The following is a 72,089-nucleotide window of genomic DNA, read 5'->3' as shown; positions in this document are numbered from 1 at the left end:
AATAAAAAGTCTACAAATTGGGAACTAAGAATATCTTTGGTGAAAAAACAATTAGGTTTTGTATTACAGAAAAGCAAATGCCTGAAATTGTATCAAAGATGTGTCTAGAACAAGCATGGAAAGTGGCTGGAGGGGAGGGGAGAGAATGCAAAGGACGGGGCTGGTGGAATCTAGTGTATATCCCGGTGATCCGTCATTGTGATGGGAATAAAGCTTCCTATATTTAGTATGAAGAGTAAGGTAATAAATTAACAACAGGACAAAATGGGAGAATAAAATAAATCATGTGCTTTAGTACAACTAGCCGTACACAAGATTACATTTTTTGGGGGGAGGTGTTCAGCGTTATAGGAAAATATTTAGCTTATATCTTCTTTAATAAGTCATGACATTTCGTAAGGACTGGTTATGATTTATACAAACTAATACCATGCAGCCGCAACAGAAAAATCTAATAGCGGAAAATGATCTAGAGGATAATACATGTAATCCATCATTCACCTGGATATGACACCAGTGCATGGGAATAATGATTGTTTTTAGTTTTACACAAGTAGAAAATACTGGACAATGTGAAATAATAATGAGTTACTTTATATGGAACGATCACAAATATATCCTATACAGTATGTAAACGTTTACAAACTTTATCTAACTTTAGATGTTTGACTTAAAGGGGGTACTCACGAAGCGATATTCTAAGCAATCTGACTAGATTGCTTAGAATTTGAGCATTATCGCTCCGTGTGTACCCCCTACAGTGATAGCGATGCGCAGCCCCACGCATCGCTATCGCTGCTGCTAGATTGGCCTGCAGTGCAGGCCAATCTAGCGGGTCGCTCATTTCACCTGCTGGGTGAAATGAGCGGCCCCCCCCATCTCCCCCTGCACGCTCAGCACAGATCGCGCTGTGCTGAGCGGCGGGAGAGATGTGTGCTGAGCGGTTCGCTCAGCACACATCTCTCCCGCATCGGCCCGTCTATATGGGCCTTTACATTAACATTCACACCAGCTGTGCAGATAATGGCCGACTATTGATCTGTGTTATTTTTTGCCACTTTAAATGAAACGCAGCAACTATTAGAAGTGGAAATGTATATTTTCTTGCTCTTGTTCATATTTTGTTTCTCTATTTCATTGAACAGTTTGATTGAACTATGGTGGCATGGAGGTGGCGTTTTATACATTGAGGCAGTCAACAAGGACAGCAGAAACTAGAGAGAAAAATAACCCCAGAGACAATAAAAGGGGCCTAAAAGGGGCCTTCTAGTGCTCGCCCCACTGCCGGCATCCTGGTGGCCTAGGTCCCGCTGTCAAGATCATGACAGCCGGGATCCCGGCCGCCAGTAAACGTATGTATTCCTCACAAGCTATTCCCTCTAGCACCCTTGCGGCGAGCAAGCGAACGAGCCAGAAGAATGGTGAGTGGACGCATTTCACATATTTGGGTGAAATATGTTTAAAAACAAAAAATAACAGTAAAAAAAAATCTATTTTTTATGTCGACCTTTTGAACATGTAGACGTTTATAATGTCTATCTTCTGTAATGTGCAGGGAGGCTAGATGGACGTGGACACATCGGGTTGGGTTTGTGTGACCGCCGGTCACCATACCGACGCCGGTATCCTGGCTGTGAGATGGCCAGTGGGGGGGGGGGGGCAAGCTCAGTGAAGCCCTTTGCGGGCTCTATACCCCTTCTATGGGCGTTGTGTACAATTTTCACGCATTTTGTTCGAGGTGACATTTAGGATTAAATGATATAGGAAACCATACCTAATTACACATAAAAGGTATAACTACAAACCAAACACCTATGATGTAAACTACGGTCATGTTTTGTGTGACGGGCATAATTTTAAATAAAAAGTCTACAAATTGGGAACTAAGAATATCTTTGGTGAAAAAACAATTAGGTTTTGTATTACAGAAAAGCAAATGCCTGAAATTGTATCAAAGATGTGTCTAGAACAAGCATGGAAAGTGGCTGGAGGGGAGGGGAGAGAATGCAAAGGACGGGGCTGGTGGAATCTAGTGTATATCCCGGTGATCCGTCATTGTGATGGGAATAAAGCTTCCTATATTTAGTATGAAGAGTAAGGTAATAAATTAACAACAGGACAAAATGGGAGAATAAAATAAATCATGTGCTTTAGTACAACTAGCCGTACACAAGATTACATTTTTTGGGGGGAGGTGTTCAGCGTTATAGGAAAATATTTAGCTTATATCTTCTTTAATAAGTCATGACATTTCGTAAGGACTGGTTATGATTTATACAAACTAATACCATGCAGCCGCAACAGAAAAATCTAATAGCGGAAAATGATCTAGAGGATAATACATGTAATCCATCATTCACCTGGATATGACACCAGTGCATCGAAATAATGATTGTTTTTAGTTTTACACAAGTAGAAAATACTGGACAATGTGAAATAATAATGAGTTACTTTATATGGAACGATCACAAATATATCCTATACAGTATGTAAACGTTCACAAACTTTATCTAACTTTAGATGTTTGACTTAAAGGGGGTACTCACGAAGCGATATTCTAAGCAATCTGACTAGATTGCTTAGAATTTGAGCATTATCGCTCCGTGTGTACCCCCTACAGTGATAGCGATGCGCAGCCCCACGCATCGCTATCGCTGCTGCTAGATTGGCCTGCAGTGCAGGCCAATCTAGCGGGTCGCTCATTTCACCTGCTGGGTGAAATGAGCGGCCCCCCCATCTCCCCCTGCACGCTCAGCACAGATCGCGCTGTGCTGAGCGGCGGGAGAGATGTGTGCTGAGCGGTTCGCTCAGCACACATCTCTCCCGCATCGGCCCGTCTATATGGGCCTTTACATTAACATTCACACCAGCTGTGCAGATAATGGCCGACTATTGATCTGTGTTATTTTTTGCCACTTTAAATGAAACGCAGCAACTATTAGAAGTGGAAATGTATATTTTCTTGCTCTTGTTCAGATTTTGTTTCTCTATTTCATTGAACAGTTTGATTGAACTATGGTGGCACGGAGGTGGCGTTTTATACATTGAGGCAGTCAACAAGGACAGCAGAAACTAGAGAGAAAAATAACCCCAGAGACAATAAAGAATGAGTTTAAGGGGTATATCCAATTGGACGCAGGTAAAGCCCAAGTTTAATGCCACAAGTTATTCAGTTAGCATGCCTTTTTTTTCTTGCCCAGGAAACTCAAGAGTAATGTGCACTACCTATAGATTCTGTGTAAAGTGTCAGAATCTATAGGTAGCACACGTGCAGTAAAACCCAGCAGGTGCATTTACCAACAGATATTTCCTCACAGCTCATGAGGCTACGGGGAAATATCCTTGCTATGTCTGGGACTGCTAGACCTAACTGAATAAGTCCGAGCCGACAATTAGCTGCAGGGTAGACCCCACGGCTAATTGGATATGGCCAGAAGCGTACAGCAATGCATCCTGGGTAAAATACATTATATTGGCAGGTAAGTATAAAGTGAAACCAGGATTCCGATGCACCACAGAATGTGCACTGGAGCCTACTCAATTTAAATAAAGCAAAACACGCTAGTAGTATAAATGCCCATAGATAGCAGGTACTCCTAAAGTCATTTCCAGATGTACAGCTATATTATATAGTACTTTTAGGTGACATTTACTAACTTCTTACATGAAAGGCATCCAATGCAATTTTTACAATGGCAAAATCAATCAATTGCCGACTTTGTGGTACACAGCTGAATGAGATATTGGAACTTAGGTTCGAGGGGTAACTGTGCACCTGGCCCACCCAAACCCCTCCCCAAAAAAACACAGTGAATCACAGGATTCTGCAATGGAGGCGTCAGTAGCGGATCTTGCTACCGGCAAGCAGGACTTTTGCCCGGGGCGCCGTTGCCCCAAGGGTGCCTCCGCTTTCCCAAGGGCACCACCGCCGCCATGGCAAGATCCACAACTGGTGCCAGTGCTGTGCGGTGCGCGATGATGTCATTGCGCACCGCACGGCATTGTGGGAGCGGTCATAGACACTAGAGGTCATAATTAACCTCTAGGGTCTATGAGGTGCTATGGGAGAAGCAGGAGCAGGGTTGGGAAGCAAGAGCTGGGATGGTGAATATTTATTTGTTTATTTATTTTTGTAAGCGGCACAGCTACAGGGGGCACAGTACTTGGGGCACAACTACTGAGGGCACAGCTACACAGGGGGCCCAGTACTAAGGGCACAACTACTGAGGGCACAGCTACAGGGGGCACAGTATTGGGGGCACAGCTACAGGGGGGCACAACTACTGAGGGCACAGCTACATAGGGGGCCCAGTACTAAAGGCACAACTACTGAGGGCACAGCTACAGCGGGCACAGCTACAGGGGGGCACAGCTACAGGGGGCACAACTACTGAGGGCACAGTACTGGGGGCACAACAACTGAGGGCACAGCTACAGGTAGCATAACTGACCATGCCCCTTCCCCATGAAGCCATGCCCCTATTTTTTGACGCACGCCTACAGTGCGCACTAACCCTGTTTTGCCTGTCGGGGGAAGGGGGAGACGCCGGGCGTCAAAGGAAACTTTCGCCCTGGCCACCACAAGGCACCACAAGGTCTACAAACGGCCCTACACAATGGGCCCTACACATTTACCGATTACACTGAAAGATATGAACGATCTAGTTCATTAATGAATGAGATATCGTTCATAACTTTCAGTGTGTAGGCACCAACGTTGAACGATGCGCGGCTCCGCGCTCGTTGATCGCTGGTGCCAGCTTGTTTATGCCTGCAAGCCAATATGGACAATATCATCCATATTAGCATGCAGGGCTATGGGGCCGGGAGACGGGGGCAGTGAAGAAACTACACTCCCCCCGTCAGCCCCCCCCCCCCCCCCCCCCGCTGCCGCCAGGTCGCCGCCAGTGTGTAAGCCCCTTAAAGTGCATACATACGGTCAGATATTGAGTATCTCTGATTTTGACTTTGCAATTTCCCCTAAACTCCCCAGAGCCCTGAACCACCGATATTGACTATCTTTACATGAGATTTTGACTATGCAAGATTTTGACATTGACAATTTTGACTATACTATGTACTAGATAGTACATAATATAGTCAAGATTGACTTACCTGCACTAACTTTCCTTTCACCGTGTGTGTATGCACCGTACGACTTTAGAGGTCCTTTCTTGCAGGTTGACCCTTGCACTCAGCCAATGGACCATCTCTGATTTGTGAATGGGGAAACAGATGACCCTACATGGAGTTTTTTAGTATTTGGTAATCTGCTTTGCTGGGAATGTAACTTTAAATCCTGTAACTGAGTTTACACACTTCTTAAAGTTATCAACTACATTTTTGAGGCACTTCATAATAGCGGTTTTAAGCACCATAGTATGCAATGTTTTCACTGTAGCCACAGATTCTTGGCATGTGCAAATAAAAAACACTTATAAGGTCATCACTGGTTGTTTGGTTATATTAAAACATTACACGTAGCTCAGTCTTAGCAGTTTAACAAAGGACACAATCTGAAACCAGCACAGGCTATCGTTCAGCTATGGTTGGGACCATTAGTATAGGGTTGGTTGTGAAGATCTCAGAGTGAATTAAAAATTCAACTGTAATAAAGAGATTATTTTTTAAATTATGTTATAATTCGTGAATCATTTTCCCAATTCGTATATTTAAAAAACTTGGTGAAATAGAGGATTATTAGTATATACAGTTAAATCCATTCCTCTGTGTCCAAAGTGCTAACTTCCTGGAAAACTGTAGATCCACCTCTCTCCCACACCCTGCCCTCCAGTTCATACCTAGGGACAGTGAATAAAAGGCACACATCCTACACAAATGGAGATATATTTGTACAATGAGACTGATTCAGATGGAAGAAGCAGAGATCACCCTAATATGGTAATGCAGCAGGAGGCATGGCATGCCTTACTGATCCAAGCTACTTCCAAGAACGCAACATTAGATAATCTGTAACACTATCAGCCGGCTGTGGGACCCATGGCGGTCGCTCAAGCCGGCCAACACATCTACTACAAAGTGACCCAGTCCCTCCCCAATGTCGGCATCATGACATTTTGGGAAATGGAGGCAGTCACCACCCCCAAATGGCATCAGACTGACAATTACTGACAGCCTGATGCCATATAGCGACTGAAGTTGCAGAGCCGTACTGCTCATAAGGGGGAGGGGGGGGGGGGGTATTCTATGGTTTGAAAAGTCAGTTGGGTGTCTGTTTTTTCCTATCTAATAGACAGGAAAAAACAGACACCCAACCGACTTTTCAAACAATTGAATATCCCCCATGGTATGGATCTGGCGCATGCACAAATATCAGGACCTGAACAAATGAGCATAAAGGTGGGTGAGCAGTGTCCACTAGATGGACTCAAAGAGTCTTTTACCATTGTCCATTCTGGGGGGCACTGCTACGTGCTAAAGCTGCCCGTGGGGGAGGGTATGCTGAGACACAGCTTAACACAAAACAGTGAACCCAAAACCAGCTGTCTTGGGTGTGTAAAAACAGAAATCTTGAGACAAAATACTATTGCTGGTGGCACTCCTCGTGAGTCAAAAATAAACGTGAAGTAGTATTGGGGAACAAAGAGAAGTGCACACTGGGTTGAGGGCACACTTTTAAATGTGTTCATGATAAAGATTTAATATAACTTTTAATATATATGTAGTGGTCCCGCTAGGATGCAGGCAGGGCAAGGCGCTGAGGTGCGGGCACGGGTTCTACGGTGTGCACACATCTGAAAAGGTGGTGTGGCCGGCCAGTTAGCGGGGTGCTGCCCAGTCGATTCCACCCTTGGGGGCATGTCCAGCACTTTCGGAGATGTTGGGCAGCACACAACCTTTCCCCTCACTGTGTATAGATGTAATGCACATACACATAGCAATTATTTACCTGGCAACCGCAACTTTTCTCACCCATGGGACACTGCGGCCCACAGGTGAGGAAGGCACAGGGCAGTCTGTTTTAGCAGTGCGCTGCGATTAGGGCATGGCGCATTTTGCAATTTTTAAATCAAGCAGGGCGCTAAAACAGCCTAGCGTGAACACTATATATTGATGAATATAACAGGTCTACACTTGTAATGAATAATAAAACAAGAAAGTGTTGCAACATATAATAAGTAAAAGAGTGTTAAAGGGAAAACAAAATGAAAAGTATAATGAAAAATTATGAAAACCTTATATTGATTTGAACTGGAATTTAACAATGTAAAATTAAATAATTTTTTATGTCTCTTGCAGATATTTCCCAATTGCAGTCACTGAGACACAGTGGTAAAGGCAGAGGCACCGTACTGAGGAGGTAATTCAGAGTTGATCGCAGCAGCAAATTTGTTATCACTTGGGCAAAACCATGGCCCTCATTCCGAGTTGTTCGCTCGATAATTTTCTTTGCATCGCAGCGATTTTCCGCTAATTACGCATGCGCAATGTTCGCACTGCGACTGCGCCAAGTAAATTTGCTATGCAGTTAGGTATTTTACTCACGGCATTACAAGGTTTTTTTCTTCGTTCTGGTGATCGTAATGTGATTGACAGGAAGTGGGTGTTTCTGGGCGGAAACTGGCCGTTTTATGGGTGTGTGTGAAAAAACGCTGCCGTTTCTGGGAAAAACGCGGGAGTGTCTGAAGAAACGGGGGAGTGTCTGGCCGAATGCTGGGAGTGTTTGTGACGTCAAACCAGGAACGAAACTGACTGAACTGATCGCAGTTGCCGAGTAAGTGTGGAGCTACTCAGAAACTGCTAAGAAGTGTCTATTCGTAATTCTGCTAATCTTTCGTTCGCAATTTTACTATGCTAAGATTCACTCCCAGTAGGCGGCGGCTTAGCGTGTGCAAAGCTGCTAAAAGCAGCTTGCGAGCGAACAACTCGGAATGACCACCCATGTGCACTGCAGGAAGGGCAGATATAACGTGCAGAGAGAGATAGATTTGGGTGTGGTGTGTTCAAACTTAAATCTAAATTGCAGTGTAAAAATAAAGCAGCCAGTATTTACCCTGCACAGAAACAAAATAACCCACCCAAATGTAACGCTCTCTGCAAATGCAGGGAGATACTTGTCACTGCCCGGGTCACAGTGGCTGCATGTGACGTCACGCAGCTGCTGCGATCCACCCCCCCCCCAATCGTCGGGAACGCTGCCAGCCCGCAACCTCCTGCCCAGCGACCGCCTCTTCCTGTCAATCAGGCAGAGGTGATCACTGGGTTATGACAGCCGCCAGCTGTCTGGCATGCGCAGGTGCACTGCGGCGCCAGCGCATGCATACTTCAGATATAATCGCTGCAGTGTGAAAACGCACAGAACCAATCAGGTCTGAATCAGTCCCCAGGCCCTAAATCTCAAATCCCATTCACCCACAGACAACAGCGGAACATTATCAGCTTCTCATTTACTAACCACAAAAGGTTCAAGGCAATTATGCAGTTAATTGCTCCTCATTAAGTCAATAGGATGGGGTGGTACGGAGTACCATTAAGAAATTTGGAGGTGGTGCGCAGTACCATCAGCCCTCCACTGGGGCAAAATTTCTAAGGGTCATTTTTGTGTGTGGAACATAAAATGATGTCAGTGGCATAACTGTGTGTGGCATAATATGTAAGGCATTACGTTGTGTGGCATAATGTGTAATGGGCATTACGGTGTTTGGCATAATGTGTAAGGGGCATTATGGTGTGTGGCATAATGTGGACATGCCCCTATTGTCATGTAGCAACTCCCCTAGTTTTGTGTGACCACGCCCCCTCATGACACATGGCCACATCCATTTTAACTATCAGTACCACTAAGGAAAAATTTCTACTTGCACCACTGTATAAGTGTGGTTAAGAATCACATTGAGCAAATAATAGCAATGCTCGGCCATGTCACATGGGAGGGGCTGTTTGGGGCAACTGTGACAATGGTGTATGAGGAGGACACATTGGTTGTTTTATTGTATTCCCTTTTGGGCAGCACCCTTATACGAATGCTGTATTTCACCAATCTGTAGAGAATACTTACCTGAGGTTTTGCCGTATGACATACCTAGTCTGCTGCACATATGATGGACGGCTGCGCACCCAGGATGACAGTGTTCTCTGTCAGGTGGAGACATTAAGCGCAAGTACATAGATTTATCAACTTTTTCTGCGTTTTAAAATTTTCCCCATCTAGAGAAGTGGCTGTTACAGTTTTACCTGAATCTTCCAGCGTGTGGTTTTCCTCTGTTTATTAATAGGCCTGACATTTATTACCGTAGGTCACATAAACCTTGTATCAGCTAGGGCTAAGAAGCGTAGACGTGGAAACTGGCACGCCATGGGGACCTGCTCCCATTGCTCCTCATAGGTTGATGGATTTTTAATATGTACAGACATTTTGCATAGATTCGCGGACAATTATTAAAGTGAGCTGTTGGCGCCTGGAGATTCTCATGCACTCTTTGCAGCCGAACGGCAATAACAAGTTTATTATGTTAAAAATAGGTCTGTGAGAAATACTGTGATATAACTGTGTAGGAGACAGAAGGAGGCACCACTAACAATGCAGGGTAATGTTATACAATCATACACCAATCCGCGCTGGGATGGGTGGGGACAGCTACCTATATAGCTTTGTACTACGTGTATCATACATGGGACGGTACCGCTGTCCCGACAGATAAGATTTCTTTCAGCAGGACTTGCCCGCACCGGACGCCGGTGTGGGTAGCAGATTTAATACCGGGTTGATTTTAGGGAATGGTCGTTGGAGAGGCCTAATGTTTCAGATGTGGTAGGTATGCACGCGGGAGATAGAAACCACCCAAAATAACATGGAGCTATAACCCCTTTCCCCCCACTGCATACCTGCATTTCTCTCGGCTATACAGAGAAAGCCAGCATCAGTGGAAGGCCCTCTGAAGTTACAAATGACTACAAGGGGTTAAAGTGGCCGCTTTTATTGTACCTGAGCCTAAGATGCTAACCCCCCCCCCCCCTGCCCCTTTCAACGTGATGAAGTGGTGAGACATAGGAGGAAAGATAGGCCCACTAACTGTTTTGTAGTCAGTATTGCAAAACCAGGGCTTTACATGACAAACCCAGTACTATTGAGTCAGTTCCAGTTTGAGTTCAGTTACTGACATGGAATAACCTGATAGATGGAATTTCGGTTCCTACAAGCGGAGGGATCTGTAAGTCACAGACCCAGTGACTTGGATCCAGAAAAGCATGATGCCCCACCTCTTCCAGCCAAACCCTGCTCAGCAGCCTCCCTCACAACGTAGCTTTCCCCAGCAGGTAACCATGGGTTGTGTACGGGATACTGGCAGTTAAGATGCCAGTGGTGAGAATACAGACCCCAGCATCCCGATTGCCATAATCCTGACAGGGGCGCTAAAGTACACTAACCCTTCTCCTAACCCCTCCCCCAACTCAGCCTAACCATAACCCTCCCTTACCCGCAGCCTAACCCTAACACACACACACACACATACACATCCTAACCCTAACCCTACCTTTCCGCAGCCTAACCCTCCCCTCCCGCAGCCTAACCCTAACCCTCCCTTCCCACAGCCTAACCCTAACCTTACCCCCACAGCCTAACCCTAACCTTCCCTCCCAGAGCCAAACCATAACCTCCCCCCCACACCATAACCCTCCCTTCCTGCAGCCTAACCCTCCCCTCCCGCAGCCTAACCCTAACCCTCCCTTCCAGCAGCCTAACCATCCCCTCCCACAGCCTAACACTAACCTCCCCTCTCGCAGCTTAATCCTAACTCTCCTGCAGCCTAACTCTTACCCTCCCTCCCACAGCCTAACTCTATCCCTTCCCCCGTAGCCTAACTCTAACCCTCCCCCAAGCAGCCTCACCCTAACTCTCCATCCACAGCCTAACACTAACTCTTTCCCCACAGCCTATCCCCCAGCCAAACCCTAACCCTTCACCCGCAGCCTAACCTGATCCCTCACAGCCTAACACTAACCCTTTCCCCACAGCCTAACCCTAACCCTCCCCTCGCAGCCTAGCCCTAACCCTCCATCCACAGCCTAACACTAACTCTTTCCCCACAGCCTAACCCCCAGCCCTCCCCCGCAGCCTAACCCTAACCCTCCCCTCACAGCCTAACCCTAGCCCACCCCACAGCCTAACCTTAACCCTCCCCCTGCAGGCTAACCATAGCCCTCCCCTCACAGCCTAACCCCCCCCCCACATCCTAACACGAACTCTTTCCCCCGCAGCCTAACGCTAACCCCCCTCACAGCCTAGATCTAACTCCTTCCCCCACAGCCTAACCCTAGCCCTCCTCCCCGCAGCCTAACCCTAACCCACCCCCCACAGCCTAACCCTAACCCTCCCCCCACAGCCTTTCCCTAACCCTCTCCTCACAGACTAACACTAACTCTTTCCCCCGCAGCGTAACTCTAACCCTCTCCCCCCTGCAGCCTAACCCTAAGCCATCCCCCCGCAGCCTAACCTTAACACTCCCCCTGCAGCCTAACCCTAACCCTCCCCCCTGCAGCCTAACCCTAACCCTCCCCCACAGCCTAACACTAACTCTTTCCCCCACAGCCTAACCCTAACCCTCTCTCCCCTGCAGCCTAACCATAACCCTCCCCTCACAGCCTAACCCTAACCCTCCCCCCACAGCCTAACCCTAAGCCACCCCCCCCCCCACAGCCTAACATTAACTCTCCCCCTGGAGCCTAACCCTAAACCTCTCCCCACAGCCTAACCCTAAACCTCCCCCCACAGCCTAACACTAACTCTTTCTCCTGACAGCCTAATACTAATTCTTTCCCCGCAGACTAACTCTAACCCTCCCCCCAATGGAGCCTAACCCTCCTCCTGCAGCCTAACCCTAAGCCCCCCTGGCATACTTACATTCAGGATGCCAACTACATCCCACAAGCATGACTGTGTAACTGATAGCTACTACTATAGTGAGGGGCTCACTGTTTTAGGACATAGTAGGGCTCTCAGAAGGTGGCTAATAGTACTGCCATTTCTGTATATACGGTATGTACATAGTTGGCAGCTACTGTTTTTACATGACTGTAATGCTTGCTTCATGATTCATCAATGGTACACATATTTATCAATATTATTTTTACTAAATACACACAATTGTTTTCACACCTTTTTCACATCAATTTTAGTATCACCTAAATGTACCAATGGGCAATCAAAGGAGAATTAGCAAAATTTTCCTCCAAGACCTTAATATCACTTTTTTTGTAAGCAGATCGCAGGAAATTTGGTCTGCTCAAATCTACTAACTTCAAATTGTTAAAAAAATACTGGGAGGGGGAGGGGCAGGGGGAGCCTTGAGATAATCTTCAAATGGCGTTATTCAGGTGAGTTGGGTATGAGATCCTAGCTGTCGGGATCCCGGCAGTCAGAGTACCGACGCCGGGATCCCAACTACCAGAATGCCGGCAGGGGGGCATTACACAGGCTGACCACAGGTCAGCGCCGTGCACAGTCTCAGGGTACTTTTTTGGAGAGAGTCCCAGGAACTCTGTCTCCATGTGCAATATTTGCTACACTTTTGCGAAGTAATAAAAGTAATAAAATATCGTGATGCAAATTTGGGTGAATTTATCCCATCCCATCCGCAAGTGGATTGGGATAAATGTGCCCCATAGTGAGAAGCTGGTGAACCATTAATAAACACTGCCAACCAGTGTCTGTGGCATGTGACCGCTATCATCTGTGTGATCAGAGCTATTGCTGGAATTTGATTGATATGGGGGATGAGTTCTGTCTGCATTGGGCCTGCCGCGGGCTCTGTCTCAGGGAGCTTCCTCTCAGTGTTACACTGGTGCTGTACTGTGACTCCACAGGCTATATCCCACTGTGCCTTTGTTGACATAATAAATATAAGTGACATGTGTCACTGCTTTGTATTGTCATTTAAAAAAAAAAAGTTTTTATACAAACTGTGTGTGCTGTGTGCCATTGCGCCTTTATTGACATAGTAATTCTAAGCAGTATGACTCGCCACTGTGAGTTTTCAATTTAAAAAAAAAAAAAAAATTTTTTTTGTGCACAACATGTGAGCACTGTACCCCACTGTGACACTGATCACATAAATATAAGGACTGTGACTCCCCACTGAGTTGTCATTTGTGTAAACAGTAAAAAAGTGTGTGTGTGTTGAATTCATATACAGTATATGGATAACGATCAGTAGAGGGAGAGCAAGAGCAGCAACCAACTGCTAATCTGCAGCTGCTGCCAGTCATGATAGTACAATATATAATAAAGGTGGCCAAGGGGGCAGAAAGTTTAAGAAAGGGCACGTGAAATCAAAATCTTTCCCAATGTTAAAAAAAAAAGGGTAGGGATGTCACCTTAAAAAGTAACAAATCATTGCCCAAAACAAAAGAACACAAAAGCTCAAATCCCTGAGGAGAGTCTAGGGGTTTCCACATTAGCTATGTGTGAGTGACATATATCACACTATCCGCATAGAGAAGCCTTTTTCACCTTCTTCCACCATTTCTGTACCATCTGCACATGTGGGGAGCAGTACAAGTAAAGATGGTGATGGGGACATAATAGAAATTGAGGATGCTTGTATGGAACAGGATAAGGGGGATAATTGTGTACTACTACTATCTGACACTAATGAGGAGAATGAGGTTGTTTGTTTATGTCAGCCACCACTGGCTGCAGTTCTGATAAAAAGAAAACCTTTGTGATGCCTGGTCATAAGACCTAAAAAGCCACCTCTTGTGTGTCAAATTATTTTTCCCAAATCCTGACAATGTTTGTGAAGGCATCTGCTCCATTCGTGAGGCAAAAGTTAGTAGAGGTAGGGACGTTAAACATCTAGGCACCTCCTTCATGTTACGTAATTTGCGAAAAGTTCATGAAATCTATTTTTCAAGATTTAATGTAATTAGCACTTTACATCAACCTCCTCATTAGTGATCAGAGGTTATCCTTCTAAAACAGTGGTTTCTGGGGGCTCAAACAAACCAAACACTTCAGCCACAAAAGTGTCAATTCCTGTTGCTGATGTGCTTGGTTAGTTAAATTGTGCCTGTCCTAGTTTTTAAAATCGAACATAAAAGTGTGTGTGTGGGGGGAGGGGGCCCAAGCACAATTCCATCTTGCACCACCTTTCTTTTCATAATGGGCTCAAATTTGGGGAGCATTGGGGATGATCTATTTTACATAGACAAACATCACCTCTAATAAAGGGAAAGTTTACTGCTAAAAAAATATAAAATTGGCAACACTGGAATCCATCATTACAGAAGTCTCTGTGCTTTGTTGCAATGGGCGGCAAAGGTCTTCCTCATAGAATTTGTAGTTGATTTTAATGAGCATGAGTCTTTTTCCACATTTCATTAGTTGCTCCTTTATATGTTTTTTTTTTTTCAGTAGCTTGCATAAAAACAGCGTATTCTCCAGTGTGCTGGAAAAAGGTACACCCCCCTCCTCTCCCTATGTTATAGCTTCTTGTGTAAGTTTTGATGGCTTGTTGTTGCTGTGGCTTGCTTCAGCTGGTGGCATGGGAAATGAACTGTTCTTGCAGCCACTGCACTCATGCAGTTGCTGAATGATGCCGAAAATGTCCAGAAATTTTCCAGCCTACAGACAGCATCTCCTTTATGCAACTGTCATTATAGAAAAAAAAATCAACAAAAAGCTTATTGTGTGGCCAAAACATTGGATATGTTCAAATTCACCCAGTTGTAATGCTCTCACAATGTTACATGCGTAAACTGGATGAAAACAATATTATGAGCTGTGAGGTGGTTAAAAATTGACAATGACTGGAAATGAAAGTTACTGTATTGAGGTTAAAAATGCTGTAGGAACAAAAACAGGCCCAAGTTACATGATTTTACCAGTTTTAAGAATTTGTGTTTTGGTAATCCGGATGTCTTAACTGAGTTTAGCAATTCGATTGGATAGTGAAGAAGTCATAATATGAAAATTCTTAAAGATCGCATGGACACGTCCAATGCGTAAGGAGCAGCAAAACAGTGGGCAAAGGTTAAGGGGGGTCAAGGGGGCACCAGTCAGTGTTGAGTGATACACTGAGGGAACTTACAACATTTGACTGTCGTCTGCATGTCCCTGACTGCAGTGCTGCTGGCTGGGAGAGGCGGCAGCTATCTTGTGGCTTATAGATGGCTGCTCAGGGTTCTGCCATGAGATGATGACCGCCTGAGTCAGCAGTACTGAGGTCAGTGACATGCAGGTGACAGTTAAAGAGTACAATAGGGAGATGATTCATAGCCTACGTTACTCGGAGACAGTGACGTGCGGTGAGGTGAGGCAGAGACTTTCCTGTCATACTAACGTAAACGCCAGAGTTTTGACTATATAAAGCATATGAAAAATACAAAGAATATATTAGAAATATCTTCTTTATATTATTCTAATCCTTTTTATAGTCAAAACTCTGGAGTGAAAAGTCTATGACATATGAGGCAGTGCCTCCCCTGACTATCTTTTCCGCACATCTGATCAAAACCCATCAAATTTCCAGCACTATATACTGCTGCACCTGTGTATAATGCCCAAATGCACCCTTTGTAAATCTGGCTCTGGTACTAGCCAGTGCCTCCTGAGCCATTTACCTCACCACACGTCCCTGCTTGTAGGATCTCAAGCAACGTTTCAGTGAAAACCTGATCAAAATCAGTTATCGTAAACATACCTACAAATGAATGATTAATAGTATACATTAATAATAATATATTAATAGGATCAGCAAATAAACATGAAACAAATTTTAATGATAAATATATGTAAAAGATATCTTGGAACTCGAAAAGGGTTCAGAGGCGAGCCACCAAACTGGTTAAGGGGTTAGAGGCACTGAATTATGAGGAAAGACTAACAAGGTTAGATATATTTACACTGGAAATGAGGAGGCTGAGAGGGGACATTATTAACATTTATAAATACATTAAGGGACAACACAAGGATTTATCAGACGATCTACATACATACAGATGTGTCCACTTACAGCTTTGCTTTTTTACCAATTTGGCACAACATGCAAAATACGGCTAAGCTGTTTTTTATGAGTAGCGAGTGGATGAATTTAAAAATTTTGGTTTGCCATAGTAGAATATGTATAAAGTAACATTATAAATTACATAGTAATTGAGGTTGAATAGAGGCAAACTGCCCATCGTGTTCAACCTGTATTAACTTAAGTAGTGATGATTCTACATATCCGCTGAATAATGTTTTATGACTAGTTAACTACTATAACTCATGTTACCCCCGAATTAACAACGTTGATATTTTAAATATTATAACCTTGGATATCATTTTCATTCAGAAATTTATCCATTCCTTTTTTAAATCCAATTACAGAGTCCGCCATTACCACCTTCCCTGGCAGGAATTGCCCTAACAGTGAGATACCCTTTCCTCCATTGCGTTCGGAACTTTCTCTCCTCCAGCCGAGGCGAGTGCCCATGTGTCCTAAACTGTGTTCGTTTAATAAATAATTCCTCTGATGGATTTGTTTGTAATTTAAATTATCTGTGTATCGAATTTTGGTTAGTGGCGCATATTTAATGAAGGCAGACTGGGCTGGTGTTTGCTTACTCAAACACTGTAATTTAACCCCTTTGATTAGTGGGACATTTGCCTCATCTGTAGTTGAGTCAATTTACCATAGTATATCTGTAGCTTCAACCATGCACAGCTGTGCGTTTCAATACTCAAAGCGTTCCTATCTCTAAGCATTTTGAAAAGTAATAGTTAAAAAAACAGTTGAACAAACACTGAACACCATCAAGAAAGAAATCTAGAACATTATGTGGACTCACCAAACCTCTGCAATGAAATCACCAGGACCATGCCCACTAACCCTCTGGCAGAGAACATCAGCAGTGCCTTACAGGCTTACCCCTCAAGGTGAGCAGGGAGCACTGGTGGGGAGAGCACCAAAGCCAGGCTCAGCAGTGTTATTTTCTTCAGATTTTAGTGTGCTCCCCACATTCTCATACACCCCCCCACCCCACCCCCCACCCCCCCGTACTGCTCCAATTAGACCAGGATAATTTCCCTCCTTTCGTTGTTTACTTGCAAAGGTGATCTCACCATGTGCTTTCTTCTTTAAAAAAAACTTTTACTGCATTCTTCCACTCCACCGTGTGGATGTGCCTCACGTGGATTGTTCATACAGGTTATATCATACGACTACACAAGTGCCCATTCTCCCATGTATGTGTGATACCCTGAAACTGCAGCCCAAATCAACTGTGGTACTACAGGTGCCAGCATGACTTTAAAAAAAGTAAAATGTTTGCTGGAGTTGCATAGCACTGTGCCAGCAGCCTACAGCTTGCAGCACAGAAGGAGTTAACAGCACAGCTCATAGCAATACAGATCAGTCTGCAAAATGCAAAGTGCATGACTCACCCATTTGCAGACTAAGAGCGGGAAATCCCAGATAGAATGTGTTCCTGGGAATCCAAAGTTATAAAAAGGTTGTCCTGCAGCAGCCTGCAGAACAGTGAGCTGAGGAGAGTGAGCAGGCAGTGAGGAGACTGAGAGAACAGTGAGCTGAGGAGATCGGGGCAGAGGCGGGAAGACGGAGAGAGAGAGGACCGCGGTGTGAGGGGAACGAAGAGAGCGCGCCCACCCGCTGGAATCGCTGCTGCCTGCCACGGCCGGAGAGAAGGAACAACACCACCGCGTGGACAAGAGAGGGAGGTGGCTCAGGTCACGGAGGCTTCCTGACACCTGCCCAACATCAAAGACGCCGCGGCACAAGGGCTCGAGATCCGGAAGGGGGGAGATCGCGTGGGAAGAGGATTCCCCTAATAAGTCATACGGGAGAGGCTGCAGTGATTGGGAGCACGGCTGCAGACAGCAGGAGCAACGAATATACCGCAGGTACTCTCACTTATCCCCAATATCCCAGCTATCCGGGTTACAGGAACCCCAAGTACAGAAGTACTGTACCTGGGTCTTCATAGATGTTTCCACGTAAAGTAGAGGGTTATCATTAACTGCCGTCTGTCAGAAAGGGGGACGCCCCTAACCCTAAACAGCTCCATCAAAGACTCTCCCTATGTAATAGCGCCTCCTAACTGGTCCATGTTATGACCTTCACACTTATACTGCACCCGGTTGTTACAACACAGTTCAACAAAAGGTAACAGGACTGTGCAAACCCCTGTTCTTACTGTGCAAGCCAGAACTGGTCTGTTTACTAGTTTATATCACTGGATGATAACTGACTTACCTTTCTGTGGATACAAATGCGGTTGGTACCGTGAGACATTACTGCTGTTCTGTATTATGGAGAAAGTGGTTTTGCATGCCTGTTTACAACTGTTTACCTTGCGTCCACTTACGCCTCCTTAGAAGTCCTCTGTTTCAGTATAAGCAGTCTATTAGAGAGACATTGGCTGCAAACGCCCCCTCGTGGACAGTTTAGGGAGGGCTCCCGCGTTACTGCGAGGACATACTTTACCCTAATAGGACATTATTCTCCAAATGATTGGTAGTACGGGTGAAGTATTTGATTGTTTGATTTGGTCAAAGTTATACCTTCGAGGTGTTAAAACTGTGAATGCTGTTATAAGACAGGGAAAGACTCAGGATATTGTAATAATGTTCAACCTATGCAACTGTGTTTAATGAAAATTGAGTTACAGCGGTGACTGATATCGTCAGTGCAATAAATGGTTGTCACCGTCTCCATGTGTCGTGGTCCTTGAGCACATTGGGTTTGGGTTGCCCTTCCGGGTTCTCCTGGTCCTTCTGCCCCAGCCTTACAGGTGAGGAGAAGAATAGACGCTGGCCAAGACATCGTTGAAGAGTGGATACGGCCGATTACGAGACCGACAGAGTTTCAGGTACGAACCCTTTTATAGAGATATTACACTTGGCGTCCGCGAACAGGATCGTTTCAAGATGTCGAACCCAGATGTTCCGGAGTCGTCCTCGACACAGGGACAACCACCAGCGGCACCCGGAAATCCGACAGGGACAACGGCATCACCGATCACCATGCCATATTACTTTGGGGCCTCATGGTTGCCGACATATGCAGGAAAACAAGTCCCTGGCTCAAGTACTTTCAAGGCATTCAAATACAAAATGCTCTCCATGTTCCGCCTATATACGCTCACGGAAGAACAAAAAGTAGAGATCCTGAAGGGGCAATTAACCGGCCCAGCACTGAGGGAGGTAGAAGCATGGGAGGATACGGAGAAGAAGAGTGCAGATTGTATACTCCAGAAATTGAGGAACATATTTGAATGCAGAACGGTAGCAGAACTAAAGAGCCGTCTGTACGCAAGAAAGCAACGACCAGGCGAATCTCTACGGGAGTTTGCACTAGGCCTACAGGAAGCCTTGAGGGCTGTACGAACACTAGATCCACTGGATGCCGGACTGACCGATGACACCCTAATTAATTTATTTATGGAAGGAGCACAAGGTGAAGCGATTCGGTCACAATTACGAATGTGGAAACGCCAAAAACCGGACAGTTCCTTCTCTGCATTTAAAGAAGATGTTCTACAGATCTTAGGAATGAATCAGGGCAACGAGGCTGAAGACGACGAGACACCAAGGAAAGTGGACGAAGAAAGCCTCCAGAGCATCCCTTCGTACAAGAATGTAGACACCACTACCCGAGCGGGGGCAGTCCTCCAGCAGGCACAGGCCCCAACAGGGTCAGACCCTATCGAAACCCTTAACCGACAGATGTCAGAAGTGACGCTCAGCCTGTCTCGGATGAGCCAGAAGCTGGAAGAACTCGGCAAAGAACCAAGTGGAAGCCGACGCAGAGAAGGGCGTCAAGAACGCGGTGGAAGACGCATCCCTCGAAGGGAGGTCACGAGGGAGTCAGGCCGTAGGCCTACCGATCGGTTTGACCCACAGGGTCGACCGATTTGTAGGGGATGTCACCAGAGCGGACACATCGAACGGAACTGCCCACTTGACCCTTTAAACGGGGGGACCCCGAGGCGAGGGACCGACCCTTGGGAGGAGAACCACTGACAGGTCCGCCATCGCGGGATTGGTGGCCCCAGTATGTAGGAGAGTGCCCTCACCTGAACATCCGCATCAATGGGATCGAAATACCAGCTCTCTTAGATACGGGCTCACAAGTCTCTACAATCCGATTCACGGAGTTCCTCCAACACTGGGACGAAGCTACCATTGTGTCCCCACCCACTACATGGCTCCACTTGCTAGCCAGCAATGGACAACCCATCGCCTTCCAAGGCTACTGGGAAGCCGACGTGGAAGTAGGAAACGCCGCCTTGACCCGCCAAGGATACCTCATCACCACTGCGCCCAACGCACACTTGCCACCCGTGATCCTAGGCATGAACATTCTGCGAAACTGTCCAGAGGAACTAGTAGAAGCCCTGCGACACGAGATGAAGACCGCGACCCCTAAGGAGCGATAGGCCCTCAACAGACCGTCAAAGTACTTGAGGGCCGAAGGAAATTCATTAATGGTCAGGGTGAGATTGGAAAAGCCCGAATCACCGACCGCCAACCTGTTCTGTTGAAACCGAATTCGGAGCAAGTGGTGTGGTGCAAAACGAGAATTGGTCCAGGGGGAAGAAACTACGAGGCTCTGGTAGAACCCTGTGACCGGGACGGACAATAGCCGTTCGCTGTGGCGAGGACACTAGCCAAGGTGGTACACGGGAGGGTACCAGTCCATCTTCTGAACCCACACTCGTATGCCATCAGACTCTACAAGTATTGTCCGGTGGCGAAGGTCAGTTGGATCGACTTCCAAGACATCGTGAGACAGAGGGTAACCATGGCTCAATCAGGAGCGGCAGACGGCGAAAAGTCGGCGGCTGAGGAAGAACCCCCATGGTGGGCCGAGATCCAGATTGGCGATGTTGACACCCCCACTGACCAAAGAGATGGAATATTACAGCTGGTGCGACGCAACGTTGCTGCATTCAGCCAACACCCTTCGGATTTTGGTCAAGCGGATGAAGTGTATCATCACATTCCCACCGGGACAACCCCTCCTATCAAGGAACGCCACCGGCCCCTCCCCCCAACTATGTACCAGCCAGTGAGGAACATGATTGCGGAAATGAAAGAGGCTGGAGTCATCCGCGAAAGCCACAGCCCATGGGCCGCTCCACTGGTGATAGTGAAGAAGAAGGACGGTAGCCTGCGCTTCTGCATAGATTATCGCAGGCTCAATGCTGCAACTCACAAGGACGCCTATCCGCTTCCCCGAATCGAAGAATCTCTGACAGCCTTGAAGACGGCGGCGTATTTCTCCACACTGGACCTCACCAGCGGCTACTGGCAGGTCCAAATGGCCCCTGAAGACATTGAGAAGACGGCCTTCACTACGCCAATGGGCTTATTCAAATTCTTAAGGATGCCATTTGGATTTTGCAATGCCCCGGCCACCTTCCAACGTGTCATGGAGCATTGTCTCGGACACCGCAACTTCGAGATGGTCCTGCTGTACCTCGACGATGTGATAATCTTCTCCAGAAACTACAAAGACCATCTGCGACATTTGGAAGAAGTGTTCCAACAGTTGATCCACTGCGGCCTGAAGCTTAAACCGAGCAAATGTCACCTGCTCAAGCCCAAGGTCCAGTATCTGGGGCATGTCGTCAGCGCTGAGGGCGTGATGCCCGATCCGGAGAAGATCAGAGTCGTTCAGGACTGGCCAGTCCCCAAGATCGTCAGAGATGTCCGAAGCTATTTGGGATTTGTGGGGTACTATCGACGCTTCATTGAACAATTTGCCGCAGTGGCAGCCCCGTTGCACGAATTACTCAGAGGCCAATCGGGTCATGAGCGAAGAGGGTCGTCCCTGGTATGTTGGGGAGAGGAACAGCAGCGAGCCTTTCATCGGTTGAAGACGTCCTTAATCGAAGCCCCGTTGTTGGCCTATCCCGATTATGAACAACCATTTCAAGTTTACACAGACGCTAGTCACCGGGGTTTAGGGGCCGTACTCTCCCAGGTGCAGGACGGGCGGGAAAGAGTGATTGCATACGCCAGCCGGGGCCTCCGCAAGACCGAGCGTAACTGTGAGAATTACAGCGCATTTAAGCTAGAGTTACTCGCCCTCATCTGGGCCGTCACCGAGAAGTTTAAACACTATCTGGCCACCACGCCGTTCGTCATCATGACAGACAATAACCCGCTGGCACATCTGTCCACTGCTAAGCTCGGAGCCCTGGAACAGAGATGGGTATCCCGATTAGCAAATTTCCAGTACACCGTATCCTACCGAAGTGGGAAGTCCAACGGGAACGCCGATGCCCTCTCCCGATTACCCACTGTGGACATTACAGAGGAAGATAGAGATGTGGATGAGGATGTCGAAACCCCGGTGTTTAAAGTCTCTCGAAAGGGACGAACGGTCACGTCAGACCCCCTATCCGTCACCGGACCTCCACGAGTGGAGAATGCCCTACTGGATGCTCCCACAGTCGACTGGCGCGAGAAGCAGCGGAAGAATCCAGTGCTGAGGGAACTTGTGGCCTTGTTGCACCAGCGGCGCCCATTGACCCGGGCCCAACGGGATAAAGCCGACCCGGAATTGATAAAGTTACTACGGCATAGGGACCGCATTCACTTGGAGGAGGGGATCCTAGTGCGTACCAGCATAGATCCAAGTACCCACCAACCAGTCACTCAGGTGGTTGTATCCAAAGATCAAGCTGCTCTTCTGCTCACGGCCTACCATGACAAGTCCGGGCACTTCGGCACACAAAAGACTGAAGCTATCCTACGCACACGGTATTTCTGGGTGGGCATGCGAGAAGATGTAGAAAGATGGTGCCGCGACTGTGTTCCATGCACAAGGAAAAGGCAGGCCGACATTACCCAAAAGGATCCTCTGCATCCCATTAAGAGTCAACATCCACTGCAAATTGTTGCCCTGGACCACGTGAAATTGGAGCCGAGCACCAATGGATATCTGTATGCCCTTACAGTAACGGACCATTACAGTAAATTCCTAGTAGCCGTCCCGGCTAAAGACCTCACTGCAAAAACCACTGCTGAACTGTTTTTGAAGCACTTTGCCAGGCCCTATGGGTATCCAGACTGCATCTTGACCGACCAAGGCCCTGCCTTTGAGTCGCAGTTGTTTCACGAACTGTGTTCCTACTATGGCTGTCGGAAAGCTCGGACCACAGCCTATCACCCACAGGGGAATGGATTGTGCGAAAGAGCTAACCAGACCCTCATCGGGATGCTCCGGAGCCTGGTGGCAGAAGATCGCACCAAGTGGCCGACCGTACTCCCCGAATTAACCTATCTTTACAACAACACTGAACATTGCTCTACCGGCTTCACACCGTACTACCTCATGTTCGGCCGACGAGGCAAATTGCCCCAGGACCTGGAATTGGCCCCTGCTGTGGTCCCTCCCATCGACCCAAAGACCGACTGGGTCCGTGAGCACCAGCGGAGGATAGAAGCTGCCCGAGAAATTGTAATAAAAAGAATTGAGCATGCCCAGCAGCGCCAAGAGATAAACTACAATGCCCACATCCGACCGGAGGCACTGAAGACTGGGGACCTTGTCTGGAAGAAACGGAATCACCGTACCAGCAAGCTTGACGCTATGTGGGAAAGTTGCCCGTACGTCGTGATCAGTGTTCCTGAGGGTGACCGACACACCTACAAGATCCGTAAGGGCCCGGAAGGTCCAGTCAGCGTGGTACCAAGGGACCAACTCAAGCTCTGCACTGTAGAGTTACCAATGAGAAGCGCAGATCCACCTGTGGCAGAGGGACGGGAGACCCTAGGGGGCATACCCTTACACGATCCCATGGAGCTCTTAGTGTTTATGGGTGGACTACCACCACCACATTCAGCCCCACCCATAACGCCAAACCCGGTGTTCAATGGGCCTGTTGAAGACCAGGATCGGCCTAGCCTAATTACCGCTCCTGACGAGAGCGACATCCCTGGGGTTGAGACCAGAAGGTCGGGACGCAGCACCCAGGGCGTCCCGCCTTTAAGGTATAGGGAGTAAACTGTTAACCGTTTCCACTGTATACTTATATCCGATTTGTTTACACCTGTTTATTGTTATGCTTAAATTGAGATTTATATTAGAGACTTCGGCCTGCTGCCATAGGCGTGAGGACACGAAAGATTTTAGCTGGGGTGCATGTGATACCCTGAAACTGCAGCCCAAATCAACTGTGGCACTACAGGTGCCAGCATGACTTTAAAAAAAGTAAAATGTTTGCTGGAGTTGCATAGCACTGTGCCAGCAGCCTACAGCTTGCAGCACAGAAGGAGTTAACAGCACAGCTCATAGCAATACAGATCAGTCTGCAAAATGCAAAGTGCATGACTCACCCATTTGCAGACTAAGAGCGGGAAATCCCAGATAGAATGTGTTCCTGGGAATCCAAAGTTATAAAAAGGTTGTCCTGCAGCAGCCTGCAGAACAGTGAGCTGAGGAGAGTGAGCAGGCAGTGAGGAGACTGAGAGAACAGTGAGCTGAGGAGATCGGGGCAGAGGCGGGAAGACGGAGAGAGAGAGGACCGCGGTGTGAGGGGAACGAAGAGAGCGCGCCCACCCGCTGGAATCGCTGCTGCCTGCCACGGCCGGAGAGAAGGAACAACACCACCGCGTGGACAAGAGAGGGAGGTGGCTCAGGTCACGGAGGCTTCCTGACACCTGCCCAACATCAAAGACGCCGCGGCACAAGGGCTCGAGATCCGGAAGGGGGGAGATCGCGTGGGAAGAGGATTCCCCTAATAAGTCATACGGGAGAGGCTGCAGTGATTGGGAGCACGGCTGCAGACAGCAGGAGCAACGAATATACCGCAGGTACTCTCACTTATCCCCAATATCCCAGCTATCCGGGTTACAGGAACCCCAAGTACAGAAGTACTGTACCTGGGTCTTCATAGATGTTTCCACGTAAAGTAGAGGGTTATCATTAACTGCCGTCTGTCAGAAAGGGGGACGCCCCTAACCCTAAACAGCTCCATCAAAGACTCTCCCTATGTAATAGCGCCTCCTAACGGGTCCATGTTATGACCTTCACACTTATACTGCACCCGGTTGTTACAACACAGTTCAACAAAAGGTAACAGGACTGTGCAAACCCCTGTTCTTACTGTGTAAGCCAGAACTGGTCTGTTTACTAGTTTATATCACTGGATGATAACTGACTTACCTTTCTGTGGATACAAATGCGGTTGGTACCGTGAGACATTACTGCTGTTCTGTATTATTGAGAAAGTGGTTTTGCATGCCTGTTTACAACTGTTTACCTTGCGTCCACTTACGCCTCCTTAGAAGTCCTCTGTTTCAGTATAAGCAGTCTATTAGAGAGACATTGGCTGCAAACGCCCCCTCGTGGACAGTTTAGGGAGGGCTCCCGCGTTACTGCCAGGACATACTTTACCCTAATAGGACATTATTCTCCAAATGATTGGTAGTACGGGTGAAGTATTTGATTGTTTGATTTGGTCAAAGTTATACCTTCGAGGTGTTAAAACTGTGAATGCTGTTATAAGACAGGGAAAGACTCAGGATATTGTAATAATGTTCAACCTATGCAACTGTGTTTAATGAAAATTGAGTTACAGCGGTGACTGATATCGTCAGTGCAATAAATGGTTGTCACCGTCTCCATGTGTCGTGGTCCTTGAGCACATTGGGTTTGGGTTGCCCTTCCGGGGTTCTCCTGGTCCTTCTGCCCCAGCCTTACAGGTGAGGAGAAGAATAGACGCTGGCCAAGACATCGTTGAAGAGTGGATACGGCCGATTACGAGACCGACAGAGTTTCAGGTACGAACCCTTTTATAGAGATATTACATATGCATTGGGCCCATGTATGGCTTACCTCCCAGTGTAACCTCTCTAGTGGCTGCCTCATCTGGTAAACTTGTGGATGGGATGAAAATACATGGACCTGATAGTTTTGTTTGTACCCTACTCTGAATGTTAGGATGCTGCAATCACCCCCATTTTGTGTCACCTCTTCTAGGGATGGACTATTCCACCCAGGGTAATCCTACGCTGTGCGCCGAAGATGGCTGCCGCACCTGGTACCCTGTGAGGGTGGAATACACAGCCCATGGAAGTTATTACCCAAAATGCCTACACCAACCCTGCATTATGATTACTCTATGCATTTTAGGTTTTCATTTTTATGCCTGTGTATTGCTGTGTTAATCTTCTGTATTATGTTTGTTTTGATATCTGTAAAGCGCCTTGAGTCCTGTTTGGAGAAAGAGCGCTATATAAATAAAATTATTATTATTATTATTATTATTATTATTATTACTCTTTGTGATGTCCCTTTACATATTTGAAGATTTTAATAACATCTCCTCTTAGGCACCTCTTTTCTAGTGTATACATATTCAACCTAGTAAGCCTTTCCTTATAATCCAGTCCCTCTAGGCCTTTAATCAATTTAGTAGCTCGCCTTTGAACCCTTTCACGTTCACTGATGTCTTTTTTATACAATGGTGCCCAAAACTGAACACAATATTCCAGGTGCGGACGTACCAATGCTTTATACAGCGGCAGGATTACATCCGAGTCCCTTGTCTCAATTCCCCTTTTTAGGCACGTTAGCACCTTACTTGCCTTCTTTACTGCGTTTTGACATTGTGTATGGTTATTAAGCCTATTATCAATGAATACCCCCAAATCTTTTTCCAACTCTGTTTCCCCTAGGCGTTCCCCATTTAATATGTAGGTTGCGAGTTTGTTTTTAATCCCAAAATGCATAACCTTGCATTTGTCTGTATTGAACCTCTTTTTCCATTTAGACGCCCAGAGTTCAAGTTTAGATAGATCATTCTATAGATAATTTTTATAAAAAAAACGCTACACAGGACACGAGGACACCCCCTGAGGTTAGATGAAAATAGGATTTTGGTTACCTACCGGTAAATCCTTTTCTCGTAGTCCGTAGAGGATGCTGGGGTCCATATTAGTACCATGGGGTATAGACGAGTCCACCAGGAGCCATTGGCACTTTAAGAGTTTGAGAGTGTGGGCTGGCTCCTCCCTCTATGCCCCTCCTACCAGACTCAGTCTAGAAACTGTGCCCGAGGAGAGGGACATCTTCGAGAGAAGGATTTTACACAGATAGTGGCGAGATTCACACCAGCTCACACATATCAGGCACATCAAGCTAACTAGCTTGAAACTCAGCAACTGCTGAATAATTACTTACAAAGTAACAATGCAGTATTCAACTAAAACAAAGTTGACCTGAACCAAATAACAATAGCAGGAAAACGAAGCACTGGGCGGGCGTCCAGCATCCTCTACGGACTGCGAGAAAAAGATTTATCGGTAGGTAACCAAAATCCTATTTTCTCTTACGTCCTAGAGGATGCTCGGGTCCACATTAGTACCATGGGGATGTACCAAAGCTCCCAGAACGGGAGGGAGAGCACGGAGGCTCCTGCAGAACTGACTGACCAAACTTCAGGTCCTCAGAGGCCAAAGTATCGAACTTGTAGAAATTTGCAAACGTGTACGACCCAGACCAAGTAGCCGCTCGGCAAAGCTGTACAGCCGAGACACCCCGGGCAGCCGCCCAGGAAGAACCTAACTTACGAGTAGAGTGGGCCTTAACAGACGTAGGACACGGCAATCCTGCCGTAGAATATGCATGCTGGATAGTGAACCTGATCCAGCGAGATATTGACTGCTTAGAAGCAGGACACCCAAGTTTCTTGGGATCATACAGGACGAACAGAGAGTCCGACTTTCTGTGACGAGCAGTCCTCTTCACATAGATTTTCAGAGCCCTTACAACATCCAAGGACTTTGATGAGATTGAGGAGTCAGTAGCCACTGGCACCACAATAGGTTGGTTGATATGAAATGCTGACACAACCTTTGGAAGAAACTGCTGATGTGTCCGGAGCTCAGCTCTATCTTCATGGAAGATCAAGTATGGGCTTTTACAGGACAAAGCCCCCAACTCCGACACATGTATAGCAGAAGCTAAAGCCAACAAAGTGACAGCCTTCCACGTAAGAAATTTGACCTCAACCTCCTGTAGAGGCTCAACCCAGTCAGATTGGAGAAACTGCAACACCACGTTAAGATCCCATGGCGCCGTAGGCGGCACAAAGGGAGGTTGGATGTGCAGAACTCCCTTCAAAAAGGTCTGAACCTCAGGGAGGGCAGCCAATTGTTTCGGGAAGAAAATGGAGAGGGCAGAAATCTGGACCTTCACAGATCCCAACCTCAGGCCCATATCCACCCCTGCTTGCAGGAAGAGGAGAAACCGTCCGAGTTGAAACTCCACCGTAGGAAACTTCTTGGACTCACACCAAGACACATATTTTTTCCAAATACGATGGTAATGTTTAGATGTTACTCCTTTCCTAGCCTGTATTAGGGTAGGAATAACCTTGTTTGGAATGCCCTTCTGAGCTAGAATCAGGCGTTCAACCTCCATGCCGTCAAACAAAGCCGTGGTAAGTCTGCAGCAGGTCCTCCAGAAGAGGAAGAGGCTTCGGTTCTTTTTTCAGAAGATCCAGAAGGTCCACGTACCAAGCTCTTCTTGGCCAGTCTGGAGCAATGAGGATCACTTGAACCTTTGTCCTCCTTATGAGCTTTAGAACTCTTGGGATAAGTGGAAGAGGAGGAAACACGTACACTGACTAGAACACCCACGGAGACACTAGGGCGTCCACTGCCACTGCTTATGGGTCCCTCGACCTGGAACAATAACGCAGAAGCTTCTCATTGAGATGAGAGGTCATCATGTCTATTTGGGGTACCCCCCAAAGGTCTGTTATTTCCTTGAACACCTCCGCCCCACTCCCCTGGATGGAGGTCGTGTCTGCTGAGGAAGTCTGCTTCCCAGTTGTCCACTCCTGGAATGAAGAGTGCTGACAGCGCCAATGCGTGTTTTTTTGCCCAGAGGATGATTCTTGCCACCTCTAACATTGCAGCTCTACTCTTCGTTCCACCCTGTCGGTTTATGTAAGCCACTGTCGTTACATTGCCTGACTGCACTTGAATGGCCCGATTTCTTAGAAGATGGGCTGCCTGAAGAAGACCGTTGTATACGGCTCTTAGCTCCAGAATGTTGATCGGTAGGCCGGCTTCCAGATTTGACCACCTTCCTTGGAAGGTTTCCCCTTGAGTGACTGCACCCCAGCCCCAGAGGCTTGCATCCGTGGTTAGAAGGATCCAGTCCCGAATCCCGAACCTGCAGCCCTCCAGAAGGTGTGGTAATTGGAGCCACCAGAGGAGTGAAATCCTGGCCTTTGGTGACAGACGTATTCTCAGGTGTATGTGTAGATGAGATCCCGACCACTTGTCCAGGAGGTCCAGCTGGAAGGACCGAGCATGAAATCTACCGTACTGGAGAGCCTCGTAAGAGACCACCATCTTTCCCAGAAGGCGAATGCATTGATGAACCGACACTCGGGCTGGCTTCAGGACATCCCGGACCATAGTTTGTATCACCAAAGCTTTTTTCCCGTGGAAGAAACACCCTCTGCACTTCCATGTCGAGGGTCATTCCCTGAAAGGACAACCTCCTGGTTGGTTCCAAATGTGTTTTGGAAGGTTCGGAATCCAACCGTGGACTCTGAGTAGGTGGATCGTGAGAACAATGGGCTGCAACAGCTTCTCCTTGGACGATGCCTTTATCAGCAGTTCGTCCAGATATGGAATGATGTTCACACCCTGCTTGCGGAGGAGAACCATCATCTCCGCCATCACCTTGATGAATACCCTCGGTGCTGTGGAGAGGCCGAATGGCAGGGCCTGGAACTGGAAATGATAGTCCAACAATGAGAAGCGGAGATAAGCCTGATGCGGCAGCCAAATCGGAATGTGGAGGTACGCATCCTTGATATCCAGGGATACCAGGAATTCCCTCTCTTCCAGACCTGATATCACCGCCCTTAGAGACTGCATTTTGAACTTGAACTCCTTCAGAAAGGGGTTTAGTGATTTTAGATTCAGAATGGGTCTGACCGAACCATCCGGTTTCGGTACCACGAAAAGGTTCGAATAGTAACCTTTGTTTTGCATATGAGGTGGTACTGGCACAATGACCTGTGCCTCCACCAACTTCTGGACGGCTTCTTGCAGGTCAGTCCTGTCTGCCATCAGAGCTGGCATGCCTGATTTGAAAAATCGTTGATGAGGGAGATTTTGAAATTCCAGCCTGTATCCCTGGGACACAATCTCTTGCACCAAGGGGTCCAGGCCGGATGACACCCAGACGTGACTGAAATGCCTGAGTCTCGCTCCCACCGGCCCCACCTCCAGGTCGAGCAGTCCACCGTCATGGACTTTGGTGTTACTGAAGCAGGTTTCTGTTCCTGGGAACCTGCAGCAGCAGGTTTCTTGGACTTGGGCCGACCTCCCCGAAAGAAGGTGTTGGACGGCCTGGCCTTTCTGGGCTTGGCAGCCCGAAAGGGCTGTGATGTAGTTGAAGAAAAGGGTTTCTTCGTAACAGGTGTAGCTGAGGGATGAAAAGGTGACTTACCCCTGTAGCCGTGGAGATCCACGCATCTAGCGCTTCCCCAAAGAGAGCCTGACCTGTGTAGGGTAGGGTCTCCACACTTCTCCTGGATTCCACGTCCACAGACCACTGATGCAGCCACAATCCACGACGAGCTGAGACAGACATGGAAGAAATTCCTGCTGCTATGGAACCCAGATTTTTCATGGATTCTACCAGAAATCCTGCCGAATCCTGAATGTGACGCAAAAACAATTCAACATCACATTTATCCATAGTATCCAAATCTTCAAGTAATGTACCTGACCACTTAACTATAGCTTTGGCAATCTAAGCACTGGCAAAAGTGGGACGTAGTATTGCCCCTGAAGCCGTGTACATGGATTTGAGCGGATTATCAATTTTACGATCAGCCGGCTCTTTCAAGGCGGTAGATCCTGGAACAGGTAAAACCTCCTTTTTTGAGAGTCTGGATACAGTGGGTGGGATTTCCCATTTTTTCCGATCCTCCACAGGGAAGGGAAATGCCACCTGGACCCTTTAGGGATCTGGATTTTTTTCTCAGGGTTTTCCCAAGCCTTTTCAAAAATAGCATTTAATTCTTTTGACGTAGGGAAGGTTAGCGAGGCTTTCTTATTTTCCGTGAAGAAAGCCTCCTCAACCTGCTCAGGTGTTGTATCAGCAATATTCAACACATCCCTAATGGCCTCTATCATCAACTGCACCCCTTTTGAAAGAGATGCTGCCCCCCGCAACACATCCCCATCACCGTTCGCAGTGTCAGAATCGGTATCCATGTCGTCTTGCATGATCTGGGCAAGAGCACATTTTGGGGAATATACAGCGGGGGTCCTGAGGTACCAGAACTGGGCCAGACTGCCATAGAGTTCTGTAAAGCCTGAGTTGCATATTTATTTTGTGCAACCCAATTAGAAATCTGAGAAATCATAGATTTGATAGCGGATAACCATTCAGGCTCCCTTGCTGGTATCTGTGCTAAAACAGTGCAATCCTGATTACATGGAATGGGATCATCCTGAGAGGACATATCCTCTGCAGCATATGACACAGAGTCCCTGGACATAGCGTAAAGGAGATCACAGGCACTCCACACACACACGCACACACACGAGGACAGACAGAGTTTCACCCCCAAGAATGGCAAGAGAGACACAGAGATTGGAGCCAACCCACGCACACCGCTTTTAAGGTAAAGGGAGACCCCCTACCAGTGCAGACTGTGCACCTTAATAGGTTACACAGTCTTTATTCAGCCTCCTCCCCCCCCCCCCCTCTTTCACAACCCCCTGGTACCGTGACAGATAGCTGGAGTTGCTGTGGAGGGACTTGCTCTTCCTGGACAGCGCTGTGCAGGCAGGAAAATGGCGCTGAACGCTGCAGTGTCCGCTCTGAAGAGAAGCTCCGCCCCCAAAATGGCGCTGTCTTCCCGCTCTCCACAAGGATTATACTAGCCTGAGGTATAGGCTGGCTGAGATACACGGACCCCGACAGGCTTGCTGACCAGTGCAGGGTTCAGGCGCTGGCTCAGGGCGCCCCTCACAGCACCTCACAGTGTGCCTCTGAGCTCCGGCCTACCTTGTTGCCGCCATCTTCACACCAGCCCCCCACTTGCTATAGGGGTCGGTGACTCACTCGCTACTGATCTTCTGGCTCTGTAAGGGGGTGGCGGCATGCTGCTGGGGTGAGCGATCCCCTGTGGCGGGGAACGATCTATCCCCTCAGCAGCTCAGTGTCCTGTCAGCGGAGATAGTGGCTCAGACCCCGCAGGGCGGACACTACTTACCCCCTTAGTCCCACGAAGCAGGAAGGCTGTTGCCAGCAGCCTCCCTGTAAAATAATAAACTAAAAAAAAAAACTTTTACTAAAGAAGCTCTGTAGAGCTCCTCTAGCTGTGACCGGCTCCTCCGGGCACATTTTCTAAACTGAGTCTGTTAGGAGGGGCATAGAGGGAGGAGCCAGCCAACACTCTCAAACTCTTAAAGTGCCAATGGCTCCTGGTGGACCCGTCTATACCCCATGGTACTAATGTGGACCCCCAGAATCCTCTAGGACGTAATAGAAAAAAAAATTCATACACAATAAAGATCTGGAATTCCCTACCAGAGAAGGTAGTAATGGTGGACTCACTAAATAAGTTCAAATATAAATTAGATAAATTACTAACTGATAGAAATATCCAAGGCTACAGCATCTAAGTGATTTATAATTTAAAATACAGGTTGAACTCGATGGACATCTTGTCTTTTTTCAACCTTTCCAACTATGTAACTATGTACAGTAACTATGTAACACATTTAATATCACACATTATAAAGTGTGGGAAGTAGGGAGTGCAGTATTTAAGTGTTGGTAGCAGCCTTCCATCCCAAAACACTGACATAGCTTGCTGGTATTGATTACTATCTGTAACTGTATAAATTATCAAACTTTATTTAATTATAAAATATTGATGCCTAACTTTAAGTCTGGAACCTACATATTGGTCCTAGCCGATACATTTTCTGAACCTTCAGCGTGCCACATAAACCTTTTGTATGTGCCAAGTGTTGCTGACACCTGGCGTAGGGCATGTAGATTGGGAACAATTACTTGGAATGATTATAAATAATGTTTATTACACAACAAATATTAAATAGTACCAAAATATTTCTATAATAATTAAATAATCACATATAAATAGATACAGCCTATCAAAGAAGATTACTCCTTAATACTAATATATAAAATAAAGTTATTATCACTGGTAATTTATTACAATCTACACTATAAATCATGTGTTCTAATAGCCCAGGCATTCCCAACCTCGGTCCCCAAGGCACACGAACAGTGCAGGTTTTAGTGATATCCAGGCTTTAGCGCACATAATTAAATCAAAATAACTGAGGTACTAATTAAGTCAACTGTGCTCAAGCCTGGATATCATGAAAACCTGGATTGTTAGTGTGCCTTGAGGACCATGCACCGCAATGCGCACACGTGGCGTACGGGCACAAAGAGCATCGTGGTTTTGCACAAGTTCTAGCGACGCTTTCAGTCACACAGCCGATCACAAGGAGATTGACAGAAAGTGGGAGTTTCTGGGTGTCAACTGACCATTTTCTGGGACTGTTTGGGAAAACGCAGGCTTGGCCGGGTGTTTGCTGGGCTGGTATCTCATGTCATTACCGTGTCATTCGTCGCAGCAATCATCGCACAGAATAAGTAACTACAGGGCTAGTCTTGTTCTGCACAAAATGTGCTTGCAGCCATTCTGCTGCACAGGCGTTCGCACTCCTGCAAAGCGAAAATACACTCCCCCTTGGGCGGCGACTATGCGTTTGCACGGCTGCTAAAAGTAGCTAGTGAGCGATCAGCTTGGAATGAGGGCCCAAGATGGGAATGCCTGTAATATGTATCGCAACAATGTTACACATATCCATTCAATACATAAAATGTAATTATATTAAAACACTACATAACGATATACGGTATCAACTAAATATGTCTTTGTTTATCTCTTGTGAGTTCTGCATCAAGAATATCTCCCCAAGAGCTGGCACTCATCGGACACATGTTTGTCGTCGGCAGCTCTGAATAGGAAGCGATGTTACTGAGTCTTCCCTCCAACCACTGCTGCTTGATCATGCTTTTGCTGTAGTTTCTTCGCAAAGTTTCCTACAGAGTTAAAATGAACTAGATAAATAACTAAATAAATAAGTAAATAAATAGAATATGTAATCTGTTCCAATACCAATTACTGGCAATGATAATATTATATGCATTTCCAAAATAAAAATAAATTAAAAAAAATGAACCATAGAATTATTAGATTTAGTACTCGAGTTGGGTTGGGTATGGGTGACTGGTCACCATACTGACACCGGGATCCTGGAGTTTAGGTTGCAGATGACAGGTTCTGTTCCATTTTGTTCCGACTCTGTGGGTGTTGGGGACACCCACGAGTGGGAATAGTCCCTGTCAGTCGGTATGCCGACTGTCGGGATTTCACCTCGGTGGGATTCCGGCGTAGGTATAGTGAGACCGGCAGTCACATAACTGCATCCCCTCCAGTAATTTGGGACTTATTTCATTTTTACAGAAAAAAAACATTTTTAAAGCTAGTAAGGGGATCAGTAGTGCAAGTGTGCGGGTATGGGTTGGTACGGCGTACCCTTAAGAATTTAGACGTGGGTACGCCGTTCCCACACCGACGGGCCGCCGCACCTCGCCGCTCCCCGTCCCTCCCTCCCTCTGCTGCTCACCGCCGCTTCCCGCCGCTCACCGCCGCTGATGTAATGGGGAGGAGAGCGCAGCCTGCGCCTCTCCTGCCCCTCAGTGTCTTCGTTTAATTCAGCGCCGCCCGTGAGCCAATCAGAGCTCGCGGATGGGCAGCCAAGGCTGCCAGACCACGAGCTTTGATTGGCTCACGGATCGGCGCTGAATTGTACAGACACACCCGCCGCCCGCCGGACACTGAGGGGAAGGAGAGGTGCAGGCTGCGCTCTCCTCCCCTCACACACAAGACAGCAGCGGTGAGCAGGGGGGGGCATACATGGCACTGGGGGCATGTATATCTGGCAATGGGGGCACGTATACCTGGCACTGGGGGCATATCTGGCACTGGGGGCATATCTGGCAAAGGGGGGACATGTGTATCTGGCACTGGGGGCATGTATACCTGGTACTGGGGGCATACCTGGCACTGGGGGCATATCTGGCAATGGGGGCATGTATACCTGGCACTGGGGGCATATCTGGCAGTGGGGACATATCTGGCAAAGGGGGGACATGTGTATGGGCATGTATACCTGGCACTGGGGGCATACCTAGCACTGGGGGCATATCTGGCAATGGGGGCATGTATACCTGGCACTGGGGGCATATCTGGTACTGGGGGCATATCTGGCAAAGGGGGGACATGTGTATCTGGCACTGGGGGCATGTATACCTGGCACTGGGGGCATACCTGGCACTGGGGGCATACCTGGCACTGGGGGCATATCTGGCAATGGGGGCATGTATACCTGGGACTGGGGGCATATCTGGCACTGGGGGCATATCTGGCAAAGGGGGGACATGTGTATCTGGTGCTGGGGCATATCTGGCACTGGGGGCATATCTGGAAATGGGGGCATGTATACCTGGCACTGGGGGTATACCTGGCACTGGGGGCATATCTGGCAATGGGGGCATGTATACCTGGCACTGGGGGCATATCTGGCACTGGGGGCATATCTGGCAAAGGGGGGACATGTGTATCTGGCACTGGGGGCATATCTGGCACTGGGGGCATATCTGGCAATGGGGGCATGTATACCTGGCACTGGGGGCATATCTGGCACTGGGGGCATATCTGGCAATGGGGGCATATCTGGCAAAGGGCGGACATGTGTATCTGGCACTGGGGGCATATCTGGCACTGGGGGCATGTATACCTGGCACTGGGGGCATATCTGGCAATGGGGGCATGTATACCTGGCACTGGGGGCATATCTGGCACTGGGGGCATATCTGGCAATGGGGGCATATCTGGCAAAGGGTGGACATGTGTATCTGGCACTGGGGACATGTAGCACTGCGGGACATGTGTATCTGGCACTGGGGGCATATGTGGCACTGCGGGAATATGTGTATCTGGCACTGGGGGGCATGTATATCTAGCACTGGGGGCATATCTGGCAATGAAGGGACATGTGTATCTGGCACTGGGGCATATCTGACACTGAGGGCATATCTGGCACAGGGGGATATCTGGCACTGGGGACATATCTGGCAATGGGGGGACATGTGTAACTGGCACTGGGGCATATCTGACACTGAGGGCATATCTGGCACTGGGGGGGACATGTGCATCTGGCACTGGGGGGACATGTGTATCTGGCACTGGGGGCATATCTGGCACTGGGGGGACATGTGTATCTGGCACTGGGGGCATTTCTGTATCTGGCATTGGGGGCATATCTGGCACTGTGGGTGCATTTCTGTATCTGGCACTGGGGGGCAATGTATATCTGACACAGTGGGGGCATTTGTGTATCTGGCACTGTGGGGCAATGTGTATCTGGCACTGTGAGGCAATGTGTATCTGGCACTGTGAAGCAATGTGTATCTGGCACTCTGGGGGCATTTGTGTATCTGGCACAGTGAAGCAATGTATATCTGGCACTGTGGGGCAATGTATATCTGGCACTGTGAAGCAATGCATATCTGGCACTGTGGGGCAATGTGTATCTGGCACTGTGAAGCAATGTGTATCTGGCACTGTGGGGCAATGTATATCTGGCACTGTGGGGCAATGTATATCTGGCACTGTGGGGCAACGTGTATCTGGCACTATTGGGGTCATATGTGTATCTGCCCCTCCCCCATATGTGTATCACGCCCCCATTTTCATTGGCCACGCCCCATGTGGCATTTGGTCACACCCATTTTTTTTGTGTGCGCGCCTTCGGCGCGCGCACACAGTACCCCTAAGACATTTTTTCTACTTGCACCGCTGAAGGGGATATTTATCAAACCTTCTAAAAAGGACAAGTGGAAATGTTCTTAATAGAAATCAGATTTTTATTCATTTTATAGACTGTACAGTACTAGCTAAATGTTAGCTAGAATCTGATTGGTTGCTATGGGCAATATCTCCCCTTTTCCTCTTTTGGTTTGATAAATCTCCACCTGAAGGGCCTAATTCAGTAAGGATTGCAAATTCTGCTAATTAGCAGAATTTGCAATCATTTAGATCGCATGCTGGGGGCCGCCCATCGCTGGGCAAGGCCGCCAAGCATGCTGACCGCCGCCTCCCCCATTCAACAAGCAGAAATTGCGAACGCATCTCAATTTCTGCTTGTTAGCAGAAACTGAGGATGGCTCCTGCCGGTGCAGCTCAGCTGCGCCTGCAGGAGGCCCGCCGCCATGTTCTCAAACGCGGCGGCTGCCTGTGATGTCACGCAGACACCGTAATCACGCCCCTGACATGCCTCCGTTCGCGCCGCACTGCCCCTGTTTGGCCGCCTCCGCCCCTGCAATGCTCCGTCTCCTCCCTGGAAATGGAGCGTTGCCCGACACTCGACCGCCTCTGCCTGATTGACAGGCAGAGATGATCACATTTTCTGCAGCCCCCCCACACATATGGGGGCGAACGCTGCACATGCACCCGCGTCTTTTTCTCATTATTTGTGGTTGGATCGCGCACTGCGATCCAACCTGAATTAGGCCAGAAATGTGTAATAAATCAATGTGAACCAAAAATGACAGCTGGTTCTTGTTGCATGTTATGAAGGAGTAACAAGAAAGACCCCCGATGAGGATAACTGTGGTTAATGGGTCCATACGCGTTCCTCTCATTTCTCTTCTTCATTTCTTAAATTATTTCTCTTACTTCTTTCTGTTTCTGGAACTGGTTAAAATAATTAAATTACACCAAAAGAAAAGGTGGCGATACAGCGTTATCCCTAAGTACCATCAGAAAGTAAGCATTGGTATTATGTAGAATATTGTCCTTGAATGTGGTAATATCTGTCACATCTGTGTCGAGGTGTTTATTTTCATTGCCCTGAATATGACTATACAGAGCAGTGTTATATACAGAAACATAACAAATCAAACCCTAAATAAAAGCTATGATGAAATCATCACAGAGGGAATACAGAACCATAAAACGATGCCAGTAGTATAAGTTACAGGAGACCATGCAGCAACAATACATATGAGATGAAAGCACAGCTCCCCTTATGGTCTGCAGTTACATAAAATCTTCAGCAATATTGACCTGCCAGGTATATCCTTGTGCCTGATCTTCAGCTATCTCTGATGGACAGATGGCTTTTTGCGCCTGACAGTGTCTCCTCCATAACTCGTCCTCTTCTGCTATTTCTTTTAGATATTTGCAGGTCATTTTAATCTTACACAAGCTCTGTACGTCCAGATAGGTTAGTATTTTGAAAATCATTTCTGGAGGTAAACAATTAATATAGTCACTGTCAATCTTCTGGCCAACACGAAACTTGTTATATCTGCTCTCTGTTCTCTCCATTCCAGACAATACGGTGCACTGCTACCTATAGATACAAACATGACATAAACCTGAAATGCTCTCCAAGGCTGTATTTATCTACAATACATATATACTGTACATGCTCAAACCTTACCTGAGCAAGCATTTCTAGCACAAGACAAAACCTTTAACCTTAAGGGTTTGGATAAAGGGCCTAATTCAGAGTTGATCGCAGCAGCAAATTTGTTAGCAGTTGGGCAAAACCATGGTGGTCATTCCGAGTTGATCGCTAGCTGCATTCGTTCGCTGTGCAGCGATGAGGCAAAAAAAGGTACTTCTGAGCATGCGTATGCGGCGCAATGCGCACGCGCGAAGTACTATTACAACGAACGATGTCGTTTCACACAGGGTCTAGCAAAGCTTTTCAGTCGCACTGGTTGCAGCAGAATGATTGACATGAAATGGGCGTTTCTGGGTGGCAACTGACCGTTTTCAGGGAGTGTTCGAAAAAACGCAGACGTGCCAGAAAAAACGCAGGCGTGGCTGGGCAAACGCAGGGCATGTATGTGACGTCAAAACAGGAACTGAACAATCTGAAGTGATCGCAAGCGCTGAGTAGGTTTTGAGCTACTCTGAAACTGCACAAAAAAACTTTGTAGCCGCTCTGCGATCCTTTCGTTCCCACTTCTGCTAAGCTAAAATACACTCCCAATGGGAGGCGGCATAGCGTTTGCGCGGCTGCTAAAAACTGCTAGCGAGTGATCAACTGGGAATGACCACCCATGTGCACTGCAGGGGAGGCAGATATAACATGTACAGAGAGAGTTAGATTTGGGTGGGGTGTGTTCAATCTGAAATCTAAATTGCAGAGTAAAAATAAAGCAGCCAGTATTTACCATACACAGAAATAAAATAACCCACCCAAATCTAACTCTCTCTGCACATGTTATATCCCCCCCTCCCCCCCTGCAGTGCACATGGGGGGTCATTCCGAGTTGTTCGCTCGTTATTTTTTTCTCGCAACAGAGCGATTACTCGCTAATGCGCATGCGCAATGTCCGCAGTGCGGCTGTGCCAAGTAAATTTGCTATGCAGTTAGGAATTTTACTCACGGCATTACAAGGTTTTTCCTTCGTTCTGGTGATCGTAGTGTGATTGACAGGAAGTGGGTGTTTCTGGGCGGAAACTGGCCGTTTTATGGGTGTGTGTGAAAAAACGCTACCGTTTCTGGGAAAAACGCGGGAGTGGCTGGAGAAACGGAGGAGTGTCTGGGCGAACGCTGGGTGTGTTTGTGACGTCAAACCAGGAACGAAACTGACTGAACTGATCGCAGATGCCGAGTAAGTCTGGAGCTACTCAGAAACTGCTAAGAAGTGTCTATTCGCAATTCTGCTAATCTTTCGTTCGCAATTTTGATAAGCTAAGATTCACTCCCAGTAGGCGGCGGCTTAGCGTGTGCAAAGCTGCTAAAAGCAGCTTGCGAGCGAACAACTCGGAATGACCCCCATGGTTTTGCCCAACTGCTAACAAATTTGCTACTGTGATCAACTCTGAATTACCCCCAAAATTCAAATAAGTGAGGGGTGAATGACCCTTGATCTACACCTGAATAAAGATGGGTGAGGAAGGTGGCATTGTTCTACATTGTGGATCCTCATCTGGAGCTCGGCTGGATTTACTGATACTTTGTATTGTCTATTCTTCACCAGTGTGAAGGTGGTTTTCTTGGGTTGTGGGAACGAGGGTTGACATTCATTAGGTCAACATGTTCATAACGTCGTCCTTGTTTACAGAGCTGGCCCTAACCAATATGATGCCCTAGGCAAGATTTTGGCTGGTGCCCCCTAGCACCCCTGCTGGTTCCACCTCTGACCTTGCACCTCTTTCCCAGCACCATCACCCCTCACCTATAGCAGTCCTTATTTTGGTATTTGTACCCCCTATATTTTAAATAGGAACAGTTCGGACATTTGGTGCACAGCCCAAAAAGGGGTGTGTTTTTGCTGGCAAGGGGCATGGCCACACAATAGTACCCCCAATTCCAATTACGCCACACAGTACTGCAATTTTATTCACATTTGATCATGCGATAGTGTCCATAATTCATATTAAATCACACAGTAGTATCACTTTACCTTATAAACGTTACTCCTCACGGTAAAGCCCCTTATTCACATTACATCACACTGAATTGCTCCTTATTCACATTACACCACACCATATTGTTCTTTATTCACATTAGACCACACAGTAATGCCCTTTCTATACGCAATGACACATAGTAGAGCACCTTATACAAATAATACCACACATTAGTAATGCATTTATACACATAATTCCACACAGTAATGCCGCCCCTTACACATTATGACAACCTTTATTAATGCCCTTTTACACATAATGTCCCTTACACATATGCCGCACATTATTAATGCCCTTATACACATAATGACACACATAGTGCCCCCTACACATTTGCTGCACATTATTAGTGCCCCTATACACATAATGACACACATACAGTAGTACCCTGTTACACATATGCCGCACATTATTAATGACCTTATACACATAATGACACACACAGTGCCCCTTACACATATGTTGCACATTATTAATGCATTTTTACATGACACATATAATGCTCCTTACACATATTCTGAACACTACTGCACAACCAACCCACTCACATGCACACAGCACTCACACTGCCACTAACACTGTGACCTCTGCCTCTGCTTGAATACAGATGTGTCCTCATGAATCTTGCCTCAGTGCTAACGTCGGGCACCTTGTTTTTTTATGAAAATGCATCTTATTTGCATTGCTATGTGGCTAGGATGCACAAGCAGCTTCTGCTGATTAAAATGATATGCAGCATGCCTATATACTGTGTGAGACTGTGGCTGTATCTGCATATGAAATGCTACACACAGAATATAGGCATGCTGCATACCATTTTAATCAGCATAAGCTGCTGATGCCCCTAGGCATATCAAATGCCTAGGCAATTGCCTAGTTTGCCTATGCCTATAGCCGGCTCTGCTTGTTTAAATGTCGGCAATGTGTTTTTAACTGTCACTAACGCTAACTCTAGTGGAACTGTGAAAAGTCTGTAAATGTCAACATTTTGCAGGTGTCGACATTATGTCAACATTTTCACCATGTCAATATCCTCAATGTCTGCCTTCTGATGTTGACATTGTGGATGTTGGCATAACGATCAGAGCCATAATGACTGCATACTGTGGCAAGGGGGTTTGGGGTGGTCTTTACTACTTGCATTTTCTTGGAAATAGACAGTAAATGTTCTTTCCCGATGGAAGCTTCTGCAGGAGGTGCAAAGGTCTGCATTTGCAAGGAGCTGGGTAAATCTGGCTTCTCATTCTCAGTGCTCTCTTGGGGCCTGATTCAGAGTTGCATGTAGCTCTGGATGTGGACAGATCAAATGATTTGTTTGCATACTGCGCATGTGAATTAAAAAAATATATATGTGTGTAGGCATTTGTGTACCCTAGACCTATAAGCAGAACACCTATTTACACCGTTTGCAAAATTAGTTTTCATTTTGATATATTAAAATGAAATTTAAGGTTTGGGGAGAATGCAATTAAGGAGGTGTTCCTGGTCAGTTGAGTTGCAACAGAGCATCTTTCCTCTGGAAACTGATATGTATTTTACAAGTGCTCTGGAGGTGCCAGTAATCAGCAGGGACGTGCAGTCAGGGGAGGCAGTGCATCCCCTGTCATAATGATTAATATAATACAAAGAAGATATTTATAACACAAATTCTGTGATATAGATATCTTCTTTTACTATTCTAATCATTTCCCTCCTTAGAAAATACCTGCATTTGGGGATGGGGGGCAGCGGGAAAGGTGCCTCCTGCTGCTAATACTAAAGTTCGGGAAGCGGGGGGGTGGGCAGGAAGCAGGGCCAAGCCATGGGCTGTAACAGCCCATTGAAACATCAATGTCAGCGGCACATATACTTGTGCTTCAATGACAGGGGGGTGCACTCAGCCCTCCTGAAAGCACGTCTCTGTTAGGTGCGATTGGACGGGCAGTGGGCACATGCGGCAGCGCGACACGGCGTGGCTTGTGGCAGCGGGAACCGGTGGAGAAAATGTGGCTGGTGGCAGACCTGGATCCGAGAGGATCCAGTCCCTGCCAGCCATTCTGCAGAGTTCGGCAGCGGATTGCCGGATACCCATTTCAAAAATGGCGCCTCAGTGTAATTTTTGAAATGGTCGCCACAAGCCAATCATGACTCGCGTTGTCATCGCCCCGCCACCTCAACTGGCTTATATAAACCGGTGGTGCAGCAGCGGCGGCGTAGAGGGAGCAGGCAAGAGCTTCCGAAGACAGAAGACGCCGGAAGCCCTGGGCAGGCGGCGGCCATGAAAAAGAGCTTAAAGCCCGCCGCCCCCAGGTGAAGATGCAGCATAATAAACTATTTAAACATTAGGTGTCTGTGTTTCTCTGACGTCCTAGTGGATGCTGGGAACTCCATAAGGACCATGGGGAATAGACGGGCTCCGCAGGAGACTGGGCACTCTAAGAAAGAATTAGATCTACTGGTGTGCACTGGCTCCTCCCTCTATGCCCCTCCTCCAGACCTCAGTTAGAATCTGTGCCCGGCTCGAGCTGGTTGCACACTAGGGGCTCTCCTGAGCTCTTAGTAAAGAAAGTATTTATTAGGTTTTTTATTTTCAGTGAGATCTGCTTGCAACAGACTCACTGCTACGAGGGACTTAGGGGAGAGAAGCAAACCTACCTGCTTGCAGCTAGCTTGTGCTTCTAGGCTACTGGACACCATTAGCTCCAGAGGGATCGAACACAGGCCCAGCCTCGGTCGTCCGGTCCCGGAGCCGCTCCGCCGTCCCCCTTGCAGAGCCAGAAGACGGAAGATTCCGAGGAGAAAATCGGCGGCTGAAGACTCCGGTCTTCATTAAGGTAGCGCACAGCACTGCAGCTGTGCGCCATTGCTCCCCATGCACACCACATACTCCGGTCACTGATGGGTGCAGGGCGCCCTGGGCTGCAATTAGATTACCTTAAAAATGGCAAAAAACACATAATATAGTCTAATAAACTATATATGTGTGAAAATCCCCTGCCATAATATTAATAAAAAGAGCGGGAGAAGCCTGCCGAAAAAGGGGCGGGGCTATCTCCCTCAGCACACTGGCGCCATTTCCTCTTCACAGCTCCGCTGGAAGGACGCTCCCCAGGCTCTCCCCTGCAGTTTCCAGGCTCAATAGGGTAAAAAAAGAGAGGGGGGGCACTAAATTTAGGCGCAATACTGTGTATTATAGCTGCTATAGGGAAAATCACTTTGTGTAGTGTAAATCCCTGTGTTATATAGCGCTGTGGTGTGTGCTGGCATACTCTCTCTCTGTCTCCCCAAAGGACTTGGTGGGGTCCTGTCCTCAGTCAGAGCATTCCCTGTGTGTGTGTGGTGTGTCGGTACGGCTGTGTCGACATGTTTGATGAGGAGGCTTATGTGGAGGCGGAGCAGGTGCCGATAAATGTGATGTCACCCCCTGCGGGGTCGACACCAGAGTGGATGGATATGTGGAAGGTATTAACCGACAGTGTCAACTCCTTACATAAAAGGTTTGATGACATAACAGCTGTGGGACAGCCGGCTCAGCCAGTGCCTGCCCAGGCGTCTCAAAGGCCATCAGGGGCTCAAAAACGCCCGCTACCTCAGATGGCAGACACAGATGTCGACACGGAGTCTGACTCCAGTGTCGACGACGACGAGACTAATGTACATTCCACTAAGGCTATCCGTTGCATGATTACGGCAATGAAAAATGTGTTGCACATTTCTGACATTAACCCAGGTACCACTAAAAAGGGTATTATGTTTGGGGAGAAAAAGCAACCAGTGGTTTTTCCCCCTTCAGATGAGTTAAATGAAGTGTGTGAAGAAGCGTGGGCTTCCCCCGATAAAAAATTAGTGATTTCTAAAAAGTTACTAATGGCGTACCCTTTCCCGCCAGAGGACAGGGTACGTTGGGAGACATCCCCAAGGGTGGATAAAGCGCTCACACGCTTATCAAAAAAGGTGGCACTACCGTCTCAGGATACGGCCGCCTTAAAGGAGCCTGCGGATAGAAAGCAGGAGGCTATCCTGAAGTCTGTATATACACACTCAGGTACTATACTGAGACCTGCTATTGCTTCAGCATGGATGTGCAGTGCTGCAGCAGCGTGGTCTGATTCCCTGTCTGATAATATTGATTCCCTTGATAGGGACACTATATTGCTAACCATAGAGCATATTAAAGACGTAGTCTTATACATGAGAGATGCACAGAGGGATATTTGCCAGCTGGCATCTAGAATAAATGCGATGTCCACTTCTGCCAGGAGAGTATTATGGACTCGGCAGTGGACAGGTGATGCGGATTCTAAAAGGCACATGGAGGTTTTGCCTTACAAGGGTGAGGAATTGTTTGGGGATGGTCTCTCGGACCTCGTTTCCACAGCGACAGCTGGGAAGTCGACATTTTTACCCCAGGTTCCCTCACAGCCAAAGAAAGCACCGTATTATCAGGTACAGTCCTTTCGGCCCCAGAAAGGCAAGCGGGTTAAAGGCGCGTCCTTTCTGCCCAGAGGCAGGGCTAGAGGGAAAAAGCTGCACCATACAGCCAGTTCCCAAGAACAGAAATCCTCCCCTGCTTCCACTAAATCCACCGCATGATGCTGGGGCTCCACTGGTGGAGCCAGGTGCGGTGGGGGCCCGTCTCCGGAACTTCAGCGACCGGATGGTTCGCTCACAGGTGGATCCCTGGGTACTACAAGTGGTATCTCAGGGATTCAAGCTGGAATTCGAGACGTCTCCCCCTCGCCGTTACCTCAAATCAGCCTTGCCAGCTACTCCACCGGACAGGGAGGTGGTGCTGGCAGCAATTCACAAGCTGTTCCTCCAGCAGGTGATAATAAAAGTTCCCCTCCTTCAACAGGGATGGGGTTACTATTCCACAATGTTTGTGGTACCGAAACCAGACGGTTCGGTGAGACCCATTCTAAATTTAAAATCCTTGAACACTTATATAAGAAGGTTCAAGTTCAAAATGGAATCGCTCAGGGCGGTTATTGCAAGCCTGGAAGAAGGGGATTACATGGTATCACTGGGCATCAAGGATGCGCACCTGCATGTCCCCATTTACCCACCTCACCAGGTGTACCTCCGGTTTGTGGTACAAGACTGCCATTACCAATTCCAGACGTTGCCGTTTGGTCTGTCCACGGCACCGAGGGTATTTACCAAGGTAATGGCCGAAATGTTGATACTCCTTCGAAAGAAGGGAGTTCTCATTATCCCATACTTGGACGATCTCCTTATAAAGGCGAGGTCCAGGGAGCAGTTGTTGGTCGGAGTAGCACTATCTCAGGAAGTGCTACAACAGCACGGCTGGATTCTGAATATTCCAAAGTCGCAGCTGGTTCCTACGACGCGTCTGCTGTTCCTGGGTATGATTCTGGACACAGAACAGAAGAAGGTGTTTCTCCCGGAGGAGAAGGCCAAGGAGTTGTCATCTCTGGTCAGAGACCTCCTGAAACCAAAACAGGTGTCGGTGCATCACTGCACGTGAGTCCTGGGAAAGATGGTAGCTTCTTACGAGGCAATTCCATTCGGCAGGTTCCATGCAAGGATCTTTCAGTGGGATCTGTTTGACAAGTGGTCCGGATCGCATCTTCAGATGCATCGGCTGATCACCCTGTCCCCGAGTGGCCAGGGTGTCTCTGCTGTGGTGGCTGCAGAGTGCTCATCTTCTAGAGGGCCGCAGATTCGGCATTCAGGACTGGGTCCTGGTAACCACGGATGCAAGCCTCCGAGGTTGGGGGGCAGTCACGCAGGGAAGAAACTTCCAAGGACAATGGTCGAGTCAGGAGGCTTCCCTACACATAAATATTCTGGAACTAAGGGCCATTTACAATGCCCTAAGTCAGGCAAGACCCCTGCTTCAAAACTAGCCGGTGCTCATTCAGTCAGACAACATCACGGCGGTCGCCCATGTAAACCGACAGGGCGGCACAAGAAGCAGGATGGCGATGGCAGAAGCCACAAGGATTCTCCGATGGGCGGAAAATCACGTGATAGCACTGTCAGCAGTGTTCATTCCGGGAGTGGACAACTGGGAAGCAGACTTCCTCAGCAGGCATGACCTCCACCCGGGAGAGTGGGGACTTCATCCAGAAGTCTTCTAACTGATTGTAAACCGTTGGGAACGGCCACAGGTGGACATGATGGCGTCCCGCCTAAACAAAAAGCTAAAAAGATATTGCGCCAAGTCAAGGGACCCTCAGGCGATAGCTGTGGACGCTCTAGTGATACCGTGGGTGTACCAGTCGGTTTATGTGTTCCCTCCTCTTCCTTTCATACCAAAGGTGCTGAGGATAATAAGAAAAAGAGGAGTAAGAACTATACTCATCGTTCCGGATTGGCCAAGAAGGACTTGGTACCCGGAACTACAAGAAATGATCTCAGAGGACCCTTGGCCTCTGCCTCTCAGACAGGACCTGCTACAGCAGGGGCCCTGTCTGTTCCAAGACTTACCGCGGCTGCGTTTGACGGCATGGCGGTTGAACGCCGGATCCTGATGGAAAAGGGCATTCCGGTTGAAGTCATTCCTACGCTGATAAAGGCTAGGAAAGAGGTGACAGCAAAACATTATCACCGCATATGGCGAAAATATGTTGCTTGGTGTGAGGCTATGAAGGCCCCCACAGAAGAATTTCAGCTGGGTCGATTTCTGCACTTCCTACAGTCAGGAGTGACTATGGGCCTAAAATTGGGATCCATTAAAGTCCAGATTTCGGCCCTGTCTATTTTCTTTCAAAAAGAACTGGCTTCACTGCCTGAAGTTCAGACGTTTGTTAAGGGAGTGCTGCATATTCAGCCCCCTTTTGTGCCCCCAGTGGCACCTTGGGATCTCAACGTGGTGTTGGATTTCCTAAAATCATATTGGTTTGAGCCACTTCAGACCGTGGAATTAAAATATCTCACGTGGAAAGTGGTCATGCTTTTGGCCTTGGCTTTGGCTAGGCGGGTGTCAGAATTGGCGGCTTTGTCCTGTAAAAGCCCCTATCTGATCTTCCATATGGACAGAGCAGAATTGAGGACGCGTCCCCAATTCCTCCCTAAGGTGGTATCAGCGTTTCACTTGAACCAACCTATTGTGGTGCCGGCGGCTACTCAGGACTTGGAGGCTTCCAAGTTGCTGGACGTAGTCCGGGCCCTGAAAATCTATGTTTCCAGGACGGCTAGAGTCAGAAAGACTGACTCGCTGTTTATCCTGCATGCATCCAACAAGTTGGGTGCTCCTGCTTCTAAGCAGACTATTGCTCGCTGGATCTGCTCCACGATTCAACTTGCACATTCTGCGGCTGGACTGCCGCATCCTAAATCAGTCAAAGCCCATTCCACGAGGAAGGTGGGCTCTTCTTGGGCGGCTGCCCGAGGGGTCTCGGCTTTACAACTTTGCCGAGCTGCTACCTGGTCGGGATCAAACATGTTTGCAAAATTCTACAAGTTTGATACCCTGGCTGAGGAGAACCTTGAGTTTGCTCATTCGGTGCTGCAGAGTCATCCGCACTCTCCCGCCCGTTTGGGAGCTTTGGTATAATCCCCATGGTCCTTACGGAGTTCCCAGCATCCACTAGGACGTCAGAGAAAATAAGATTTTACTCACCGGTAAATCTATTTCTCGTAGTCCGTAGTGGATGCTGGGCGCCCATCCCAAGTGCGGATTGTCTGCAATACTTGTATATAGTTATTGCCTAAATAAAGGGTTATTGTTATGAGCCATCTGTTCGTGAGGCTCAGTTGTTATTCATACTGTTAACTGGGTATAGTATCACGAGTTGTACGGTGTGATTGGTGTGGCTGGTATGAGTCTTACCCGGGATTCCAAATCCTTTCCTTATTGTGTCAGCTCTTTCCGGGCACAGTTTCCCTAACTGAGGTCTGGAGGAGGGGCATAGAGGGAAGAGCCAGTGCACACCAGTAGATCTAATTCTTTCTTAGAGTGCCCAGTCTCCTGCGGAGCCCGTCTATTCCCCATGGTCCTTACGAAGTTCCCAGCATCCACTACGGACTACGAGAAATAGATTTACCGGTGAGTAAAATCTTATTTTTTATTTTTATATTTTCTTTACAGGCGGACTACGGGTGCAAGCGGGCCGTTAATGTCCGGGCATGCTGGCACTTGTGGTTCTCCAAGTGCCGGCATTCTGGGGCAGGCTTGCTGGGACCTGTAGGCTGTAAAGAACAATATTAGTATGTCATGAACCCCTCACTCACCGCCACCAGGGGTGCGGGGCATAGCACTGGGCTTGTTGTTGCTCAGGAGGGGGGACCCCATTTACATTTTTGGGGTCCCCACTTTCTGAGGAATTCCAGCCCTGGGCTGACTGGTTTGGGGGGATGTTTAATGTTATTGCAGGGGGGACCCCATACTGAGTGTCTCCCCTGCTATGGCATTATCCCTCCTGGCTGGTTCAGCCTAGTGCTGCTTTTGCTTAAATAAGGGGAACCCTATGCTGTTTTTTTTTTTTTTTTTTTGGGGGGGGGGTTGTTGTGGGGTGTTTTTTTTTTGGGGGGGAGGGGCACCGCTGCAATCAGCCAGTGCCTCACCAGTCACTGACCACACCGAACGTCACTGGTAATCTGAGGCAAAATCATCCCAAAGCCCTGTATCCCCTCACCAATCAACTCTTACCTCTGGGAGAGACTCACCTGTGCTGCACTCCCCAGTACCCAGACCCGAACACCGCACAGCAGACCCCACCATAAGAGGCTGGCGCAGGGCACGGGAATCCTGGCCAGCAGAGCTGCTGCCATGTCCCATAACTGCCTGCAACAGAGCTGGACCAGGAAGAGTGGGTGCACACTACCGCCGCACAGTCCCTGCGTGTGAGAGGCTCCTATCACTCTGAGGCTGCACCTACACCGCCTACAGCTTGCTGCCCTTTTTGGACAAGATGGCTCATATCCCTGCCAGGCACTAAGTGGAGTATTCTTGGGGCCCCTCCGATCCATGGGGCCCGGTACAGGTGTCCCCTTTCACCCCCCCTGTCGCCGGCCTTTCCTTTCATACTTACGTTTAAACCAGAGTTTTGACTGAATAAAATATATGAAAAATACTGATAATTTGTTTGAAATATCTTCTTTGCATTATTCTAATAATTTTTATAGCCCAAACTCTGGAGTAAAAAGTCTATGGCAGGTGAGGCAGTGCCTCACCTGTGTATCCTTTCCACACATCTCTAATCAAAACTCACCAGATTTCCAGGAGTTTATAATGCTGCACCTGTGTATAATGCCCAAATGTACCCTTTGGCTCATATATTGCATGTAAATCTGGCTCTGGGGTTAGCCAGTGCCTCCTGAGACATTTAGCTCACCGCACATCCCTGACCAACAATACTTAACCAAGTAACAATGCAGGAAAACAAAGCACTGGCGGGCGCCCAGCATCCTCTACGGTCTACGAGAAAAAGATTTACCGGTAGGTAATTAAAATCCTATTTTCTCTTACGTCCTAGAGGATGCTGCAGTTCCATTTAGTACTATGGGGATGTACCAAAGCTCCCAGTACGGGAGGGAGAGTGCTAAGGTTCCTGAAGAACCGATTGACCAAACTTAAGGTCCACAGCGGCCAAAGTATCAAACTTGTAGAACTTAGCAAACGTGTTTGACCCTGACCAAGTAGCTGCTCGGCAAAGCTGTAAAGCCGAGACACCCCGGGCAACCGCCCAGGAAGAACCCACATTACGAGTAGAGTGGGCCTGAACAGATCTTGGAAATGGCAAATGTGCCGTAGAATAAGCCTGCTGGATAGTAAGCCTGTTTCAGCGAGAAATTGTCAACCTAGAAGCAGGACACCAAATCTTGTTGGGATCATAAAGGACAAATAGTGCATCCGACTTCCTGTGACGAGACATTCTCTTTACATAGAGTCCACAACATCCAAGGACTTTGAGGTTAAGTGAGGTGTCAGTAGCCACTGGCACCACAATAGATTGGTTGATATGAAATGCAGACACAACCTTTGGAAGAAAGTGCTGACGCTTTCTGAGCTCAGCTCTATCCTTATGGAAAATCAAGTAGGGACTCTTGTGCGACAATGCCCCCAAATCTGACACACGCCTAGCAGATACCAATGCCAACAGTGTGACTGCCTTCCAAATAAGTAACTTTAGGTCCACCTCTTGCAAAGTTTCGAATCAATCTGATTGCAGGAACTGCAGCACCACATTAAGATCCCAAGTTGCCATAGGAGAAACAAAGGGTTGTTGTATGTGCAGAACCCCTTTCAAGAATGTCTGAACCTCAGGGAGAGCAGCCAATTGTTTCTGGAAGAAAATGGACAAGGCCGAAATCTGGACTTTTATGGAGCCCAAACGTAGGCCCACATCCACACCAGCTTGCTGAAAGAGGAGAACCCATCCCAGTTGAAACTCCACCGCAGGAAACTTCTTGGATTCACACCAAGACACATACTTTTTCCAAATCCGATGATAATGCTTAGATGTTACCCCTTTCCTAGCCTGGATCAGAGTAGGAATGACCTTGTTCGGAATGTCCTTCCGAGCTAAGATCAGGCGATCAACCTACATGCCGTCAAACGTAGCCGTGGTAAGTCTTGATAAGCAAACGGCCCCTGTTGTAGAAGGTCCTCGCACAGAGGAAGAGGCCTCGGATCTTCCAGCAGTTAGTCCAGAAGATCCTTGCACCAAACCCTTCTTGGTCAGTCAGAAGCAATAAGGATCGCCTGAACGCTTGTTCTTTTTATGAGATTGAGAATCCTTGGGTTGAGTGGAAGTGGAGGGAACACATACACTGACTGGACCACGGAGATACTAGGACATCCACCACCACTGCTTGTGGGTCTCTCGACCTGAAACAGTACCTCCGAAGCTTCTTGTTGAGGCGGGAGGCCATCATGTCTATCTGATGCACACCCCATCAGCCTGTTACCTCTGCAAACACCTCCGGGTGGAAGCCCCACTCTCCTGGATGGAGATCGTGTCTGCTGAGGAAGTCCACTTCCCAGCTGTCCACTCCCGGAATGAAGATCACTGACAGCGCCACCGCATGCCTTTCTGCCCAGAGGAGGATTCTTGTTACCTCTGACACTGTAGCTCTGCTCTTCGTTCCGCCTTGTTGGTTTATGTAGGCCACCGTCGTTACATTGCCCGACTGCACCTGAATGGCCTGATCTTGTAGAAGATGTGCCGCCTGTCGAAGTCCATTGTACACGGCTCTTAGCTCCAGAATGTTTATCGGAAGGATGGATTCCAGACTTGACCACTTTCCTTGACAGTTTTCCCCTTGGGTGACTGCTCCCCAACCTCTGAGACTTGCATCCGTGGTTAGAAGGATCCAATTCTGAATCCCGAACCTGCGGCCCTTGAGTAGGTGAGAAGTTTGCAGCCACCAGAGAAGGGAAATTCTTAGAGATGTGCACCGGACATTTTTCGGGTTTTGTGTTTTGGTTTTGGATTTGGTTCCGCGGCCGTGTTTTGGATTCGGACGCATTTTGGCAAAACCTCCATGAAAATTTTTTGTCGGATTCGGGTGTGTTTTGATTCGGGTGTTTTTTTTTCAAAAAACCCTCAAAAACAGCTTAAATCATAGAATTTGGGGGTAATTTTGATCCTATAGTATTATTAACCTCAATAACCACAATTTCCACTCATTTCCAGTCTATTATGAACACCTCACACCTCACAATACTATTTTTAGTCCTAAAATTTCCACCGAGGTCGCTGGATGACTAAGCAAAGCGACCCAAGAGGGCAGCACAAACACCTGGCCCATCTAGGAGTGGCACTTCAGTGTCAGACAGGATGGCACTTAAAAATATTGTCCCCAAACAGCACATGATGCAAAGAAAAGAGAAAAAGAGGTGCACTGTGGTCGCTAGACGGCTAAGCTAAGCGACACAAACACCTCAATATCACTGGAATTATTCGTTCTAATCAATGGTATTATTGGTCCAAATCACTGGAAGAAAATGACAAAATCACTGGAATTATTTGTTCTAATCAATGGTATTATTGGTCCAAATCACTGGAAGAAAACGACAAAATCACTGGAATTATTCGTTCTAATCAATGGTATTATTGGTCCAAATCACTGGAATTATTTGTTCTAATCAATGGTATTATTGGTCCAAATCACTGGAAGAAAATGACAAAATCACTGGAATTATTCGTTCTAATCAATGGTCTTCTTGGTCCAAATCACTGGAAGAAAATGACAAAATACTGAAATTATTCGTTCTAATCAATGGTATTATTGGTCCAAATCACTGGAAGAAAATGGAATGGATGGATACTTGCAGTGACACAGAGTTGCAAGATACAGCAATGGCCTACTGTACACAACTATATACTGTTGGGTCACCAAAATGCTGCACTGTAATACTATATATACTGCTCACAAAAATGCCGCACAGATATGGAATGGATACTTGCAGTGACACAGAGCTGCAAGATACAGCAATGGCCTACTGTATTGTACTACTATAATTATTATATAGATGACAGATATAAAGTTACATTGTGGGGGAATCCAGTATACGTTCTGTCACCAGGTACCAGTGAATGGCCACATCATGTATATAGGTGACAGATATAAAGTTACATTGTGGGGGAATCCAGTATACGTTCTGTCACCAGGTACCAGCAGTGTCAGACTGGGGCATGTAGGGCCCACCGGGGGAATGCAGTGGTAGGAGCCCATGTTAGGGGTGTGGCCAGTCTGCACCTCATTGGTTTGACTAACCATTAGAGAGTGCAACGTCTGGGCCCCTTCATAAATATATACAGTAAATTCAGCTGCTGCATGCATGATAATGTACCAGATTAATAACAGCAATGCACTGTAGAAAATACACCATACACCAGTATAAGGTAACATATGTATAATGTATAATTCAAGAAAACAGTCTGGAACCTGAGTCTTAGAGCAGGAGATGGGCCCCCAGGTAGTGGGGCCCACCGGTGGTTTCCCCTGTACCCCTGTGGGCCAGTCCAAGCCTGGGTACCAGTGAATGACCACATCATGTATATAGGTGACAGATATAAAGTTACATTGTGAGGGAATCCAGTATATGTTCTGTCACCAGGTACCAGTGAATGACCACATCATGTATATAGGTGACAGATATAAAGTTACATTGTGGGGGAATCCAGTATACGTTCTGTCACCAGGTACCAGTGAATAACCACATCATGTATATAGGTGACAGATATAAAGTTACATTGTGGGGGGAATCCAGTATACGTTCTGTCACCAGGTACCAGTGAATGACCACATCATGTATATAGGTGACAGATATAATGTTGCATTCTGGGGGAATCCAGTATACGTTCTCTTACCAGGTACCAGTGAATGACCACATCATGTATATAGGTGACAGATATAACGTTACATTGTGGGGGAATCCAGTATACATACTGTCACCAGGTACCAGTGAATGGCCACATCATGTATATAGGTGAAAGATATAACGTTACATTGTGGGGGAATCCAGTATACGTTCTGTCACCAGGTACCAGTGAATGACCACATCATGTATATAGGTGACAGGTATAAAGTTACATTGTGGGGGAATCCAGTATACGTTCTGTCACCAGGTATTAGTGAATGACCACATCATGTATATAGGTGACAGATATAAAGTTACATTGTGGGGGAATCCAGTATACGTTCTGTCACCAGGTACCAGTGAATGACCACATCATGTATATAGGTGACAGATATAATGTTACATTGTGGGGGAATCCAGTATAAGTTCTGTCACCAGGTACCAGTGAATGACCACATCATGTATATAGGTGACAGATATAACGTTACATTGTGGGGGAATCCAGTATACATACTGTCACCAGGTACCAGTGAATGGCCACATCATGTATATAGGTGACAGATATAAAGTTACATTGTGGGGGAAACCAGTATACGTTCTGTCACCAGGTACCAGTGAAGGGCCACATCATATACTTATACTGGTGGTCCCCAGTCCCCACAATGCAGCACACTGATCAGATATTTGAAGCACACTGAGCACAGATATGGAGCGTTTTCAGGCAGAGAACGTAGATATTTTCAGCACACTGAGCACAGATTATTTGCAGCACACTGAGCACAGATATTTGCAGCACACTGAGCACAGATTACGGAGGTTTTCAGGGAGAGAACGCTGCCACGTCCTCTCCGTTCAATCTCCAATGCACAAGTGAAAATGGCGGCGACGCGCGGCTCCTTATATAGAATACGAATCTCGCAAGAATCCGACAGCGGGATGATGACGTTCGGGCGCATTCTGGTTAACCGAGCAAGGCGGGAAGATCCGAGGCTGCCTCGGAACCGTGTAAAATGGGTGAAGTTCGGGGGGGTTCGGATCCCGAGGAACTGAACCCGCTCATCTCTAGAAATTCTGGCTTTCGGCGACAGGCGTATCCGCCGATGCATGTGAAGATATGATCCTGACCCCTTGTCCAGTAGATCCAGCTGGAAGAACCGTGCATGGAATCTTTCGTACTGCAGAGCCTTGTAGGAGGCTACCATCTTTCCCAGAAGGCGAATGCACTGATGAACCGATACCCTGGCTGGCTTCAAGACATCCCAGACCATTTATTGGATCACCAATGCTTTCTCCACTGGTAGAAACACCCTCTGCACTTCCGTGTCGAGTATTATCCCTAGGAAGGGCAGTCTGCTTGTCGGCTCCAAATGGAAGGTTCAGGATCCACCCATGATCCTGGAGTAGTTGAGTTGAGAGAGCAACATTCTGCAACAGCCTCTCCCTGGAAGATGCTTTTATCAGAAGATTGTCCAGAGATGGAATTATGTTCACTCCCTGCATGCGGAGGAGGCGCATCTTCTCTGCCACTACCTTGGTGAACACCCTCAGTGCTGTGGAGAGGCCAAATGGCAATGTCTGGAACTGACAGTGACAGTCCTGCAGCTCAAATTTTGTGTTTTTGGAACACAGGAGGGGGATAGTTAATAAATCGAGAAATCATAGTGTATCAAGACATGTATTTAATTGTGAGCAAGGGGGGTTAAAAAATCTAAAAGTGAAGGCAATTGAACAGGTTAAAGTAACTGCTAGGGGGGGACGACAGATATCGGGAATTATGTAAGAAAGAGGCCTTTTGGATCTTCAGGTTAGGTACGATGGTACCCTCTGGTCTAAATGACTCAATAGAGTTAAACAATATTTAGGGGGACTGTGTCCACTATATTTTGGGCTCTGGATGGTGGTCGATATTCTATTATGAAGGAATGATTATGATTAGTAAGTCTGGCTTGGGTCCTTATTGGGGATTAAGTGTGAGTCCAATTTCTAGTATACGGAATATTTTTACGTGTGCAGGTTATTGAGTTCATGTAGGGTCATCTCCATAAATAAACAAAAAAAAATTTTTTTGGGAGGGAGAGATTATCTAGATTAATTTAATGTAATATAATATGTTTGAACTATATGAAAAATTCTACTCTGTTTGTTATAGGGTATGTTTTTTTTTATTTCAATTCATTGAGGAATAAATTCACAGTGTTCAGTATAGAATAAAATAGAAGTATAATAGATTATTAGATATATTAAACAAATAATCAAATAAAGAAATAATAGATAATGAATAAATAAAACACTTTAGAGAATGGATGATATTTCATGTGTATCAGCTGTTATAAGAAATTTTCCCAACTAATTATTAATGACTAGAAATTATGGTAGTAATGTATTATAAAGTCTATGTTCTTAAAAGATGTCAATTTTAAATGTTCCACCTGATGTGCACATACTGATGACTATAGACCTTGAGGATGAAAGGGTTAATGCACAGGTTATAATGGTGATTACTGCTCTCTATGTGGATATAAGCAGTGGATTTGGAAAGAGGGAGATATACTTCTGAGGAAACGGCCAAAGTCACAGCCGAGAAACGCGTTAAGTGTGACCCCTATCTACGTGGATGCAATTATCCTGAAAGCAGCCTGTATTACTCCCAGTGTCAGCAAAAGTTCTGTGCGATCCAACAAGCTGCTGACCGTTCATCGGCGGCCAGCGGAGCCATTCAACCATTGGCCGGAAGATCATCCTTCACCCCCAGCTACAGCCGATATATCATCTTCTCCAGCAGGAGATCCCCAGCGCCGGTGCTAGTGGCAAAACCGCTGAGCGCTGTGTGGGATAAGAACGGGTGATTGGCGAAAGGTGTAACAGCAGAACGGCACTGGTGAGCAAAAAGTTCAAAACTGACACGGCTGCAGTGGACACATAATAACTGTGAATCCCAGTACACTCTCAATGACTATTATCCACTTGCATTAATTCTATTATAACGGGGACGCCCGTTAGTTCATACAACTGATATTAGCGGTTACTCTATGGAGACTTTTAAGACTGTCAGTCAATTGATTCTATCTCTCTAATTCCAGCACATTTAACAACAGAGACATTGGCCAATATTTACTAAAAAATTGAGTTTGTCCGATTTGTGTTTTTTTTTCTAAGTCCCAACACGGGAATTCACTAAGCACAAATCTCGGCAGTGTTTGGACTATTCGTAATGGTTTGAATGACAAAGTTCAGAAATACGAATGAATAGACCATCGGTCAAACGTGGCTGTTATTTCATACAACACGGGTATTCACTATTCATTCGTATTTGGATGTTAGTCTCTGAGTGCTCAAGTGCGGGTGTATTTTTTTGCGATTCGTTTAAAAAAGCAGCAAAAAAATAGACCTGCTTTTTCCAGGCGAGTTTGGATAATCATGCACGGATCTGTGAGATCTGTGCATGGTTATCTATGGGAAAGGGTCTGTTTACTGTAAAAATGATGGGAACTTTGCGGTCAGCAGTTGAGGTTACTCGCGGTCAACTGCTGACCGCAAAGTTCCCATCATTGGATACAATGGTGCACCTATGCGCTACATTGTATCTTCACTGCACAGCCTCATTGACACTACAGGAGGTCACAGCCAATCAGGAGGGTGCCACAACGTGGCGCTCCCTGATTGGCTGAAGGGACCCTCTTTGGCAGGAGTCAGGGGGGGTCCCGGCAGACAGGGAAAGGGGTCCCATGTGTAAACATGGGACCCCTTTCAGTGCGTGGATCGGGTATGCGGTTTGTTTTTTGCCAAGTACGTGGATTATAAAAAAAGGACACGACACACTGGATTTAGGTGAGTATAATTTTATTTTCAGGTACACTGGAATTGACGTCGAGACGTGGGCCGAGTCATCATCTGAACATAGGTAAGTATGTGTGTGTCGGAATGTATGTAATAAAGTTGTACTTTCAAGGTGTGTGTGTGTGTCCTGTTTTTATTTGGGTATTTTTTTTTCAGAAGAACTATAGGTACCAGCGGGCCCGTTTAACCCCCGCATGCTGGTACTTGTGGTTCTCCAAGTACCAGCTTGCGGGGGAGGCTTGCAGGGACTTGTAGTTCTTGTGCAAAAAACAATATTCTTTTATTTTACACTTGGCTATCAGCCCCCCATCCGCAGCCTATGGATGGGGGGGACAGCCTCGGGCTTCACCCCTGGCCCTTGGGTGGCTGGAGGGGGGGACCCCTTGATTTAAAGGGTCCCCATTCCTCCAGGGTACCCCGGCCAGGGGTGACTAGTTAGTGATTTAATGCCAGGGCCGCAGGGACCTATATAAAAGTGTCCCCCAGCTGTGGCATTATCTCTCTGACTAGTGGAGCCCGGTGCTGGTTAAAAAAATATGGGGGACCCCTACGCTTTTTGTCCCCCGTATTTTTTGCACCAGGACCAGGCGCAGAGCCTGGTGCTGGTTGTTCAAATATGGGGGAACCCCTGTCAATTTTTCCCCATATTTTTTCAACCAGGACCGGTTCAAAGAGCCCGAGGCTGGTTTGGCTTAAGAGGGGGGACCCCACGCAATTTTTTTTCATAATTTGTAACACTTTAAACACCTTTTAAAGGTACACAATGAAGCCCTGCACGGATCTCACAGATCCGGCCGGGATTCCTTGTGTTTTGTCAGGCAGTGTTTTACTCATCACTCCCGTAAAACACTGCCTGACATTACGAATCACATCGACATCGGGAAAAACGAATGTGGAAAACTCGGCAGCTTAGTAAATGACCGTATCAGGATTCAAAAAGTTGCAGTAAAATGCACCCGATACCATTCGAGATCAAACACCCTTAAAAACGGCTAAAACACGAATATTAGTAAATATACCCCATTGTCCATTTATTACATCAAAACGCTGCCTGAGTGAGAGGATCTGAGCAGTTTTGATCATCTGTGCTAATTTAACCCTTTTAGCTATGATTGGGCTATGGAGCTTTTAGAGAATCCCTAGTATACTGCCTATATCAGTGTGATATTGATTATATACAAATGTGCGTTGTGGAGGAAATTGTATGCATATGGGCCCTCATTCCGAGTTGTTCGCTCGTTCTTTTTCATCGCATCGCAGTGAAAATCCGCTTAGTACGCATGCGCAAAGTTCGCACTGCGACTGCGCCAAGTAAATTTACTATGAAGAAAGTATTTTTACTCACGGCTTTTTCTTCGCTCCGGCGATCGTAATGTGATTGACAGGAAATGGGTGTTACTGGGCGGAAACACGGCGTTTCAGGGGCGTGTGGCTGAAAACGCTACCGTTTCCGGAAAAAACGCAGGAGTGGCCGGGGAAACGGTGGGAGTGCCTGGGCGAACGCTGGGTGTGTTTGTGACGTCAACCAGGAACGACAAGCACTGAAATGATCGCACAGGCAGAGTAAGTCTGGAGCTACTCAGAAACTGCTAACTCGTTTGTAATCGCAATATTGCGCGTACGTCGGTCGCAATTTTAAGAAGCTAAGATTCACTCCCAGTAGGCGGCGGCTTAGCGTGTGTAACTCTGCTACATTCGCCTTGCGAGCGAACAACTCGGAATGAGGGCCATGATCCATTGTTTTACTAAGAAGCAATTGTAGGTGTCAGGGAAACTACTGTGTCAGTTGTGCAGAGCATTATTTAATGACAGCAGGAGATTTCCAGTAAGGTATATAAGTAAACTGTATTAATAGGTGTTATAATAGTTTTATGTTATCTGTATGGTGGTTTTAATATATTTTAATAAAAGCCTATATTTTGGACAGCGCTTTTTCTATTTTTTGTGTGATTTTTCTGATATTGGGAATCAACAACCCATTAACTTGAGAGCTGCAGTCCTAAATAGAGGCAGGGAAAATTGATTAATTCTAAAGATCATTTGGAAGTTGGGACAGCTGATACACATTTAGCCCAGCGCTTTTTCTTTGTAGTTTTGAACAAATTTTAGATAAGCCAGGTGAGGCAGCCAGATCGGAATGTGAAGGTGCGCATCCTTGATATCCAGGGATACTAGGAATTCCCCCTCCTCCAGACCTGAGATCACCGCTCTCAGAGACTCCATCTTGAATTTGAACACCTTCAAGTAGGGGCTCAATGACTTTAGGTTCAATATCGGCCTTACCGAACCAACCAGTTTCGGTACCACAAACAGGTTTGAGTAATAACCCTTGTGTTTTAGGTGAGGTGGAACCGGAACAATGACATTGGTTTGTACCAATTTTTGAATGGCTTCCTGTAGGATAGCACTTCTGTCAGCGAAGCTGGTAAGCCTGATTTGAAGAATCTGCGAGGTGGGAGTTCTTGAAATTCCAGTCTGTAGCCCTGGGTAACAATATCTTTTACCCAGAGGTCTAGGCATGATGACGCCCAGATTTGACTGAAATCTTTTAGTCTCGCTCCCACCTTCCCGATCTCCAGGCTGGGAGGTCCACCGTCATGTTGAAGATTTTGAGGAAGCAGAACCTGGTTTCTGTTCCTGGGAACCTGTTTGGTGCAGGTTTCTGGACTTTCCCCAACATCCTCAAAAGAAGGTGGGGGGACCTTTGGATTTTTAAAATTTTGCGGTCTGAAAGGACTGCAGTGTAGGCGTAGGATAATATTTCCTAGCCGGTGGTGCTGCTGAGGGAAGAAATGTTGACTTACCCGCAGTCGCCGTGGAAATCCACACATCCAATGCGTCCCCAAACAAGGCCTGACCTGTGAAGGGTAGGTTCTCCACACTTTTCTTGGATTCTGTGTCTGCAGTCCATTGGCGTAGCCAGAGTCCTCTGCGTGCCGAGACTGCCATGGAAGTAGCCCTTGCATTAAGTATGCCAAGGTCCTTTATGGCTTCCACCATGAAACCTGCAGAATCCTGTATGTGACGCAAAAACAATTCAATGTCACTCCTATCCATAGTATCTAAGTCCTCTAGTAATGTGCCTGACCACTTTACTATGGCTTTAGAAATCCATGCACAAGCAATAGTGGGCCTTAAAGCCACACTTGTAGGAGTGTATAGTGATTTGAGCATAGTCTCAATCTTGCGGCCAGCCGGCTCTTTTAAGGCGGTTGAACCAGGGGCAGGTAAAACCACCTTTTTTGACAACCTAGATACAGAAGCATCTACTATAGGTGGGTTCTTCCACTTTTTTCTGTCCTCTTCAATGAAAGGGAAAGCAATGAGAACTCTTTTAGGGATCTGGAATTTTTTCTCTGGGTTTTCCCAGGATTTTTAAAACAAGGAGTTTAGCTCCTTAGAAGCAGGGAAGGTAAGCGAGGATTTCGTATTTACGGTAAAATAAGATTCCTCTTCCTGCTCAGGTACCTTCTCAGTAATATGCAAACATCCCTAATGGCTTCAATCATTAGTTGCACCCCTTTAGCAAGGGATGCATCTCCCCCCTGCATATCCCCATCACCGTCCCCTGTATCAGTCGCTATCAGTGTCAGCTTGCATTATCTGGGCAAGTGAACGTTTTTTTGTGGGCATGTAGAAGGGGTCTTAGACGAACTTGTGGGGGCTGAGTATGACAACCCCTCCACAGATTTTCTCAAAATCTGCGTCTCTGTCTCAGTATGTGACATCCTTGTTAAAATCTGGGATATCATTCCCCTTAAAGAATCCACCCATGGGGGTTCGGATTCAGAAGGCTGGGAAAGTACACTGCAGTCCTGAGTTCATGGAATAGACTCTTCTGGAGAAGGTAAACACTCTGCAGCACAGGACACAGAGTCCTTATACATGGTGATGTGGGATATGCACACTTACACACACACACACACACACACACACACACACACACACACACACACACACACACGAAAATGTCAGACATAGTTTCCCCCAGAGCACCTTCAGAGAGTCACAGTGTAAAAGGAGCCAGCCACACTGCGCCTCTGTAGGCTGTTATTATGATAAAAGCCCGGCACTGACTAGCTAACCTTAATAGTCTAGTTAGTACTATTATCGGGTTCAGTATGGTATGCCGGCGGTCGGGCTCCCAGCGACCAGCATACCGGTGCCGGGAGCCCGACCGCCAGTTTACCGACAGTGTGGCGAGCGCAAATGAGCGCCTTGCAGGCTCGCTGCGCTCACCGCGCTGCGGGCACGGTGGATTCTCCCTCCAGGGGGGTCGTGGACCCCCACGAGGGAGAATAAGTGTCAGTATGATGGCTGTCGGGATTCCGGCGCCGGTATACTGTACGCCGGGATCCCGTCAGTCGGCATACTGAAGACCACCCCTATTATCACACTCCCCCCTGTCTATAACACCCTGGTACCGCAGAGGTATCCTGGAGTTATTTGGAGGGCAGTGCTCACTGTCAGCGTTCCTGTTCCTATGTCTCTGCAGGGAGAAAATGGCGCTGGTGAGTGCTCGATCCGCTCTGAGAGGAAGCCCCGCCCCCTGTAATGGCGTGCGGCTTCCCGCACTTATTCTTTATACTGGCCTGAGGATTTTGTTTCTTAACTGCGGGATTAGCCCCTGTTAACGATGTGACCAGTGTAGGGTTAACGCACTGGCTCAGGACTCCCCTCCAGCGTCTACATGTGTGATGTTGCTGAGCCTCCAGGAGCACAGCCTGTCAGAGCTGCGCTCCAACCCTTGTGCCGCCATACCCGCCGGCGACCCGCTAACTGGGCCGCTGGTGCTGTACTCACCACCTTCTAGCTTCTGGCTTTTTTAGGGGATGGCAGCCGTGCTGCGGGAGTGAGCGGTCGCCCCGTGGGCTTGCGATCAGCACCCTCGGGAGCTCAGTGTCCTGTCAGTGGGGAGTAGGAACCAACTTCCTGAAGAGTCAATGGTTCTCTACTCAGGGCCGGTTCGAGCCCTCTCTGCGCCCCGGGCAGAAAATGGGGGCGTGGCTTAATACAGGGGTGTGGTCAGTTACGCCCCCTGTACAGTAGTAGCGCCGCTTAAATGCTGAGCGGTGCACGATGACGTCTCATCGCGCACCGCACAGCAAAAGGTCCTCTCCACGAAGGGAAACTAGACGCGTAGCGTGTAGTTCCCTTCGTGGAGAGGACCTTTGCTGTGCGGTGCGCGATGACGTCATTGCGTACCGCTCATCAAAGGTCCTCTCCACAAAGGGAAACTAGAGGCGTAGCGTCTAGTTCCCTTCACAGAGGACACAGCCGCACAGCCGGGGGACACAGCGGGCAGCGGAGGGCACAGCAGTGGCGGATCTTGCCATGGTGTGGCGCCCTCTGGATGGCGCCAGCGCCCTCGGGAAGGCAGCACCCCGGGCAAAAGTCCTGCTTGCCCGTGGCAAGATCCGCTACTGTCTATACTCCACTAAGTTCCATGAAGCAGAGAGGCTGTTGCCTGTAACCTAACTAACTCAGAAAACAACAAAACTAAGAAAACTCCTAGGAGCTTCCCTAGCTGTGATCGGCTACTCCGGGAACATTTTCTAAACTGAGTCTGGTAGGAGGGGCATAGAGGGAGGAGCCAGCCAACACTATTAAACTCTTAAAGTGCCCATGGCTCCTAGTGGACCTGTCTATACCCCATGTTACTAAATGGAACCCCAGCATCTTCCAGGACGTAAGTGAAAGGATAGTAATCCTAGCAAATGGTGAGGAAAGCTACAGTGCTGCGCTATCATTACTTACCCAATGGGATTGTGAATTACACACAGAAGTGATGGTGGTTTATGGGAGTTATTCCTGTTTTGAACAGTTTGTTGTCAGTTACGGCCATGATCATTTGCATATTTCTAGGATGGGACAGTTTAAAGGTCAACAGGTAAAATAACTGTTTCTAATAGTTTTTCGCCAAAAGGTTGAGCGGTAGGGCAAAGTAATGCCGGGTACACACTACAACGATGCGTATCGCGGCCGATAGGACGAGATGTTGGTTGGCCTTACACACTGAATGATATAGCACACAATACATTGTTTATGGCCGCATTCAGCTGTATACTGTTGGGCATCGGGTCGCCCACTGGCCATGACGTCAGCGGGCGGGAGTCCGTACACTTAGAAGATGTGCGCAATATGTCGGTCTGAACCGCTGGATCAGACGACATATTGTCTAATGTGTACCTATTCTTACAAAACTACAGTAAAAGACACCCAATAAGCAATGGAAATAAGGTAATTAATTTATGAACAAAGGGGGGGATGTATCAAACCTTCTAAAGAAGTCAAGCGTAGTACTTGCCTGTAGCTTCTAGCTACGATTTATCAATTATGTTCTATTAATTAATAGCAATAAGCTGAATAGTTGCTATGGGCAACCTCTCCATCTATCTTGATTAGAAGGCATCTCCCAGACCTTAACGGCTTTAAGTGACCAATATCACATTTGACAGAGATGTGTCTCCCCCTGCTGTCTGCCATGGTATGCTCACACATATGGTATGCTCACACAGTAATCATCTTGGCCAATTCTATTAGTTATGGACTGGTGATAATGCAGTAAGATCTCTTGGCCTGGTCATTCCTTACTTTGTAGTGGTTAACTAGATATTTAGCTTTTCCATGTTAGCATGTTAGGGAGCAGTACACTGAGGTTTATCATGACCTGTAGCAAGTACTGCACACATCTAGCTCTACCATGCTTGCTAAAATGTACATATCTAGCTTTACAGTGACAGGGCACAGGTAGCTCTACCACGGTTGGTGAAACCTGGACTTACAACTCTTTCATAACATTTATGCTTAGCCTCAGTGTGGTACTTCAGTGGGCATAGAGGGGCTTCAGAGATGCATTAACCTCAGACACAACAAATCTAGTGGTACTTAACATTAATATCTGCCCATGCATTGTTGAATAGGTTTAAGTGGGTGGTATTCAGTTTGCCGGCTGTTGGGATCCCGCTGCTCAGAATACCGGTGCTGGAATCCCGCCACCCGGCATACCGACAACTATTCTCCCTCTTGGGGGTACACGACCCCCGTGGAGGGAGAATAAATAGCGTGGCGCGCGTAGCACGTCAACGTGCCCGCTGCGTGGCGAGCACAGCGAGCCGGCAAGGGGCTCATTTGCGCTCGCCCCGCTGCCGGCATGTCGGTGGTCGGAATCCCAGCGCCGGTATGCTGGGCGCCAGGATCCCGACCGCTGGCATAACATACTACACCCGGTTTAAGTAGGTAACAAATGAATGAGTGTGATTTTGAAGGGCAGGTAAAATGGAGACTATATGAATAGCAACTCCTGGGGAAATACACATCACTGGATTGCTTTATTAAACAGTGGCAGCTTGCAAAAGCCACCTTTAAACCACTTAACGACATGTTTAAGCACAAAATGTAAAAGGGCAACGCTTTCAATAGCAAAATATGGGGGGTTTTGCTATTACAAGAATTGCCCTCTTAAAGGGATCCCCCCTGCAGCCTAACCCTATCACTTCATAGCCTCCAACATTTTACACATAAAAATCAGTACAAATTCGGAAAAGGGGCGTGGCCACGAGTAAAGGGCCTTTTCCTATACTTTCAATGGAAGATTGGAGAGCCAAAAATCGGTAGGCCATAAAAAAAGGTACTGTACCTGCCAAAAAGGTACAGTTGGAGTGTATGTCACTTCCAGGTGGTACCTAAACCGTTATCCGTTCAGATGGTCGACCATGTTATGGACGACAGTCATTAGGTCGACCACTATTGGTCGACATTGGCATGGTCGACATGGACGACACATGAAAATGGTCGACGCCTGAAAGGTCGACACATGAAAAGGTCGACATGAGTTTTTTAACTTTTTTTTTTCTTTTGGGGAACATTTCCATACTTTACGATCCACGTGGACTACGATTGGAACGGTAATCTGTGCCGAGCGAAGCGAAGGCACCATGCCCGAAGCATGGCGAGCGAAGCGAGCTATGCGAGGGGACATGGTACACTAATTGGGGTTCCCAGTAACTTTACGCAAAAAACGACACCAAAAAACCTCATGTCGACCTTTTCATGTGTCGACCATTTTCATGTGTCGACCATGTGTCCATGTGGACCATGTCAATGTCGACCAATAGTGGTCAACCTAATGACTGTCGACCATAACATGGTCGACCATTCATACCGGAACCACCTAAACCTTACCCCTCATCCTGCAGCCTAACCCTATCACTCTCCTCCCGCAGTCTAAACCTAACTTACACCCCCACCGCTCACCCCTCCCTGCGGCTTACCACTGATACCTCCCAGCAGACCTCAATTGGGACACTGGGTCCTGGTGCCGGCATTGCGATCCAAGTCAGGATGCCGGCGCCGGCATTCCGAGCAGTATTGGGATTCTGGTGTCTGCATTCTGACTGCCGGGATGTCAAAAGCCGGTATCCTGAACAGATCCCCTTTTAAACTTTGGTCTAAACACACCAGAAAACATCAGCTTGCAGCAAACTGATATGGAACCAATTTAAAGTGGCAGGGTTCTTCCATATATATAGAGATGCAATTTATTATAAGGGGCTTCCTTTTTACCACCCAACTGCATACAGCTTTACTTAGCTTATAGGGGTAATTCAGATCTGATCGCTAGGCAGCGATTTTTGCTGTCCTGCGATCAGATAGTCGCCGCCTACAGGGTGAGTGTATTTTCGCTGTGCAGTCTATGGGGGTAATTCAGAGTTGATCGCAGCAGCAAACTTGTTAGCAGTTGGGCAAAACCATGGGGGTCATTCCGAGATGATCGTAGCTGTGCTAAATTTAGCACAGCTACGATCATTCAAACTGACATGCGGAGGGACGCCCAGCACAGGGCTATCCAGCTCCGCATGTCAGTGCCGCCCCCCCCCCCCCCCCCTCCGCCCGCAGAAGTGCAAAGGCATCGCACAGCTCCCGACCAGCGCAGCTTTAGCGTGCTGGCCGGGAGCTACTCATCGCTCCCTGGCCCGCGTCGGCTGCGTGACGTCACGCAGCCGCTGCGGCCCGCCCCCCGTTCGCCTGCGTTGGCTGGACCGCACCCACGAAACGGCGGCCAAACGCTGCCGTTCTGCTCCCCCCCCTGCCCAGCGACCGCCTCTGCCTGTCAATCAGGCAGAGGCGATCGTAAGCGGCCTTGACGGCCTTCTGGCATGCGCCGGCGCACTGAGCTACGCTCGTTACGCGCGCCACGCAATCTATTCTCCCTCCAAGGGGGGACGTGGACCCCCAAGAGGGAGAAAAAGTGTCGGTATGCTGGCTGTCGGATTCCGGCATCGGTATACTGTGCGCCGGGATCCCGACAGCCGACAACATGAAGACCACCCGTTATATCTGCCCCCCCTGAAGTGCACATGGTTTTGCCCAACTGCTAACTAATTTGCTGCTGCGATCAACTCTGAATTACCCCTTGTAGATGTGGATGTAGAAACAGAAGAATCTGTAATATTGACGCACTTACTAGAACTATTATTAAAATATAACCTTTATTCGATATTCATTAAATGAGAGTTGTATTATGAATGATTGATCCAGACTACAGCGAAACATAGAATTAAAAAATGACAAGGACTAACATATATGTGAATTAAAGAAATGAGAACATGTGAATAAAGATTTAAAAAGTGTGTCCACGTGTGTGTTTCAACATGAGATCTTATCAGGTAGCTGTGTGGGCATATGTATTGCCAATATCTGTGATTTTTATTATCCCAAATGATCTATCCCCACTGAGACTCTATTTAAATACCTATTCCTAGATCACAAGTCGCTGGGAAAGGATCCCCATTTATCGGAGAGATTCCTTCTATTGCGGTTTGTCTAGGATAAAAATTATTATAGTCCTGACATTAGAGTGATGTTTCCTCAATTTAAACTGATAAAGTTGTTTTTAAGGATATTTGTAAGGAATAAGGCAGTTCCTGTTTTCAAATCTCACAGCCCACATTTATGTCAATATTTGGCCAATATTCGGTCAGGCTGGAAATGTCAACAATGTATATTGCTTTCATTAGGGGTGTACCAACCCCAATTTTATTAGAAAGCCACCTGTCTATCAGCACAAATTTTCTTCTAGTGCGAATAATTCAAATCAATTTCACTAGAAAGTAAGTTTGCATATACCAGAACATCAAAACATCACTTGCATTACTCACACTGTTGAAGGAGATAATCCTTATTTATCTTACAGTGTGATTAAACTACCATATAAGGATATAATAATCCTATTCTTTATATGTATATACATAGTAGTAGATGAAAATTATGGTCCTAAAATTAGAGTGATGTTTCCTCACTTTGAGCTGATAGATAGGAATATGGCAGTTCCCGTTTTCAAGTCTCACAGCCCACAATTATATCTATATTTGGCCAATATTCCGTCGGGCTGGGAGTATCAACACTGTGTATTGCTTTCATTAGAGGTATGCCAACCCCAATTTTATTAGAAAGCCAGCTGTCTATCATCACAGAACATCACTTGCATTACTCACACTGTTAAAGGAAGTGACCCTTATTTATCTTACAGTGTGATTGAACTACCATATAGAGATATGATGATCCTATTTTTATATATATATATATATATATATATATATATATATATATATATATAGTAGTAGTAGTCTAGATTCAGTGGTTAGTAATATAGATAGAATCATTCATTTGATGGCAACATATGCCCTCCCACTAATATAAATGAGGAGAATTTAATTTAACTGTGTCCATGTGTGTGTATATAAAATATATGAATGTTAAAGAATGTATATGATTGTAAAAAGCTGCTTCCACTTATGAGAGAGACTTGGCTTTACAATTAGTGAATGGATGAGAAGGCATACAATGATCATCATATGTTAATAGTGCCAGTGGATAGTGGAGAGACCATTGATATATATCCACTGACACAGGAGGAAGAAACACTCACACGAGCCCACTCACATTAGATTGATCTATCAGAGCCTGACTGGATTCTATGTAATATCTATCCAGCAGAGCCTGACTGGATTCTAGGCTAAATATTAAAAACGGATGAATGTGTATGCCATAATACCTTTGGATGGAACATATACAATATATAATGAGCAAATGGCATGACTGATAGCAGTAATGTGCTCTATAGGTCATAATACACTAGAATAATATCAGCTATCTAAGTATATGTGAAAGTTACAATGTCTGCACCACAGAAGAGTTACAGATCAATCATAAACAGTGTGATGTGAGCAGTTTCATGTTCTAGTGGAATGTCATACATTGTAACAAGCACAACTGGTAATATATGAGAACCAGGAAATAGTAACATACTTCACAGGCATATTTAACTCAGCACATTGTAACAATTTCACTGGCAACATTTATAAGCCAGCTAGTAGCTGAAGTGGTTAAAAATTATATAAGCCATCAGTGAGACAGCACAGTCTAATTTATATGCTATAATAAAGTCGGTATTTGATTGACTCTATGTAATGTTCTTATCCATTCACCATTAATGCATCTTTTTGATAGATTAGATTCATTTCTTTATATATGACTATATTCAATATGCATAGATTTGAATTGTCGAGCCATATAATTTAAATTAAATTTACTCATTTACATTAGTGGGAGGGCATATGTTGCCATCAAATGAATGATTCTATCTATATTACTAACCACTGAATCTAGACTACTACTATATATATATATATATATATATATATATATATAAAGTAGTATCATCATATCTCTATATGGTAGTTCAATCACACTGTAAGATAAATAAGGATCACTTCCTTTAACAGTGTGAGTAATGCAAGTGATGTTCTGTGATGATAGACAGCTGGCTTTCTAATAAAATTGGGGTTGGCATACCTCTAATGAAAGCAATACACAGTGTTGATACTCCCAGCCCGACGGAATATTGGCCAAATATAGATATAATTGTGGGCTGTGAGACTTGAAAACGGGAACTGCCATATTCCTATCTATCAGCTCAAAGTGAGGAAACATCACTCTAATTTTAGGACCATAATTTTCATCTACTACTATGTATATACATATAAAGAATAGGATTATTATATCCTTATATGGTAGTTTAATCACACTGTAAGATAAATAAGGATTATCTCCTTCAACAGTGTGAGTAATGCAAGTGATGTTTTGATGTTCTGGTATATGCAAACTTACTTTCTAGTGAAATTGATTTGAATTATTCGAACTAGAAGAAAATTTGTGCTGATAGACAGGTGGCTTTCTAATAAAATTGGGGGTGGTACACCCCTAATGAAAGCAATATACATTGTTGACATTTCCAGCCTGACGGAATATTGGGCAAATATCAACATAAATGTGGGCTGTGAGATTTGAAAACAGGAACTGCCTTATTCCTTACAAATATCCTTAAAAACAACTGTATCAGTTTAAATTGAGGAAACATCACTCTAATGTCAGGACTATAATAATTTTTATCCTAGACAAACCGCAATAGAAGGAATCTCTCCGATAAATGGGGATTCTTTCCCAGCGACTTGTGATCTAGGAATACGTATTTAAATAGAGTCTCAGTGGGGATAGATCATTTGGGATAATAAAAATCACAGATATTGGCAATACATATGCCCACACAGCTACCTGATAAGATCTCATGTTAAAACACACACGTGGACACACTTTTTAAATCTTTATTCACATTTTCTCATTTCTTTAATTCACATATATGTTAGTCCTTGTCATTTTTTAATTCTATGTTTCGCTGTAGTCTGGATCAATCATTCATAATACAACTCTCATTTAATGAATATCGAATAAAGGTTATATTTTAATAATAGTTCTAGTAAGTGCGTCAATATTACAGATTCTTCTGTTTCTTTTTTCTCTCCAAAACTCAATGAATGCATACTGTAGTTGACAGCACCCCCTGTAAATATGGATATTATCCACTATTTGGAAAAGAGGGGTTTTCTCCCAATGGATGTGTGGTGATGAATCTCACACATCTATAAAATCTTGATATTGTATTGAGTGTGCAGATACCAAATCTAGATGTGGATGTAGTCATGATGCTGCAATCGTGTAGCACTGTCAGGAAAAAGCAGAAAATGCGCACCAGGCTGAATAACGCCCTGTGCACAGTCAGTTTTAGCGTCGGGTTTTTTTTTTTTTTTTTCATTGCAGTCATTAAGATTTTTGCAAACTATTATTTTAAGTAAGACAATGAAGAACTAGTAAGACTGGATTTTATTTTATTCACACCAAAGCACGAAGTGTGTGCCCTTGTTGTTATAGCACCATGGTCTGTGTGTTCGCACAGCAGTAGGCAGAGTGAGACTGTCAGTCATCCACCTAGGTGTTGTTTACGCTCAAGATTTTACACTCGCAAGTCATTGGTGGATGCAGCACCATGTGACACACCAGGAAGTGTTCCCTGCACGCAGCAGTGTGGGCAGGAGGTTTTCCCAAACTGTTCTTTCCTACCAGCGTTCCTTGGTCTGGCGGAGCGGCTGGGAGCCGGTGACAGTGAGTCTATGTCGGTGTGAGCCTGGGCTCCCTGATCCCTGCGTGATATGTCCGGTTACCGGCTGAAGGCCACGGATGGGAGTGGGATCTACACCCTTCCCAAGGGAGAGACTGTGATAGGAAGAGGACCCTTCCTGGCTGTAAGTGCTGCAGACTGAGCATTGGGGTCTGGATACCATGTGCACCTAGTGTGTCTATTACATTAGTATATTCTATATTATATTCCTATTATAGTAGGAGTAACAGGTGCACCGGACCCTGGTGACATTATCTAGCAGCATGCTCTGACATATCTGTCTTACCTTTGACCTCTTCTCAGTCACCTATAACACCGTCCATAGATAAAGCAAGATGTCTAGGGATAGGTAGCTTAATACACTTGAAGGGATGCTTTGGAGCTGTCCTGTTTCCTTCAGAGGACCACATCTTACTGTTATTCGAAGTAGTGAGTCCAATTAATACATGTAATCAATAAAATAGACAGCTCTCTGTAGTAACCAGGCATGGGAAGTTATGCATAAAATATTGCCTAAAATAAGTAAGCAGTATGTACCTGGTAATGTCATTAGCGATGACTGTCTGCTACTATTGTGGTTCTGCATAATATGCTGGCCGCTACAATTGCAGATTTCATTATGCAGTTGCAACTATTAGGGTTCTGCATAATAAGCTGGCCGCACTGTTGCATGTATGCATAATACGCTGGCTGCTACTATTGGGGTTCTGCATAAAACAGGGTCTGCTACTATAGGGATTCTGCGTAATATGCTGTCTGCCACAATTTCCGTTGTCATCATGCCGTCGCTACCATTGGGGTTTTGCATAATACACTGGCTGCCACTACAGCATGTCTGCATAATACGTTGGCTGATACTATTGCAGATGTCATCATGCACTCGCTACCATTGGGGTTTTGCATAATACACTGGCTGCCACT

General features: G+C 46.7%; 2 protein-coding genes across 4 annotated transcripts in view; one reads left to right on the top strand and one right to left on the bottom strand.

Moving 5' to 3' along the window:
* Window positions 1–33,158: 33,158 nt before the first annotated feature.
* Window positions 33,159–63,495, bottom strand: FBXO48 (F-box protein 48). Its single transcript, XM_063919397.1, has 4 exons — window positions 63,410–63,495; window positions 38,171–38,482; window positions 37,885–37,987; window positions 33,159–34,103 (listed from the first exon to the last, which is right to left on the bottom strand). Exons 2-4 carry the CDS (start codon window positions 38,455–38,457, stop codon window positions 33,924–33,926), a joined length of 570 nt encoding a protein of 189 aa, XP_063775467.1. The 5' UTR covers window positions 38,458–38,482; window positions 63,410–63,495; the 3' UTR covers window positions 33,159–33,923.
* Window positions 63,496–71,018: 7,523 nt separating this feature from the next.
* APLF (aprataxin and PNKP like factor) overlaps window positions 71,019–72,089 on the top strand; it is a 390,356-nt gene continuing 389,285 nt past the window's right edge. For 2 of the 3 annotated variants that reach the window (XM_063918498.1, XM_063918499.1), the window contains exon 1: window positions 71,019–71,292. In XM_063918498.1, coding sequence (XP_063774568.1) covers window positions 71,200–71,292 — 93 coding nt within the window. In that variant the 5' untranslated portion in view covers window positions 71,019–71,199. The remainder of the gene's footprint in view (window positions 71,293–72,089) is intronic. The other variant, XM_063918497.1, reaches the window with a different exon arrangement.

The sequence above is a fragment of the Pseudophryne corroboree genome, chromosome 4, assembly GCF_028390025.1.
Source record: "Pseudophryne corroboree isolate aPseCor3 chromosome 4, aPseCor3.hap2, whole genome shotgun sequence".
NCBI classification, from domain to species: Eukaryota; Metazoa; Chordata; class Amphibia; order Anura; family Myobatrachidae; genus Pseudophryne; species Pseudophryne corroboree.
This window is presented reverse-complemented; position numbering and strand designations above follow the sequence as displayed.

Excerpts from the sequence above, each read along its gene's own strand:
- FBXO48 (XM_063919397.1), bottom strand. The coding sequence starts at position 38,457 with ATGGAGAGAACAGAGAGCAGATATAACAAGTTTCGTGTTGGCCAGAAG. Across the intron at positions 37,988-38,170 it reads AATATTGCTGAAGATTTTAT|TCATATTCAGGGCAATGAAA; the intron begins GTAACTGCAGAC and ends TGCTCTGTATAG. Across the intron at positions 34,104-37,884 it reads CCAATGCTTACTTTCTGATG|GAAACTTTGCGAAGAAACTA; the intron begins GTACTTAGGGAT and ends TTAACTCTGTAG.